This window comes from Equus quagga, chromosome 22 (assembly GCF_021613505.1).
Source record: "Equus quagga isolate Etosha38 chromosome 22, UCLA_HA_Equagga_1.0, whole genome shotgun sequence".
Lineage (NCBI taxonomy): Eukaryota > Metazoa > Chordata > Mammalia > Perissodactyla > Equidae > Equus > Equus quagga.
This window is the reverse complement of record NC_060288.1, coordinates 12,284,075-12,345,022: the sequence shown is the minus strand read 5'-3', so window position 1 is coordinate 12,345,022 and position 60,948 is coordinate 12,284,075. Positions and strand designations below refer to the sequence as shown.

Below are 60,948 nucleotides of genomic sequence, written 5' to 3'. Positions count from 1 at the left end.
GTTTTAAATGACCTATGTTGGATCAATTTTCTCTTGAGGACTGTGGGGATAATTGCTCCATAGTGATTAAAAATGCAATAATCCCAACTTAAAAATGGAGGACATAATATCTAGTCTATGAATATGTATATATTCATTCACTCAACAGATATCCACTGCTTACTCATTTTGTTCCATTGACTGTGGTAGGCAATGGAAATGCAGTGATAAACTAAGCACCTTTCTGCCCTCGTGAGCTAACAGTGTAGTGGAGCAACATTTAAATAATTGTTTAACTATTATGTCTGATGGTCGTAAGTGCTCTCAAGGAAAAGTACAGGGAACTATGAAAGAGCAGAACCAGGTAGAGCCTGACCTCTCCAGTGTAGAGACCTCTGTTTTCTCTTTTCGAGATGATCAATCTCAGTTATTCTCAGCTGGGGTTTGGGAGAAGCAGTCATGCAGAGTAGGGGAGGCGTGCTGCTTCTTAAATGGACTTTCTTTTTTTTTAAATTTATTTATTTTTTTTGAGGAAGCTTAGCCCTGAGCTAATATCTGCCGCCAATCCTCCTCTTTTTTTTTGCTGAGGAAGACTGGCCCTGAGCTAACATCCATGCCCATCTTCCTCTACTTTATATGTGGGACGCCTACCACAGCATGGCTTGCCAAGCAGTGCCATGTCCACACCTGGAATCTGAGCTGGCGAACCCAGAACCCTGGGCCGCCGGAGCAGAACGTGTGCACTTAACTGCTGTGCCACCAGGCCAGTGCTCTGTTTTAGCTCTACCTTCACCCACTCTCACTTCCAGAGCTATCTGGTACTTCCAATTCCTTGGCATTTTGGGGATTTTGCATTGTAATCAGCTTAGTGCCTGGCATTTACCTCCTGCTGGTTTTGCAATTTGCTTTCTTAGGTCTGAGAAGTCTTTTACCACTTTTCCATAGGCTTTCTATCTTCAAATATTTTTATGCTGATCCTATTCTCTTATTCCCTGTATTCTTGTGGGTTTGGGCCTTTTAATGACATCTCTTTGATGTCATTTTAGTGGGATTTCCAATGGAAGCAAGCTTGATTCATGTTTTTGTCCCTGCAATCTTACCCAAAAGTCAGTAACTTTTTCTCACTTAAAAAACAAAGTTCTTTGTAGAAAACATGGAAAATTTAGTCAAATGGAGAATACATAAGTAATAAAACAAAAACACTAAGTGAGAAAATGCCTGGCATATAATGAGCTCTCAATATAAGCCTTTATTATTGTTATTGTGAAAATTATCCATAATTCCCTTACTAAAGAAAAGCCCTGTTATTGTTTTACATCTATGTAAACATATTTGTTTTCTCACATAATAGTCTACTGTATTTTCTTGGAAGACAATCCATTTTTCATACTGGAACATATGAAAATGACCATCTGTACAGTGTCATCCCCAAAACGTACAATGGAATCATCATTAACTTGAGTGATGTGTTGCAATTTTTAATTAAATCCAAACATTTATAGATGATCCTATATCTACACATAAGTGGATACTTTTTGCACTAAGATATCACCTTACACCTGTTAGAATGGCAAAAATATCCAAAACCAAGAGTGACAAATGTTGGAGAGGCTGTAGAGAAAAAGGAACCCTCATACACTGTTGGTGGGAATGCAAACTGGTACAGCCACTATGGAAAACAGTACGGAGATTCCTCAAAAAGTTAAAAATAGAAATACCTTATGACCCAGCCATCCCCCTACTGGGTATCTATCCTCAGAACCTGAAATCAGCAATTCCAAAAGTCCCATGCACCCCTATGTTCATCGCAGCATTATTCACAATAGCCAAGTCATGGAACCAACCTAAGTGCCCAGCAAATGATGATTGGATAAAGAAGATATGGTATATATATATACAATGGAATACTACTCAGCCATAAAAAAGGACAAAGTCGTCCCATTCACAACAACATGGATAGACCTTGAGGGTATTATGTTGAGTGAAATAAGCCAGACAGAGAAAGACGAACTCTGTATGACTCCACTCGTAGGTGGTAGTTAACATACGGACAAAGAGAACTGATCGGTGGTTACCAGGGGAAAAGGGGTTGGGGGGAGGGCACTAGGGGTGAAGTGGTGTACCTACAACATGACTAATAATGATGTACAACTGTAATTTCACAAAGTTGTTAACTATCATAATCTTAATTTAAAAAATCCCATGTTTGTGGCTATTTTATTTATCTTTTTGTGACACGGGTGGTATGGTGGAAAGTGGGTAGGCTTTAGATAAACTTTGGTTCTAATCTCAACTTTACCATTTGCCAGATATACATCTGAGGAACTCGGGGTGACCTCTCTGAGCTTCTCCTGCTCATCTGTGACATTAGGGCAATGACAGTTAACACTTCTTAGGTACTTACATGTATCGCAGTGTCCCAAGCACTTTAACAGGAATTTTCTTAGTGGATCCTCAAAACAACCTTAAGGAGAAGGTACTATTCTTAGTCTCTGCTCAATTTTTCAATGTCTTCTTCCTCTTGAATCAAAACTCCTGATTACTATGCTCCAAACACAGTGGTCTTCTGCTTATTTCCTCCTTTGTAATTGCTGTTCCCTCTGCCTGGGAAATCTTTTCTCAGCTCTTTACAAGATTGCTGCTTCCTTGTCATTCTGGATCCAGACCAAATAGTTTCTCAGAGAGACTTTTGCTGCTTATTATCTAAAGCAGCGGTTTTCAAACTTTAGCTTGCATCAGAAACACCTAGAGGGCCTGTTAAAACAGTGTGCCCCACCCCTAGAAGCTCTCATTTACTGGTCTGGTGCCTGTGAATCTGAATTTCTAACTGGTTCCTAGGTGATGCAGTTGACCTGGGGACCACACCTTGAGAACCACTAATTTAAGATATCTCCAACTGTTCTCTTCAATCCCCATCCTTTATTATATTACCCTGTTTTGTTATCTTCATAATTCATATCACCACCTAAAAATATTATGTTGGTTTTCTTCTCTTTCATAGTCTCTCCCACTATGTATTAGTCAGGGTTCTCCAGAGAAATAGAACCAATAGAATATATGTGTGTGTGCACATGCGCATTTATATAAATATATTTTCACATATAAGATTTTATTTGTTTATAGAAAGAAACTTATTTTAAGGAATTGGCTCACGTGATTATGAAGCCTGGCGAGTGCAAAATCTGCAGTGTGGGCCAGTAGGCTGGAGACTCAGGAGAACTGATGTCATAGTTCCAGCCCACAGTCCAGCAGGCAGGGACCCAAAGAGCCGATGGTGCAGTTCCAGTCTGAAGGGAGTCTGTTGGAAAATTCCCCCTTGCTCCCACCACATTATAAGGGTAAACTGCTTGCCCAGAGTCCGCTGATTGAAATGTTAATCTCATCCAAAACACCCTCCCAGTTGACACGTAAAATCAACCATCACACACTGGAGTGCAAACTCCATGGCGAGCAGAAATCTTGTCTGTCGCATTTCTGGCTCTGTTCCCAGCATCTGTAATGATGCCTGGGGCATAGTAGTTGCTTCATGTTTGTTGTTGATTGACTGAATCAAGTCTGTAAGATTTAAATCATGGTTCCTTACATAACAATCACATTGCTTGCCTAAATTCATTCTCCCTCCCCTCCTCAATGGTATCTAAACATGACTTATAAAACTTACCTGTGGAGCTTTGAATAATAGCTCCTAAATCAGAATCTCTGGGGAAGAAGTCCATACACAAAGGAAAAGTTCAATAACGAATGTCCTAAAAATTTATTTACCATTTATACTCTGCTTCTTCTAAAGAGAATTTAAGATATTGAGGGGCTGGCCCCATGGCCGAGCGGTTAAGTTTGTGCACTCTGCTTCGGTGGCTCAGGATTTTGCCAGTTTGGATCCTGGGTGTGGACATGGCACTGCTTGTCAGGCCGTGCTGAGGTGGCATCCCACATAGCACAGCCAGAGGCACTCACAACTAGAATGTATAACTATGTACTGGGGGGCTTTGGGGAGAAAAAGAAGAAAAAAAAGAAAAAAAAAAAGATTGGAAACAGATATTAGTCCAGGTGCCAATCTTTAAAAATAAAAGATATTGAATATGTTAATCAAATAACAATATAAGAATAGTATTATGGAATTCTAAATAAATAGAAAAGGCAATGAGTGCTATGAAGTCAGAGGAAGGTGAGATCACTGTGGTTGCTGAACACTGAAGCCACTGTGGAGGTTTTCACCAGCATGTAGTTTTAAACAGTCTACATTCTTGGTCATATATTTGAATTTATATGCATATGGACTGCTGGATAAAGATAGGAAGCTAAAGTGGGGAGCCCCCATGGCCATGTGGTTAAGTTCGCATGCTCCGCTTTGGCGGCCCAGGGTTCTCCAGTTCGGATCCTGCGTGCGGACTTAGCACCACTCATCAGGCATGCTGTGGCTGCATCCCACACAGAAGAACTAGAATGACCTACAACTAGCATATACAACTATGTACTGGGACTTTGGGGAGGAAGAAAAACGAGGAAGATTGGCAACAGGTGTTAGCTCAGGGCCAATCTTCCTCACCAAAAAGCATACTTTAAAAAAGGAAGGAAGCTAAAGAATATTGATGTTTAAATGCAAGTTAATAAGGGACATAAAAATATTAACCTACAAATTCATCACAAAATACTTTCTACCAGATCACTAAATTATATTCAGCTGATCAAAATTCTAATAGAGTACATCAAGATGTCTCTAAAACAAAGTTGAGAAGTGAAAATTAAGGGTTTTTTTTTTTTTTTTGCAATTTGAGCTTGCAGTTGTTGGGAATAAAGCCTAAGGGAAAAATTACTTTCAAAAGTAGCCATCTTTCCCATTATTTAGAAAAAAATAAACTACAAAAATAAATTAATTTCATAAACCTAAATATAAAAGCTAAAACATAAAGCTTTTAGGAGAAAACAGGAGAATCCTTCAACTGCAGGGTAGGCAAAGGTTTCTTGGACAGGACATAGAAAGCAATAACCATGAGAGAAAAATTTGATAAATTGGTCTTCAAAATTAAAAACTTATCAAAAAGTCATCAAGAAAATAAACAGGTAAGCTACAGACTGAGAGAGATATTCACAAAACTTATATCTGACAAGTAGCGAGGCTACATAAAAAACTCCTACGACTCATTAACACAAAAGAGAAACAACACAGTTAAAAAGATTTGAATAGACACTTAAAAAGGAAGATAAATGAATGGTCAATAAGCACACAAAAAAAGTCCTCAATATCATCAGTCACCAAGGAAACACAAATTAAATATGAGAAATCACTACATATCCACTAGAATAGCTAAAATAAAATATAGTGAGAATACCAAATGTGGGCAAGGATGTGGAAAAACTGAATCACTGCTGGTGGGAATATAACATGGTACAGCCTCTCCAAAAAATAAATATGGCATTTTCTTACAAAACTAAACGTGTGTTTAGCAGATTGTTACCAGCCACAAACACAGGTTTTTTTACCCGCCACACAAGAGAGAGACCAAAATAAAAATGGGAATGCCAGGCTTATAGCAAGGAGAGAGTTTTATCAAAAGGCAGCCAAATGAGGAGATAGGAGTTCGTTAGACCCACCTCCTCAAAGGAAAAAAGGTAGGGGTTTTCACTTGGGGTTTTAGGTAGGGGTAGGGGAGCCTGTGGCCTTGCAGGTCAGCACTTCCCCTCTAGCCTGCCTTTGGCCTTGGGAGGCTGCTTGCAGGAAGGGAGATGGCAAGATAAGGGAATCCACAGGCAAGTGTCCTTGGTTGTCTGCCTCCATGATGGATAGTGGATTCTGGTGCTAGGAAGGCGAGGAATTGGGGTCTGGGAAGCTTCAGCTTCTCCATATTCTCTGGATATTAGTTTCCCTGTAATAAAACTTCAAAGGACTGTAACTAGCCAAAATGTTAGCATGAGGCCACCTGGGCTCTAACAATTTGTAACTTCTATTTGCCTTCTGAAGTTCAGGGATATAAAAGTTTAAAAAACAGATATTTACATATGAATGTAACTTAGAGAAGCAGGGGAGGGGATGAGTGCTTTTGGTTTTAACCCCATATATGCTGGGTTTAACGTAGGGAAACTGATATCAGGGCTGGTATCAAGACACTCAGCAATTGCACTTGGGCATTTTATCCCAGAGAAATGAAAATATAACTTCACAAAAGAACTTGTAATCAAATGTCCATAGCAGCTTTATTCATAATAGCAAAACCTAGAAACAATCCAGATGTCCTTCACAGGTGAATGGTTAGTTAAACTATGACGCATTCATACCAAGGAATATTATCCAGCAATAAAAAGGAATGAATAGGGGTTGGCCCTGTGGCCGAGTGGTTAAGTTTGTACACTCCACTTTAGCAGCCTGGGGTTCACCAGTTTGGATCCTGGGCGCAGACCTATGCACTACTCATTAAGCCATGCTGTGGCGGCATGCCACAGAGAAGAACTAGAATGACTAACAACTAGGATATACAACTACATACTGGAGCTTTGGGGAGAGGGAAAAAAAAAACACAGAAGATTGGCAACAGATGTTAGCTCAAGGCCAATCTTCCTCACCAAAAAAACCCAAAAAGGAATGACTATCAATGTACACAACAACTTATATTGATCTCAAGGAGACTACACTGAGTAAAAAAAAGCCAATCTCAAAAGTTTACATGCTTTAAGATTGCACTTACGTAATATTCTTGAAATAACAAAATCAAAGAGATGGTGAACAGATTAGTGGTTGCCTGGGGTATGGTGGTGGTGAAGGATAGAAAGTGAGGTGACTGTGGCTATAAAAGGGTAGAAGGAGAGATTCTTGTGATAGAACTGTTCTGTATCTTGACTAGTAGTGGTCCCATGAATCAACACAGGTGATAATACTGCAGAGAACTAAATGCACACATACAAATGGATGTATGTAAAACTGGTAAAATCTGAATAAGGTTAGTGGATTACGTCTATATGAATTTTCTGTTTATGATATTGTACTTTGGTTATGCATGAATTTACCATTGGGGGAAACTGGGTAAAGGAAGTATGTGATCTCTCTGTAGTATTTCTTACAATTCAATGTGAACCTATAATTATTTCAAAATAAAAAGTTTAAAAAATTATGCTGTGTGAACAAAGCCTAATCAAACAGGTACATTTTGTACAATTCCATTTATAGGAACCCCAGAAGAGGCAAAGCTAATCTATGGTGGGAAAAAAAAATCAGAACAATGGTTACTTTCTGGGCAAAGTTTTCTATTTTGATAGTGAAATGGGTTGCACTGGTGTATGCTGTTAAAAAACAGGACAACAGACCCCAAATGGAGTCACTTATGCTAAGCCCCATGTCATCAAACCAAGACTTAACACAGTTTCAGCTCTCCCAGAAACGGCATCTCCTGATCAGCACTAGTTACGTAATCTGATAGACCACTGCCATCCCCTAAAGGAAAGTAACCTTGCAATAACCAACCCGCTTTTCTGCATAATATAACTTCCTTGTTCCTGCTCTCTGCTCACTATAAAAGTCTTCCATGGAGCTCCTTTCTATCTGCTAGATTGGATGCTGCCTGATTTGAATAGATTTTTGCTCAAATAAACTCGACATTTTTAATATGCCTCAGTTTATCTTTTAACAATGCTTATTTTGGAACTCAAGGAATGGTACTGTTAAGACGTGTGCATTTCATTATAGTTAATGATATGCATGCTGAAGTATGCATGTCATATGAAGTATGCATATGCACATGATACAGTTAATGATAGGCACCCTGAAGTATTTGGAGGAAGTGTACTAATGTCTGCGGCTTTGTAATGCATCAAAAAAAGACTGATGAATGGATAGATTGATAGATATGTGATAAAATAAGTATAATAAAAATATGGTGGGTGTATGGATACCCACTGTAAACTTTTTTCAATTTTTTCTGTCTCAAAATTTTCATAATAAAATATCCCAAAAATTAACTAGTTGATTCTTCAAATGCAAAAATTCCAAACGTTAGGTCACAAAAGCAGTTTGGATACACTTAATACTTACAATTCAGGCTACATTTTAATAAACATTTGCACCCCCCCCCAACAAATATGATTATAAGTAATTTTTAAATGTGTTGACAATCCTACTTTTTTATACATAAAGAAAACAGGTTGCATCACTTGTTAAATAAGAAAAATGTGAAATGTGTGTTTTAAGAATGTTAATAGAGAATGGTTTAATATAAACTATCTAGATAGAAAAATTAAAATCTCTTTCTCTTACACCTAACTCAAGGGTATTCCTAAGATTTTATTGTGAGCACCGAGACACCTGTGGCCCATAGCTTAATTATCATCACTAAGAACTAAGACCTTACATCAAGTGACATGACTTTACTATTTGTTCCAGCAAAATTCTTGCTCACAAAGATAGGCTGTAAATCAGTACATAACTTCATTGTTAGCTTGAGACTTCCTGAAAATCCATTTATGTGAGCAAAAGGTTGCTCATCTGGGTAAAAACCTTCCCCGTCAGGCACTCAGAAGTTGAATTGATCACTTAACTGGGCAAATCCCCTTCCTTATCAAAAAAGGGGGCAGATCTGCCTTCCAGTCTCTCATCTTGCTGGGTCCACAAGTCCTAAACTACTAAACCATGCATCATGTCCAATCCCAATGAGATCCCTGCATAGAAGAGGCCACCTTAAACTACTCCAATCTAGACTCCAAAAACCCTATAAAAATCACCCTTGACCACCCCTCTGAGACACTGCTAAGATTATGTCAAAACAGTGTTCTCCCTAAATGCAGTAAGTGAGAAACTTGGTTTTACTCTGTGAAAATTAATAAACAGAAACCTCATTTGTGTGAGGTTTGCTCTCACACACTTACCACACATCATCAATACAGACCCCAAGAGGAAGATAGGTACCTTGCATCTCCTGCAGGAAGTGATACTACTTTACTGCCCTAGAAGGAGGAAGGAAGGTTTTCTCCTTGCCCAGCAACAGCTCAGCCAATGAGAGATTGTCACAGCTCAACCAATGAAAAGCCACTAGACTTCAAACTCCCAGTTTCCTCCAATGGAGTCTTTGTTTATAACAGCCCCGCCCAACTCCCCCTTCTCCTCTGTAACAGAAGGTTCCTCTCCTTTGTTCGCCAAACTGGGCTGTGGTTCGCCATAGGCTACACGTCTGGAATTGCAATTCTTTGCTGTTCTATAACAATCCACTTTTGCTGGTAAATAGGTGACTTTTATTTTTAAGTCCAACAACTCAGAACAGGTTATTCTGGTAGTCTTTTGGCGGGAGTGATCAGTAGACAACTGCAGTGAAGAGATTTCACAACCAGTTAAGTTTGGGCAATGCGTAAGACTCCAAGCAAATCTGGAATACTTGGGAGTCTCCAGTTTATTGTCCTGACAGAGATTCACTGGTGTCATCAACAGATTAAATTAGGACTGTAGAAAGGAGGAAGCAAAACACCTCAAGGAGGAAATCATACCAACATGGAGATGGTAAGAGCTGTAGAACTTCCTTTCTTTCCTGTCTTCATGCAGACAACGAGGACCTCTGAATGAGTCAATATAGTCCATTATTTAATTGGTATGTCATGTTATAACTGTTATTACTGCACCAGCATTGACTTTGCGATTGTGCCCTCATATTTTGCACCTTCACTTCCAGGATAAGGTTCTTAGCTTATATACAAAGAAAAGTCCTCTCTGGTCTTAGCTCCCATCTGCTTCTCCGCACCTCCGTTCAAACTTGAAACTGCAATATTCTAACTGCTGGTAGCTCCTTCGCACTCAGTTTCCTAAACTTAAGATCCCACACCTCCTATTGTCCTCTCTCCCCGGAGTTCCTAACCTTTACAACACAATTTAGGAATGATTTCCTTTGGGAAAGCCTTTGCACAAGTCCTCATCGTAGGATTCCGTAGCATCCTGGGCATATCCCCATCGTAGCCCTCAGGTACCCGTATTATAATTATCTGTTTACAGGGCTATCTTTCTCAGTAAACTGAGTTTCTTGAGGACAAATTCAGTAACTTACATGTACGTGAATCTCCTGAGTTCTACAATACCAGGCAAATCGTAGGGCTCAATAAATGTTAGTTGAACTAAATTGAAGGCTGAGGTGGGAGGATTGATGGATAGGCCAGAAAATGACATTTCAAAGCATGAAATCTTGTAAGTTGCGAGGACCTCCGTAGCTTGAGTTTCAGGCTGGCAGGAGCGCCACAGAGGGGAGTCATGGGATGGCAATGAGGTCACAGAACTGTGAGGCCAACTTAAGTCACTAAAAATAACTCCCGTTGGCAAAACTGACAAGGAGCGGAGCAAGGGGTAGCGGGTGTCCAGCATCTGGAATGCGATGCCAGGGCCCACTTTGGAATCATCTTCCCGCAGGAACGAGAGACCGCGGAAGGGCCCAAGAACCCTTAGGGAGATAAGGCAGGTGCTTCACGAGAGTGGTGCCTAGGCAAAAGCCCACAGTCAGCCCCTACGGACACAAGGCCAAGGGGCCAGGCTGCCTCCTCCCAGCGTCAACCGCCCCTACGCTTTCTCTTCCACTTCATTTCTCTCCTGAGAGCTTTCCCGCAGCCTCCAGAGTCCGCCGGCCGAAGGGACAGGCGCTGCCGGCCTCGCCTCGGAAGCCGCCTCGCCAGGGCCCAGGCTTCCTTCCCTTCACAGGACTGGGCTAGGCGGGCCGCCAAGGAGGCCGTCTCCCTGGACATCACGTGACGTGAGGAGGTGACTTCTGTTTCTTCTGAGAGAGGCTACAGACTATCAGTTCAGAAACAGGGGCTTTTCTCAGTTTGACCAACGACCCAGCTTTAGGTCCCAGCTCTCGCGCAAAATCCCTCCCTTAGAAAGGGTTTCGCGGGACCTTCCCAGGGAAGGCGCAACCGGAAGAGGCGGGCCTTCCGCCCGGAGGCGGGCGCCCACCATCATGGCTTCTCGTGGGGTCGTTGGCATTTTCCTCCTCGCTGCTCTCCCGCTCTTGTGTCTGGAACTGCGGCGTGGGATCCCGGGTCTAGGTAAGTGTTGGCTTTCTTCTCTTGGCGCTCACACCCCGGCAACTGTCCAATGACGCTTGCGTAGAATTGCCGTCTCCCGGCCGCGTAGCCTCTGAGCGGCTTTGACTACGATTCCCAGGCTGCATCGCCTCCGCCTCCCTCTTCCGGCGCCGGGTCCTCCCAAGAGAGTCTTCCGCCGACCCCGGGAGGCCGTCTGGTCTTGGCCGAAGGTGTGTCCCTCCTCACTGGTGCAGTTTTGCGTATAAGGGGGCAGAGGTAGAAAGCACAGGAACAAACAGTCACTATCGGGTTGTGTTGAAAGCTCAAAAGGAAACAAACGGGGTGATGTGATGAGGGCCTGCTGAGGAATTAAGCAGAGATTTAAAGGATGATAAGGAGCCACTCCTTTGAAAAGCTGGGCGAAAAACATGCCAGACAAAAGGAATTGTGACATGTGGGAGGAAAAGGATGAAGATCATTGTGGCTGGATGAAGGAGTTTGAGGCAGAATGGCTCAATATAATAACGTTCATTGAGCACCTGTTATAAGCCGAACTCTAAGTGCTGTGTATTCTTTGTCTCATTTAATCTGAATGAGGACCAAAGGGCGTGGATGCTATAATAATCCCCATTTTACCAGGAGGAAACGGAGATAGAGGGAAGTTACGTGATTTCCCTAAGGTTTAAAGAGGTCACTGGCTTCTGCGTGGAGAATATTTTGGAAGGAAGCTGGAGGAGAAGCAGCTTTGAAGTTAAGCTTTGAAGTAGGCAAGTAGAGATGATGGCCGGGAGTAGGGTGATAGCAGAGGAGATGAAATGTGCACAGCTTTGGGGTGTTTACAAAGTAGAATCGACGGGATTTGTTGATGGATTAATGTTTGGGCTGAAGGAAAGGAGGAATTCAAGGATGACTCCTACCTGTGGGATTGAAGAACCCTAAGTAGTTGGTAGTGCCAGTGATAAAGGGAAAACTGAAAGGAAAGTGGTGGACCTGTGGAGAATCACTTCATTTTTGGACATACTAGTGATCAGTTTACATGTCTGTCTCCCCTTTTTTTTGGTGAGGAAGATTGGCCCTGAGCTAGCACCTGTTGCCAATCTTCTTTTTGCTTGAGGAAGATTGCTGCTGAGCAACATCTGTGCCAATCCTCCATTTTTTGTATGAGGGATGCTGCAATAGCATGGCTTGATGAGCAGTGTGTAGGTCTGCCCGGGATCCAGCCACAAACTGCTGGGCTGCGGAAGCCAGGCACAAGAACTTAACCACTAGGCCACTGGGCTGGCCCCTGTGTCTCCTTTGTTAAACTCAGTTTTAAAGTTGGAGACCATGATGAAACAGTTGTGCATATTTCCTCTCTTTCTCTCTCCACCCTCTCTCCCCACCCCCAAGAAGTCAGGTACCCAGGAATGTTGCTTGAAATAAGAAATTAAAATAAACTGCTTTTTAAAAAAACCTACAAAGACCCTTGAGAAGCCTCCTACTCACTCGAGCTGTATTAGAATCAACAAGATCTTCATCCAAATGATATACAGAAATATTATGTTCACACTTACTTATTCCAGAATTTACCTGCTTTCTTGCCTTTACAGCATCCACTCCTACTCTGCTTATCTAGAATCTTCTACTTTGCACTAATATTTGAGTCACTAGTCAATGAGAAGGTGGTGACTGATGGTTGCAGAAAGAGATCTGTTCGTGTGATAAGCTCTGACCACAGGGAAATACACTTCTTGAGGGGAGAGACCACATCTGATTTGTTTTTGTATTCCCATCACTTATCACAATGTTTAATAAAAGTAGGCCACAAGTTCTAGAAAATGCAACTGGGCTCCTGGCAGCATCTCCGTCTAGGTGCTGAAATTTTCACTTAACTCCTTTTTCCTAGAATCCTCTCTTAGTTGTGAACTGATGGTTGTTTACTTTGGTTTCTTGACATTAGTTCTGCAAATATCCAGTAACAGTATTTAAGTCTATTTTACAAATTGTACATCCTAGTGTAGCAGCTGCTGGGCTGGTTTTGTGTGGAACAGAACTTATAAATACTAATACTCTCAACTGGAGCTGCTAATTGAATTCCCAGGGGGAAAAGTGGAATTCCTAGACCTGTTCATTCATCTGGGCTGTATTTTTGGACATGTATTGAAAAATGATCCCTGTCTTTTTCTACTGTGTAAAAGCTTTCATTGGCAATACATTTTTACTCATACTTAGGCTATTTTAATGCCTAATACTTTAGCCTAATATTATATAATATAATACTTTAGGCTAATGTTTTAATGCTGGTTCCTCACATTTGTTATCCTATGAAATGCCCTGCACCTAGGCTGTTGAGAGTAGGTACAAAGAAACTCCAATGTCTTACAGTCACGCGTCACTTATCGATAGGGATACGTGCTGAGAAATGCATCGTTAGGTGATTTCATCCGTGTGCAAACATCATATGAGTGTACTTACACAAACCTAGATGGTATAGCCTACTACACACCCAGCCTTTATGGTACTCATTTTTTTTTAAAATTTCACTCTTCTTATATATTTATTTATTTTTTGGTGAGGAAGATTGGCCCTGAGCTAACATCTGTGCCAATCTTCCTCTCTTTTTTTATATGTGGGACGCTACCACAGCATGGCTGGAGGGGCAGTGTGTAGGTCTGCCCCAGGATCCAAACCTGAAAACCCCAGGCTGCTGAAGCTCAGCTCGCAAACTTAACCACTACACCACCAGCCAGCCCCTATATGGTACTAATCTTATGAGACCACCGTCATATATGCAGGCCGTGGTTTTGCAATACATGACTGTACCTGAAAGGTGTACACACAAATCTGGTCCTTTTATATGTGACATTTGCAAATTGCTTGCTTATTAGAACACAAAGCAATATTATGGGAACATCAATCTGACAGCTCACTGGTTTGTTTAAATACCAATACTCTAGGTATTAAATTACTTTTGTAATGGCCGGAGTCATCCTAGGTTTAATTATGTGTTCTGTTGAACAACGCCTGACTCAGTAGTTAATACTGACAAAAGTTGGAAGGACTGTAATGCAAAAGAAAGTATTTCTTCTCTTTTTGTTAGTGCCCTTGAGTTGGTTCCGACTCCTCCTGACCCTGTATGCGGTAGAGGGAAACCTTGCCCCGTCTGTTTGCGCCACCTTCTCACCTTCCAGTGCTATATCAGCCAATGCCCCAAGCTACTATTCGCAGGGTTTCCTTGGCCAATTTTTTTGGAATTGTGTGGCCAAGTCCTTCTTCCTAGTCTGTCTTAGTCTGGAGGCTTCACTGAAACCTGTCTACCATGGGTGACCCTGCTGGCATTTGAAATCCCGGTGGCATAGCTTTCAGCATCACAGCAATGTGCAGTGGCTGCAGTATGACAGCTGGCAGATGGGTGGTGTGGTTCCCTGACTGGGAAACGAACCCAGGCCGTGGCGGTGAGAGCACCGAATTGTAACCACTTCTTCTCTAAACAACTTTAAATCACTTAAAAAAAAAAAGGATAACATACATATCTGTTTTTAGTTAAAAGTGATATATTTAAGTCTGTATATATGTAATTCCTTCTTTAATTTTTGGTTAATTGACTAACTAGCAGCCCAGTCACGTTGACAAGATGGTTCCTCGCACCTGTGCCTGGTAACTTCTGAGAAGTACAAAACAAAACTAAAATTTCCTGGTAGAAACTATTTTTAATCGAACTTTCTATCTTTGCTCCCTCACCGTTTAGCAGATTGTGCTGCACAGAGCAGGTACTTGTTACATTTTTGCTGATTTAAGTTTCATCCTGCTTCTTAATATAAAACCAAATACTGAATTTTCACTTTTTTTCTAGGCAAATGTGTATGTGGTAATTTTATTTACAAATGAAATTGAATGAATATTGAGAAATAGAGAAATATACAGTTGCATAATTTAACTCTGAGAAGCAAGAATTTAGTGTTTCAGTGGGGTTGATAGTTTTTAAATGGAACTGCAAGCTGACAAGATGGTACCGTCACAATTTAATTCCTAATTCTCTGGATAATTTTATTTCCTTATCTGGGAAGAAGGGAGACCATAATTTATGCATTATTGATAGTTATAATATTTATAATTTAGCCAGTCACTCAAATTTTACCTGAGACAGAAGATGTTCTAGAATTGTTTGCTGAAAACTTGTTCTGGTAATGCAACAATGATGACTTTTGGCACCCAAAGGAGACTATATGAACAATCCTAATACAGTTGTAGGACTCAACTTTTACTGTGCTTTTTTAGTACGAATAATCTTCTACTGTGTTTATTATTAGTATCAAGAAAAGTGTTTTGACTTTTAATTGTAATTTTTTTTTTTTTTTACCTTTATAAGGAATTAAAGATCTAATTTTGCTGTGTGGCCGGATTTTCTTACTTCTTGCTCTTCTTACTTTAATTATTTCTGTGACTACCTCATGGCTTAACTCATTTAAATCTTCTCCCGTTTATCTGAAAGGTAAGTTTATTGTTTATACTACTCTTATACTTTTCTACTGAAATTTCTTTCCTTCATTTATTATTTATTTGCACAATAAGAACCATTTTATCATTAGTTTATGCTGTGTAATTTCAAGGTAGAGTAATCGTTACAACTTTAGTCATGATTTTGAATGGACTATAAATCCCAACATTTTTATGAGGACTGGTACATTTTCCTTACATATACATTTAAAACTATATCATTTCTAAGTTGAGACATTGCAAATTCTCTAGTTTTAAATTATGTGTTTGTGCAGCATAACTGCTGTTTGATACCAACAGCTGACAAACTAGTCTACGAATGGTAGATGTGTCTACCATTAATCTCTAAAGGCCTTTCACCCTAACTTTTCATTGCATTCTGGCAGTTTTTGTTTACATACTAATCTCTTATGTACAGTCAAGTGCACTTAATTTTAGGAAACCATGCTTATTCTTGTTTTGGTTTTGTTTTGTTTTTTGATAAGCAAAAGTTTGTGAGTCTTAGAAGCCTCTTAAGACAATATTGTGGTTTACCTCAGAACAGATGAATTCTGAAACGAATGCCTACAATCTTATATCCTCCTAGAAAGAAGCTAGCCAGTAGTGAATTTGGTGCATTATGTTTTGTTTTGCTGTTCATTTAAATGTAAATAAATAAAAGGAAAATGAGCAGTGTTTAATTATAGCCCTTTCAAATTAACTGTGAATAAAACCAGGATCCTAAAAGGTTACGCTATTCAACCCAAAAATAAAAGACAGCATGGCCGTTTCAGAGTCTCCCAATCATGGATTTTCGAAATTTTTTCTTTCTTCTTTTGGTGAATTATTTGATCTCTTATACTTCAAAATTACTCAGTTGGAAAATTAAAATTACTCGTTGTAGCTTCTCTTAGAAATTTTGTATTAAATACATTTTGATATCAGGAAGATATTTGGTATAGATGTTAAACTATCGTGTCACATTTTCAGTGTTTTATAAATAAGGGAACTGTGCAGTTGACATAGTTTCTGTGCTTTAAGTTGTACCTTTATGTCCCTGGAGTGCAAGTCATTTTGGTGCATTCATGGGTTGATAATTTTGAGACAATCATCACTGAAGACTAAAACCGTCTAATAAGTAATTAAGACTGTGTATAGTGCCTAATTATTGTCAGATTGTCTTCAAACGAGTGAAAAATCAGCTTGCTCACACACTTTCTATTTGCCCTACTGTCGTCAGATGTTGGGATACAAGACTGTAGATTTATCCAAAACTTTAGTTTTCCCTATTTTGTAAGATTTGCAGGATGAGGTATATCAAAAGTTCAGAAGTAGTCGGTTCTCAGTAGCCTTGAGGATGAAAGCGGCTTAATCCCCTGCTGGTGATTTATTTAAAAACTATATGCTTTGACTCAGAGTTTGGAAGGAGTCTTAGGATCACTAAGTTTGACTGATCACGTAGCAGGTTAGTGGCCAAACTGAGCCTTCTGATTTCCTGTGCACTTTTCTGTCCTAATCTTTCCTTAATAAACATGAGGAAATATTTACTGCCTTAGAGATAAAGTTGTTGACAGAAAGAAATACCCCTGTTGAATGAGCCAAGTGACTTAAAGGATATATTTTCCTAAAAGATGGATAATTCCTCAAAAGAATATGCTTAAATGAAATTAACTTAAATGAAATTTATCATACCCAGAATAAAAAAGTTCCATACAACGGCAGAAATCCTTCCTCTTGACCTTCAGTGGATTGTGACCTAAGATTGGTCCAGTCAGTATAGGAGCTGCCACGCACACCCACCCTCGGGATCTAGGCGTGTTGCTCCTACCGTCATGTCCAAAGGTCACCAATGGCACTCCTTGTGCCTCCGTGCAGCGTTCCCCCCTCATGTGCAGTAATGGGCTCCACACTGTCTGTGCCTTGAAGCTGCTGAAACCGTGTCAGGGGCCTGCAAAGAAAACCCACCATAATCATTCTTGGAACCTCCTTACCAAAACTATAACATACAATATATTAATACATGTCAGAGAATTTTGTTTCAGAAAGACCTTTTCTTATAGATTTTACGTGTGGATTTCTTTGTTTCAACTATCTGCATGGATGTCATTTTCATTATTTGAAAAATATAATCTGTGTTTTGAAGCTTGGTCTCTCCCAAAATATTAAGATCTACAAACTGTTTTCAGAGAAAATAGCATTAACCTTACTGATACTTTGGAATTAAAAAGCACTTTTATGTTTTGATGTCTTAGAAGAAGAAGAGAAGAATGAGAAAAGGCAAAAACTTGTGAGAAAAAAACAACAAGAGGCCCAGGGGGAAAAGGTAAAGCCTAATTTTTAGAGAGTTTATTATATATATAGAGAGAATACAGAAATATCTGGGGCATTTAAAATTAGGTCTTTACTTTCTGTGTTCCTGCTCAGATTTTTTTTTATAATTGAGGTCAAATTCACACGACATAAAATTAACCGTTTTAAAGTGTAAAATTCAGTGACATTTAAAACATTCACGAAGTTGTGCAACCACTACCACTGTCTAGTTCCAGAACATTTTGTTCACCCCCAAACAAAACCCCATACCTGTTAAACAGTCACTTCCCCCGCCCACTCCTTCCATTCTCTGGCAACCACAAATCGCCTTTCTCTTTAATGGATTTATTTCTTCTGGATGTTTCATATAAATGGAATCATACAACATGTGTCTGGCATCTTTCACTTAGCATAATTTTTCCAGGGTTCATCCATATAGCATATACCAGTACTTCGTTCCTTTTTATGGCCGAGTGATATTCCATTGTGTGGATATATCAAAATTTGCTTCTTTATTCATTCACTGGTAGACATTTAGTTTTTTTTCTACCTTTTGGCTATTGTGAATGGTGTTGCTGTGAATATTTGTGTACAAGTATTTGTTTGAGTACCTATTTTCAGTTCTTTTGAGTATATACAGAGGAGTGGAATTGCTGGGTCGTATGGTAATTCTCTCTTTACCTCTTGAGGAACTGCCAAACTGTTTTCCACCCCAGTTATATCATTTTATATTCCCACTAGCAACTTCTGAGGGTCCCAATTTCTCCACATCCTGACCAACATTTGTTATTCCCACTGCCTCCCTTCCTTTTAAATACCCATTGTAATGCATATGAAGTGGTATCATATTGTGGTTTTCATGTACATTTCCCTAATGACTAATGATGTTGAGCATCTTTTCATGTGCTTGTTGGACATTTGTATGTCTTCTCTGGAGAAATGTCTATTCAAATTGTTTGCCTATTTTTAAATTGGGTTGTTTGTCTTTTTGTTGTTGAATTGGAGGAGTTCTTTATATATTCTGGATACTAGACTCTTATCAGATATATGTTTGCAAGTATTTTCTCCCCTTCTGTGGGTTGTCTTTTTACTCTCTTGATAGTGTCCTTTCATGCACAAAAATTTTTAATTTTGATGAAGTCCAATTATCTATTATTTCTTTTGTTGCTTATGCTTTTGGTGTCCTATGTAAGAATCCATTGCCAAATCCAAAGTCATGAAGATTTGCCCCTCTATTTTCTTCCGAGAGTTGTATAGTTTTAGATTTCATATTTAGGTTATTAACCCACTTTTTGACTTAATTTTTGTATGTAGTGTGAAGTGGGTATCCAGCTTCATTCTTTTGCATGTGGATATCCACTTGTCCCGGCAGCATTTGTTAAAGAGACTATTCTTTCTCCATTGAATGGTCGTGGTGGCACTGTTGTTGAAAATCAATTGGCTATAGATGCTGTTATAAATGGAATTGTTTTCTTTTTTTATTTTTCGTTACTAGTGTATAGACACACGAATGATTTTCGTGTGTTGATCTTGTACCCTGCAACTGTGCTTATTGTTATTAGCTCTGGTGGTTTTTGCGTGTAGCTTCTTTGGGATTTTCGATAAGTAAGATCCTATTATTTGAGAACAGAGATAGTTTTGCTTCCTTCTTTCCAAAATTGATGCCATGTATTTTTTTTTTTTTTCCTTATTGCGCTGACTAAAACTTCTAAACATTGTTGAATAGCAATGATGAAAGTAGGCATCCTTGTCTTGTTCCCGATCTTAGAAAGCTTTTAGGCTTTCACCATTGAGTGTAATGTTAGCTATGGTTTTTTTGTGGTTTTTTTTGAGGAAGATCAGCACTGAGCTAACATCTGCTGCCAATCTTCCTCTTTTTGCTGAGGAAGGCTGGCCGTGAGCTAACATCCAAGCCCATCTTCCTCCACTTTCTATGTGGGCCACCTACCACAGGATGGCCTTCTGAGCGGTGCCATGTCCGCACCCAGGATCCGAACTGGTGAACCCCGAGCCACCGAAACAGAACGTGCACACTTAACTGCTGCACCACTGGGCCGGCCCCTGCTGTTGGCTTTTTCTAGATGCTCCTTATGTTGAGCAAGTTCCCTTCTATTCCTAGTTTCTGAGTATTTTTATCATGAAAGAATGTTGAATTTTGTCAAATGCTTTTTCTTCATCAACTGAGATGATCATGGTTTTTTTCCTCCTTTGTATTTATTAATATGTATTACATTGATTGCTTTTTCTTATGTTGACCCATCTTGCATGCTTGGGGTAAATCACACTTGGCATTGGTATGTAATCCTTTCAGTATGCTTTTGGACTCAGTTTGCTAATATTTTGTTGATAGTTTTTGGATCTATATTCATAAGGATATTGGTCTGTCCTTTTCTTGTTTTGTAGTGTCTTTGTCTTACTTGGTGTCAGGATAATGTTCACCTTGTGGAATGAGTTAGGAGCTGTTCTCACCTCTTCTGTTTTTTGGAAGAGTTTGAGAAGGATCAGTGTTAACTCTTCTTTAGAGGGTTTGAGAGAATTCATCTGTGAATCCATCTGATCCTGGACTTTTCTTCTTTTTTTTTAAAGATTTTATTTTTTTTTCCTTTTTCTCCCCAAAGCCCCCTGGTACATAGTTGTATATTCTTAGTTGTGGGTCCTTCTAGTTGTGTCACGTCGGACGCCGCCTCAGTGTGGCTCGTTGATTGGTGCCATGTCCGTGCCCGGGATTTGAACTGACGAAACACTGGGCTGCCTGCAGCGGAGCATGCGAACTTAACCACTCGGCCACGGGGCCGGCCCCTGGACTTTTCTTTGGTGGGAGGTTTTTAATTACTGAATTAATCTCTTGTTAGGTCTCTTGAGGTTTCCTATTTCTTCTTGACTCAGTTTAGGTAATTTGTGTGTTTCTAGAAATCTGTCCATTTTATCTTGCTCATCTAATTTGATGGCATACAATTTTACATAGTAGTCTCTTATAATCCTTTTTATTTCTGTAAGGTTGGTAGTAATATCCCCACATTCATTTCTGATTTTATTTTTCTTTTTCTTAGTCAAATTAAAGGTGTGTTAATTTTGTTGATCTTTTCAAAGAACAAGTTTTTTATTTTAGTTGGTTCTATTGTTTTTCTATCCTGTTCCCTATGTTTTTATCTCTTCTGTAATCTTTACTTGCTTCCTTATGCTAGCTTTGGTTTTAGTTTGTTCTTTTTCTAGTTTTTTAAGGTGTAAAGTCAACTTACTGATTTGAGTAGTTCTTCTTTAATTAGATGTTCACAGATATAACTTTCCCTCTGAGCATTGCTTTTGCTGCATCCTATCCGAGATTGGTTTTGATAGCTAGGAACTGCTTTCCCATGGCTGGTTATCTAACACTTCTTTTCTTGACTTTGAACTGTCAGGTTGTATGTGAGCAGTAATACTCTGATCTGAATTTAGTAACAATGAAAGTGTCCTTGCAAGAGCTTTTATAGGAAGCCCTCTTGTAAATATTTGAACTTCTAAAGTTTAATGTTATCTCCTGTAGAAGTAACTTAATTTTTTCCCCCCCGAGGAAGATTAGCCCTGAGCTAACATCTGCCAATATTCCTCTTTTTTCTGAGGAAGACTGACCCCAAGCTAACATCTGTGCCCATCTTCCTCAACTTTATATGTGGGATGCCCACCACAGCATGGCCCACCACGCAGTACCATGTCTGCACCCGGGATCCAAACTGGTGAACCCCAGGCCGCCGAAGTGCAACGTGCACACCTAACCACTGTGCCACCAAGCCAGCCCCCAACTGTTAATTTTATTTATTTATTTTTTAAAGATTGGCACCTGAGTTAACATCTGTTGCCAATCTTTTTTTTTTTCTTCTTCTTCTCCCCAAAGCCCCCCAGTACATAGTTGTATATTCTAGTTATGGGTCCTTCTGGTTGTGAATGCTGCCTCAACGTGGCCTGATGAGCGGTGCCATGTCCACGCCCAGGATCCGAACCGGTGAAACCCTGGGCTGCCAAAGCAGAGTTCGCGAACTTAACTCAGCCACAGGACTGGCCCCTGATTTTAAAGCCTTGCGTGCTAATTAGTAAACTATAATTCCGTCTATATGCCAATTGCATACTAATTGGCATCTATAATTCCTAAGGGTATATAAAGTTGGGATTTTTTTTGTTTGGCAAAAGTCTCAAAACTTTAACCCTGTGTCTTCTCTCTTTGGACAAAGGCAAATTAATAAATTAATATCTCCCCGTATAGTCTGTGTACATAGCAAGTACCCAGCCTGTGCAGACATGTTGCCTGATGATACATAAAATTTTTGAATCTTTGCATTCTAAAAAGGTGATTTTTCTGCTCTGACTCTTAATTGATAACTTGGTTTGTTATAGAATTACAGGTTGAAAATCATTAGATTTTGAAATACTGCACTATTATCCTCAAATTCCAGTGTGGTTTTCAAGTTTCTTTTTTCTCCTCGTTAATTTAGCCTTCACTTTTCATGTTGGAGTCTTTCCTTAAACATCTGGTAACCCTTGGCCCTCTCCTTTCAGATTTAAGAATGGTGCACTAAAACGCTAATTGATGGTGTATGTATTTGTAAAATTTCATCAGCTTTGTGTTCTTTACTGTTTATAAGTTATACTTATATATATAAAGCGAATTGGAATTTCTGTATTATGAGGGTGGAGCTTGATGGTTGTCTGCTGGTGTTGGGTGTACGCCAACTTAACTGCAGGGTGACTGAGGAGTAATTTAACTTTGTCGGTATCTATGTTCCTCTTTTGCAATTCACCTTCTCTAGAAAGGGCGCCTCCTTCTCCCGCCTGGGGGAGTTAGAGCCTGGCCGCCAGCAGCCTGAGTCTGGTGGGGAAGGTGGCTGGGGAGTCTTACCTTTCAGTGTGTACATTTTTACTCTCTGTTTTAGTTTGCACTCCTGCCCTCCACTAGGCCTGGGATCGTGACTGCAGCCTCTCTGGTTCAGATTCCCAGAGAATAAACCTTCCATGCCTGGATGTGTGGTAGGTTAGTGGATGTGGGGTCTACTGGCTCTTCTGTCTTTCTTCCCATCTTTTCCCTAAGAACCTCAGGTGCAAAGAATTGGAATAGTCATAATCCTTGGTTCACTACAAATGTCATTGGTTGATACATGGCTTCCCCTGAGGCCCCCCTTTTGAAGCTCTGCACCTCACCCGTGTCCCTGCCATGGTATCTGGTGTCTCTCCTGAGCTGCTCCAGGTCTGCGGGGTGCACAGTGTGCTTCTTACTGTTGTCCTCCTTAGCAAGCCCTTAGGTTACGGTTCTCTCACCCTGTTCTATCAGTTAGCACTCCTCCCTCTGTCCTTACACTGAGTGGTCTGCAGGTTATAGTATTTCTTTGTTTCATTGGTGGTGGAATTTGGGTTTCTATTTCTTGTTCACATGGTTGTTTTGGGTTGATTTTCAAGAGGAGAGGGAGGCAAAAATAATTTCACTTGGTCATCTTAAAACCAGAATCTCCATTTTCTTTTGACTCCAAAAAATATTTTCTGCTTTACCATCATTGAGCCATTCAGTTAACACTCTTCCAAGTGAGTTCACGCCTCAGGCATGATGCCTTGAACAAATTGCTCTGACTGCAGCTCCTAGAGCTCAAGGACCATTTGGATCTATAGGCAGGCTGCCATACAAGCACAAGTTAGAATATTCGTTTCTATTTGCATTATATACAAATGCATATATTTAGAGAGTGATGCAAAAGTGGAGGATGCTGCTTTTTGGGCAAAATTCAGGTATTGTGAAAACACAGTTTCTTACCTGGTTTTTACTTACAACTTTATAGACAGTGTAAAATCTTAGGAATTAAGTTAATGTATAGTAACAGCGTCTAATTTTCTTTTTTTTGAACAGGCCAGCAGATACATAGAAAATGTTCTAAAACCTCACCAGAAAACGAAATTGAAAAAACTGGAAGAGCGCTTTTATCAGATGATGGGTGAAACCTGGAAGTTAAGCAATGGTCATAAACTTGGGGTTAGGAAATGTTCTCATGTTATATTTTGAATTCTGCTCTTATGTTTCCTTTCACATATATTTCTTTTGAAAAATTGCAAATGACGTTAAACTGTTATTACAGTCTGTTTTTTAGGAATCTTAATAATAGTGATGGTACATCAGTTTTGTTCAGCAGATTTATGTATCAAATGGTTGAGTGGTTTTTGGTGTCTGCAGAGCATGTAACTTAGATCCTTGAAAAGCTCGAACAGAAGGTAGTCTTTGAGAAAACTGTTGACTACGTCACTGTTTTATATGCGTGAATTCAGATCCTTCCTCAAGTAAGATCTCCAAGGTCTAATAAGCTCACATTATATTCATTATGTTTGGCTCTGTTTTTTAAAGATTTTTATTGAGGTAACATTGGTTTATTACATTATATAAATTTCAGGTGTACGTCATTATATTTTGATTTCTGTGTGGACTACATCATGTTTACCACCCAAAGACTAATTACCATCTGTTACCGTACACGGTCAGCCCTTTCACGCCCCCGCCTCCCCCCTTCCACTCTGGTAACCACCAGTCTAATCTCTGTGTCTATGTGTTTCTTTGTTGTTTGTTTGGCTCTGTTTTGGTAAAACCAGTTAACCTGTGACTCTTTTCCTCTGGTACTGAGTATGAATTTTGTCATTTGCTCATGGAAGTTTACAATTTGAAGTTTTCTTACAGAGGAAAAAGGATATTCATAAAGGAATTAAATTTTAGAGTAACTGGCCACAGCTTTTGTGTGTAAGATCATTTCTGTCCCAAATACTTTTTTGTTTATTCTGCTTTCTGTTTATACTGCACCTTTCACCATGTTTTAAAGAAAATAATCCAGTAAACAGGATTCTTACAGTGAAGCAGAATCAGTTTTTGTTCTTCATTTCACGATGGCAAATATGTCATAAAACAATCAAGAGTAATAAAATTAGTGTGGAAGATGGGCAACGTAAAATGCAGCTGCTCTGTGTCGTGATTTCCCTTCTCAGTTGAGTTTGTCTCCTCTTCAGTTTTGCCGTGTTAGACATTGGCAGCCTGATTTTAGCTGCCACAGCTCTTTCTGAAATGGTCACAATCTGAATTAGTCACCCTGCCCCTTGCTTTTAGGCTGTGTCTTCACGGCACTGCTAGTATATATTTTAACATAGTTAGTGGGGACCACAAAAAGTTAGGGACATGGTAGACTGTTGGTGGTGTTGTGACTTAAGGCTCTTAGGACTATCAAAGAACGTGAGCATCGGCACGTTGGAGCTGGAGGGAAGTGTACCCCTCGGCTGATCCAGACCCCTGGTTTGCAGGGGGCGGCCTAAGTTTAGCCAGTTAATTGTTCTGCATCAAGATCTCTTGACTCCTGGTCCCCACGCTCCTTCCACCAGATTCTCTTAGGATAAAGGAATGGGGAAAATGGCGGCCATTTTAATCTAATAAAGAGAACTTTTAGAAGGTCAGTGGATATGGAAGAAAGGCATTATTGAACAAATACATGTATATTTGAGAATTTGGCATTTACGTCAATGATCTGGTTCAGGAAGATGTTTTAATAGACAATATTAATAAAAAGTAATCTTTATGATTTCTGGAATACAATTTTTTGCCTCCTAAAGTAATTAATTCAAATGGAAGATCAAAGTTTGAATTTGAGGAACTAAAGTATGTTTATATATAACAAGATACTAGGGCCTCATTCGGCTAAGGAAGTTCTGCATGGTCTCATACATAGACATAATGTTTTTATACACAGGTTCTATTTTCACAGCTTTTTAAGGTGTGATCCCTTGGAGGAAAGTGTATCATCCAGGTTTTCTTCTTTCTTACATCCTACTGAAAAACCTGAGGGTCATTTAAAATGGAAAGGTCCCTCTTAGCCTTGTATCTGTTGGAGGGAACCCCAGACCTAGATAAGGGTAGTTCCTATAAAACATTAAGCTCCATGTTTTGTTGTCTGAGGAGATAAAGCTTTAATTTTCTGGATCTAATGATGACTTAATTGTATTTTTTTACTGAAATGCTATCAGGGTAAAAGAAATAACCATTTTGAACGTAATAGAGTCCATAGCATCTCTTTAGAAATTCTCTGTTGTTTTTGACCAGAGTGGTGAAGATTTGGTGCTTGAAAATGAGAGTCAGACATCTTTTGAAACTTCAAACAGAGAAGCAGCAAAGAGACGGAACTTGCTTAAGTGTTTAACCAAAGTTTCACCACCTGCTGAAAAGCCCACGCAGAGGGAGGTGCGTCACTTAATGCCTGCTCAATGAAGGTGTCAGCGTGTGGAGGGCGGGGGAGTGTTGTTCTGTGGCTGAGGTGGGATACTGAGTGAAGATTAGGACTGGCTTTTAATCCAGATGATGTCTTCCCCTACTACCTTACAAAGCGATCAGCTTCATTAAGCATCGCTTTTCCTGAGCTAGCGCTGATGGCCTAGTGATTAAAGTTTGGCGCACTCTGCTTTGGTGGCCCGGGTTGGGTTCTCAGGTGTGGAACCACACCACTCATCCATCGTTAGCCATGCTCTGGCAGTGGCTCACATAGAAGAACTAGAAGGACTTACAATTAGGATATACAACTATGTGCTGGGGTTTTAGGGACGGGAAAAAAAAAAAAAAGAAATACAGGCATTGCACAGCAAAAATAAACCTGTGTCTAGACTTTAGGTTGTCAACAGAATTAATTTAAAAAGAATCACTTTTCCTGTTTAATATTAATATTAATATTCTGAACCAAACTTAGAAGGGAGCTATGAAGATAAATGGACACTATTAGATAATGCTCAGTTCTTTCTGAGGAAGTAACTTGATTGTATAGAAATGAAAAATATACTGTTTAATAAGGGAAATATTTCTTTTTTTCCCCCCCAAAGCCCCAGTACATAATTGTATACCCGAGTTGTAAGTCATTCTAATTGTTTTTTGTGGGATGCTGCCACAGCATGGCCTGGTGAGTGGTGTATAGTTCTGTGCCCAGGATCCAAACCAGCGAACCCCGGGCTACTAAAGCTGAGCACACGAACTTAACCACTGGGCCAAGGGGCTGGCCTCGGGAAATATTTCTATGAGTAGCTAAGGCATGATTAAGCCATATTTAGTGAATGGCTAATATTATTAACATGAGTGTATCATTTTTCTCAGTGGTCCTTCTCGGGAATGGGTTAGCAACCATTCACTTTAGAACAGTGCCCAGATTTATTATTCCTTGTTTTCTTTCGAATCTTTCATCCCTAAGTTGACTCTGATTTGGAGATGGTAAAGGTTGGAAATAAGAAGTCTGTTTTTACCTACTCTTGGGTAAAGCTGGTAGGCCATCTGCCCCCTCACAGTACTGTCTAATGTATTGCTTCTCACTCTGAGGTTTCCTGGTCCCTTAATGGAGCTGAGTGTGGGAATCAGACCATTGAACTATTTCTAATATTTCAAAAAGATCTAATGAACTCTATGGACTAATTAAAAATTCAAGACTCTGCTTTTTCAAGAGCATGTCCAGATAATTCTCTTTGTTTTTTCAAGAGCATGTCGAGATAATTCAAGACATGAATTATCTCTTGCTGATGGTAAATTTTGGTTGACTGTCATCATGCTTTTGACACCAAAGGAAAACAAATAGTTTACTTACTAGATGCAGTTAATGGTTGTTAGACAAAGTGTTGCAAAACATGGAGTCCAAGGGATTAAAAAATAAAAAAGCATTCCTAGAGGTGAAATTGCTGGTAACAAGTGTTTTAATGAGAGAAAATGCTCTGAACACCTGATTTCTTAATAGAGTAACAGAAATAGGGAAATGTGAGTAAATCTTGAAAATGAAGTGGTTGTTAGCCAGTCCCCCAGAAGTGCCAGTGAAGAAAAATACACACTCAGTTTAAAATGTTTATATGTATGAATCTCAGGCTAAAATGTGTATATTTATGAATCTAAATAACTTTGGGGTCTTTTTGAACTTAATTCATGTTAATATTTGTCCTCTGTTTCCTTAAATAGGACATTTTTACATAGTATCTTGGATCATCATAAAAACAAAATTCTTTAAATGTGCGTAGATTGGTAGTTGTCGTCTCAAATCCTATTTTTATGGTCTATTGTTATCACAAAGTTGCTTACCCAAAAATGTTTATCAATTGAGCTCTCATTCTCATTGTATACTTTTTATAAACACATACTTTTTGTATATTAAAAGAAAAGACTTCACTAAGCTTAGATCTGTCTAAACTCTATATTGAAAGGAACTCTTCTTGTTGAGATTATCGTTTTCTTCTTTGGATGCTTATGTTCCTGTTCCTAATAGTTACTTTTCTTTAGGTTCTTGACTTACCTGAAGAACCTCCTGAAACAGCTGAAGAAGTAAGCTTATTTTTTTTCTTTAAAAATTGTAGTTTCTCTAACATCAAGTATGTCTTATCTGAATTTGGGTTTGGAAGGAGAAGATAGTGTAAGTGTCGATGTGATGCACTGTCACTAAGGGGTTGGTTTGCACATGGTGTCGGGTCAGACTCCTCGGCTCCGGTGGTATTCCGGAAGCCTGCTGTCCTCTGAGTTTGTTTTTAGAGCCCTCGCTTCATCAGGCCGACATAGGATAGCTGGTCCTTCCCAGAACTTCAGGTCAGCATTTGAGTTACTTATTAAAACAGAATCAAAATAGGCAAATGACTTCAAGTTGTAGTTTTCCCCTTAAAAAAGAGAAAAGGAAAGAATGCAGCTACTTTGTAGATCCTTGAATTGAAGGACTGTCTGTTGTAGCCAACTTTTTGAGGATAATGAAAATAGACAAATAGACGTTAAGCACAGAGTGTGATTATCTTCATAAAAGTTAAAAATAAGAAAAAGAAGGCATTCTGTTTTGGGGAGTGTGCTCTTCCAACCCGTCCTCCACCCTATAACCCTAATAAAGTGTTTTCAAAGGAAAAAAGGCATGCCTGGCGTAGGGAATGAGAGGCAGATGGTTACTCATGCTTTTAGGATATTTGTCTTTGTTGTTATATAGTCACATTGTTTCTGCCTTTCTGCAAAATACTATTTCCTGTTTTGTCACCTTAATGGTTTTGCTCTGGTGTCATAATCATTCCATACCATATTACATAATCATGACATATTCATAAAGCCTTCCCATGTCATAACAAATATGTTTTAACCCCTAACTACATAACTTTGGTGAGTACATATGTGAAAGGATAATTTCACTTTTAGGAACGCTGGAAATTATAATTTTTAGGAAATTCTCTATTTTCTTATTTAAGTGAGGTCCCATTAAATGTCTGGTGTCACCCACAGAGTAGAAGGACATCTTTATAATTCTGTATTGCTGGGGCAACTAACATTCATTTTAAAGGCTATCACAGCCAGATGAAGCTGTCACTATATGTATGTTTATTTCTGTATGTGTTGTAGCTGTCACTCTAAAGTAGTGAGCCATAAGAGAAAATTCCTGTTACAGTGGAAGCCCGCTTGGATTTAGAAGCAGACTAATAGATGAGTGAACTAATGACTAACATGGATTTCTGACAAGGAAGGAGGGATCTGAAACATAATTACTGCAATTCTTACTTAAGCAGTACACCTGGGTTTTTTAGTGTCTCCTATGTATTTAGTTTTGCAACCTTCTATAGAGTTCTAAAATAATGTGGTAAGATTTTTAAAATGAGAGGAGGAAATAATTCATGGTAGTCTGGAATTCACAATGGAATATTCACCATATATTACTATTCTACTTTTAGAATTTGAAAATAATTTTGTAAATCATCATATAATGTTGCCATATTACCATAGCAACAATTTTCATTATTGTATGCCATCTTATTTCATTTTAAGGAGTACAAATTTCAGTTAGTGCTGCTACTTTTTTTTTTTGAGGAAGATTAGCCCTGAGCTAACTACTGCCAATCCTCCTCTCTTTGCTGAGGAAGACTGGCCCTGAGCTAACATCCATGCCCATCTTCCTCTACTTTATACGTGGGACACCTACCGCAGCATGGCTTTTTGCCAAGCAGTGCCATGTCCACACCCGGGATCCAAACCAGTGAACCCCAAGCAGCCGAGAAGCAGAACGTGTGCACTTAACCTCTGGGCCATCGGGCCGGCCCCAGTGCTGCTACTTTTAATTTAGATTCCATTTAAGAATCTGCGTTTGGGACAATGTTTTACTTTCTAATTTGGATTGTGTCCCAGGCCATTTACCCATCCATATGTCAGCCCACTACATTGTCAGTAATAGTAGGAGAAATTGTGCAGCCAACTTTCACAGTAATTGTAATAACAGAACAATTGCTGGATTTCAAACAATGATAGTTTGTCTCTCCCAAGTTTTTATCTAATTCTAATGAAAAACATTAATTGGCTATATTTTAACCCTAGTTTCTCATAAAGCATTTGGCTTTAATTCTATCAGATCATTAAAGTTTGAACAAAATCTCACTGTAAAAGTTAAATTTTATTCTTCCTAAAAATAAGCAAAATTTGGGGCTGGCCCCATGGCCTAGTGGTTAAGTTTGGCATGCTCCACTTGGTGGCCTGGGTTCGGATCCTGGGCGCAGACCTACACCATGCATCAGCAGCCATGCTGTGGTGGCAACCCACGTACAAAATAAAGGAAGATTGGCAACAGAGGTTAGCTCAGAGTCAATCTTCCTCAGCAAAAAAAAGCAAAATTGGCTTTTAATATGTGATTCAGTTGTTTTGTGATTTCTTTGTTTTATTACAAAACTTTTCTTTAGTAGAAGTAATAACAGAGCTGAACATTACACTGATTCAGATACCTTACCTCCTTGGTTGGAGATATTTTCTAATATGGCTTTCCTGAAGGGGGTAGATGCTGCTGTGAAACCACCGTTTTTATGTACCATAACTCCCAGGACAGTATGATGATGTTAACCATGAGAAAGGGTTTCCTACAAGTAAATAATGAGCATCAGAATAAATTACTAATTCATCATCTTTTCTTTTTAGAATGTCCTTTAATATACTAGCAGTTTGCAAGCTCTTTTTAGCTATTTAATCATTTGATCAAAGGAAAGATGATGAGGAAGCCCAGTATATAGAGCAGATAAAGCAGGAGCTGCTCCCAGGGGAGGAGGCCTCCTCGAGCGCCCAGCCCCCAGGACCAGCTCTAGACTGCTCTCTCCTTGCCTGGATGCTGCGGGCCTGGTGCGCAGCCTACAGCAGGAGTGGACGGGCTAACCTTTGGTTCCTTCCGACCTGGTGCTTTTCTTCCTGTGGTCTCTGAGGTGGCACAGGGTCTTGGTTTGGTAGGTCACTTCTGAAGCCCAGCTGCAATTTTGGTATTATCTGGGCAGACAGAGCCATTGAAGTTCTGGTGTCCTTTCTGCAAGGCTCTGCCCCTGGTCTCCTCAATCAGGAGGAAGATGTGTTTCAGTTTCAGAATTATTTCTGTGTTTAGAGTGAATTTATCTGGACCTTTATGTTGGTTTACAACTCTCAGAGCTAAATTCCTACAAAACCCGACGTGCTGTTATGACTGCCGACATTTCCTAGGAGTAGTGATTTTGGAACTGCAAAAAGCAGTGCGTTGGAATTCTTACCTGAACATTTTTGTTCCTCAGGTAGTTACTGTTGCTCTCCGATGTCCAAGTGGGAAGGTCCTGAGGAGACGGTTTTTTAAGTCTTGCAGTTCACAGGTGAGGAAATTCTTATCTTGAGAAGTGTTTTTGTTGAATTTGGCAATAGTTTCTTCCCCTGCAGTGGAGGAGGTGTTATCGCTCTGTTGGCTGGTGCGCCCCTCAGGCCAGGGTAAGGGCATTTATATGTGCTCTAAGATGCTGCGGAAATTGGAATCGTTAGCCATGCTGGCTGGGCCTTTTTGAATTGTGATTTCTGCATTCAAATTTTTTCAGTTCTTCCTTGTCCTATTTCTTTTTTATTTGTTGTTTTTTGTTTTAATTACATTTTTGCAGCTTGGTGGGTAAGATGCTTTCAAAGCAGCCAGTATTAACTTTATTCTCATTATCCCTGATGGATTGTTAACCTTTGCCCCACTGTTTATGTGTAATTTTCAAATCATTCTTTAAGGCTTGTTTCCTTTCGTCCTAATAGATTCTTCCTTCTCTTAAAAACTATACTGTGTTCATTAGCAATAATTTGGAAAACAGAAAAAAATTTTGATCTGTAGTCGGACACCAAAGCCAATTACTAATATTTTGATGTATTTCTATTTTTAATGCATAACATATAATTATGCATGCATTAAAAATATAGCTAAATAATATTCTATCCTGATTGTTGCATTTAACTTTCTATGACAAGAATGCTATAAACCATAATGGAAAATACTGATGGATTTGACTGCATAAAAACTTAAAATTCTATAAAGAAAGAGTTTATAAAGTTAAATAAAAATTTGGAAAAAATGTTTTACTGTCTATGTGTGGTAGAGTCATTTCTTTATAAGGAGCTATAGAAATGAAGGAAAAGATAAACAGCTCAGCCCAATCACTGATAAGAAACATGGAAGATTTCCTAAAGAAGAAAGACCAAGTGACAGATAAAAATATGAAAAACATATTTGGCCTCACTTAGAATCAAAGAAGTGCAAATTAAAATGGGACATCATTGGGGCTGGCCCCGTGGCCGAGTGGTTAAGTTCGCGTGCTCCGCTGCAGGTGGCCCAGTGTTTTGTTGGTTTGAATCCTGGGCGCGGACATGGCACTGCTCATCAAACTACGCTGAGGCAGCCTCCCACATTTCACAACTAGAAGGACCCACAACGAAGAATATACAGCTATGTACTGGGGGGGCTTTGGGGAGAAAAAGGAAAAAAATAAAATCTTTAAAAAAAAAATTAAAAATAAAATGGGACATCATTTTCTACCTATCAGATTGTCAAAGATTAAAAAGAAGAGTACCCAGTTCTGGTCAGTATGTGGGGAAAACAGGGATTCTCATTAATTGCTCATGTGCGTGTAAATTGGACCAGTGTTCTTGTGGGATAATTTACCAGTATATATCTTTAAAATATTTAAAACATAATCTTTTGGTCCAGTAATTTCATTTATGAGAATTTATTCTTGGAAATAAGACAAATGATCAAAAGTGTAAGTGTTTGTGTAGAGATTGGTTAAATTAAGGCATATCCAGATATCGGAAAATTATGGAGCTTTATGACATAGATGTACATTTATTACGTGGAATATCAGTAGGTTCGTGGATGGTGGTTAGCAGTAGAAGTGAGGGATTACCTATAATTGGTGCTCCAGCTTCCCCCAAGGGCATTCTTTCATTCAGGTTTCTCCCTCAAGCAACAAATCATCCTCTGGCAGGCATTGTAAGTGGAAATTTGGATAGTTACTATGGGAATCTTCATGACATGAAATGTTAAAAATTTATAGGGATGGCCCATTGAAAGTCAGGCTATCATAAGGCGGCGTCTCTGGGGCCTGGGCATGTCTATTATGACAAAGTTCCTGAGTGATTCTGATGTAGACTCTTGGCTTAGATTTTGATCTAAATAATCTTTTTTCCAAATGCCAACCTTTCGTTCTCAATCTTTTTATAAATTTTTCTATTCCCTATGGTTGGGGGTTTCCTAATTGTTAAATGCGTCTCCTATCTGGAGGTGTCAGTAGTCCCTAAGCCTTCTCTGAAACAGAAGGTGTTAAAGGTTATTCACATCTCAGAATTCATGGCATGCTGTTTCCCTTTACACTCTAGAAGGTTCCTTCGAAAGGTGTGAGAGTTCTGTTTCATTACTCCTAGGGGCATGATTGAACAATGAAAGAATTGTGAAATAACATGGTGATCTGGAGGACACAACTCTGTACAGTATTTGGTAACTAAACTTTTTATCTTTTAGGTCTTATTTGACTGGATGATGAAAATTGGCTACCACACATCCCTATACAGCCTCTCTACTTCCTTTCCCAGAAGGCCTCTGGAAGTGGAGGGAGGTTGCTCACTGCAGGATGTAGGAATAACTGTGGACACTGTGCTCAATGTGGAAGAGAAAGAGCAGAGCCACTGGTAAAGAAATGAGAACTACCTGTTCTACATAAAATCAGTTATGCCATGCCCTTACAGGACAATAAGTAATTCACACGGAAATCGTGCCCTTCCTTGGTTGAGCTCAAGGCAGTAAGCACTTTAATGTTGATGGACATAAAGGATTAGAGAAGGATTGCTCTCTGCATATGGTAATTTTTGGAGTGTGCCATCTTATAATGTACCAAATGAGAACTAGGTAAAAATGTATACAATAACGCACTCAATAGTTTGTATTTTTCCTAGCTGACATCATTATTGGTATGTTGAGACAAAGTCTCGTGACTTTTTCTGCCTCTTCAGTCTGTCTTGCCACACTGAACATTTCACACTTAAGTCACACTCTTTAAAATCTTTTAAGTAGAAATGTTTATTCTGCTGTATTGCTGGAAATTAAACTTTAAAGATGTTTCAAAGCTCTTTAAGGCTTTAAAGTTCTTTTCGATAGGTATGTATTAATGTTTAACTACTGTTTGAGATTTATATAATTTTGCCTTGCATTAAATTGTAACATTCCGGATGGATCAGTATTTTTTAAAATAAAACAATGAAAACATTAAAAACGTAAGTGAATTTTTGTTTGTATCTCTGGTCATTTCGTTTTCTTCCTTACAACCTGTAATGATGTATTCATGGACTCTGATATCGAGTTTACACTCCAAGTGTGGTACAAAGGGCTCTTTGTTCTAGTCACTCCCTTTTTCTTTTCCCATGCTCTGTCGTACAAGTCAGTTAACTTGACTCCTCTGTGTATTGCCCTTTATTTAATGCTCCTTTATACTATTCTTCTGTAGAATCTGTTACACTGTATTATAGCTATATTTTTGTTTTTCCAAATACATAATTCCTCAAAGGTAAAGGTTATGTCTTTTTTTTCCCTTAAATGTACCTAGTAGGGGGCTGGCCCTGTGGCTGAGTGGTTAAGTTTGTGCACTCTGCTTCGGTGGCCCAGGGTTTTGCCGGTTCGGATCCTGGGTGCAGACATGGCACTGCTCATCAGGCTATGCTGAGGCAGTGTCCCACACAGCACAACTAGAGGCACTCACAACTAGAATATCCAACTTCATACTGGGTGGCTTTGGGGAGAAGAAGAATAAGAAGCAGAAAAAAAAATACCTAGTATATAGTAGGTGCTTAATACATGTTTGAAAATAATAAGTTTTCTCAACTTTTACCTTTTTTTTTGTCTCTGGAATATCCCACATTGAAAAATACGCAACATTTTTTTCCTGATTATAAATTAATTGTGAAAGTGTTTCAGAACTTTACAAAGTTACCAAAACTAATTAAAATCACCCATAATCCCAATACCCAGAAATAAACATAACTAACATCATGGTTTTCTGTATGTCCTGCCAGACTTTTCTATGCTCATGTACAAAAGACCCCACATTTTTGGACCTTTTTAAGAAACATTATTGTGAAAGCTACCAAGTAATTATGCCACTTGGAGGATGTGGTGGCAGCCTCTGGGGTAGCCCCAGTGATCCCTGCCTCCCACAGTGTGTCAGCATGGGTTTGTGTGACCAGTGTTGTGAGCAACCTCCTGGACAGGTCCACGTGCAAGGAACTGAAGCCTCCTGCCAACAGCAATGTGAGAAAGCTTGGAGCTGGACCTCCAGCCCCAGTCAAGTCTTCAGAGACTGCAGCTCCGGCCAACAGCTTGATGGCTACTTTGTGAGAGCCCTGAGCCTGAACCACCTGGCTAAATGCCCCCAGCTTCCTGACCCTCATGATTAGTGAGATAATAAATACTTTTAAGTGGCCAAGTTTTGAGTTAATTTGTTAGGGAGCAATAGAGAACATACAGATTTTGGAATCTGTAAGTGAGGTGTTGCCATAACAAAAACCTAAAATGTGGGCGTGGCTTTGCACCCCGACGGTGGGCTTTGAGGAGTGTGTTGCTGAAAGTAAAGTGCCTTGAAATTGTTGATATAAGGCTCATAGTCTTTGATAAAGCTGGAGGTGGGACTTGCAGGAAAGTGAGGTAAATATTACTGGAAACTGGAGGAAGGGAAATCCTTGTTATATAGGGACAGAAAGTCTAGCAACACCATCACCGGCAGTTATGTGGGAAGTGGAAAACAGCAAATGAATTAAGCGATCGAGCTAAATATATTTCCACCCAGAGTATTGAAAAGGCTTCCTGGTTTCTTCTTGCTGCTCATAGTAGAAGATGAGAGGAAAGAGACAAGCTAAAGAAAGGACTTAAAAAGGAACCAGGGCTCACTGGTTTGGAAGATTCTCAGCCTTTCCAGGTGGCAGATAATGCTAAAAGTAAGAAATGGCTTCAGAGCAGAGATCAAATCAAGGGTACTCTCAGGAAAGTGTGATATAAAGATTAAGCCAACAGTCTAATAGTAAGATCCTTTGTTAAGACCTGAGAAATATCAAAGGTGATGGCTCAAAATGAGATTCACAGAAGACTCCAAGTTTTAGAAACAATTCTATTAGCAGTAACCCGGACAGCTTGGACTGAAGGAGAGAAGTGATAAAAGAGGCCTTTGGACCCCCAAAAGTCTGCAGGCAGGAAGCAAGCTGAAGAAACAGCTCTGCTGTAAACCTGTGCCACCTTTCATGAAAAGAATGACAGAAGGTGAGCCCAGGGCCTCCGAGGGCTGAGTCAAGAGCCGTTGGAAAGTCATTTCCTGGCAGGAGTAGGACCCAGTTCTAGTCAGGGAATTTCTATCACTTGCCCAGCTGGGTTTCAGAACTGCTCAGGGACCAGGAACTTCCGTGTCTCTCATTTTCAGTCCTTCTGAACAGGCTCATCCTGTCTATCCCACCACTGTTTGGGGGGCGGGGGGGAACAGTAACGCTTCTCTAGTTGACAGGCCTGCAGATCAGGAGAAACTGTGCTGGAGAGCTGTACTTAAAAACTGCATATACCCTAGTTGTCTCACCCACACCTGGACCTGATTTAGATGATGAGATTCTGGACTTTGCACTGATGCTGTAATGGGACGTGACTTTTGTGTTCCTTGGGAGGCAATGAATCATTGGGGGTTGAGGCAGGCTATGGGAGCCAGCCTCCAAGGTGGCCCCCAATGATCCCTCTGTCCTGGTATTCACACTTTTGTGCTGTTCCCTCCCACAACATACCTAGGTTGATCAGTATGATGACCAATAGAATTAACCAGATGTACTGATATGTCCCTTCTTAGATTAGATTATAAAGGACTGCGCTTCTGTCTTGGTTCTGTCTCTGTCTCATCAATTACTCTGATGGAAACCGTGTTGTTAGCAGCCCAGTGGAGAGGACCACGTGTCCAGGTACTAAAGCCCCCTGCCAATAGCTGCTAAGTGAGCTCGGAGTGAATCCTCCAGCCCCAATCATCCCGGAGACTGCTGGCCTGGTGGAGCCCTTGACTCAACCTAATAAGAGACCTGGAGCCAGAACCACCCAGCTAAGCCACTCCTGGATTTCTGACCCACAGAAATGGTAGGAGATAATAAATGTTGCTTTAAGCTGTAACATTTTGGGGAAATCTGTTGTGTGGCAATAGATAACTGATACAAGAAATATTCAGGGCATTTTCACCAACAATATAAAGACATCCTTAGGAATGACTTGCTTTTCTGGGTAGAGTCTTTAGTTTCTCTAGTTGTTGATATCTCTTTATCAGGGTCCTTTTCAAAGATTCAGTAAGCTTCCTTTATTCTTTGAAATAGACCCAAATGCAAATAGAAATGCAAAAGAAAAACAAGGAGCATTTCCATATTTACCTGTTCTGATCACAGACTTTCACAGGCTCTAGTTTCAGTTGTCCATCCACATGTATTTCCAGGGATATTGACTACAGAAGATGACTATTACCATGAAGGAAAGACTTTGTTATCTTTTACAAAGCCAAAATTTCAGCCATTAACCAATAGTTTCTAAAATTGGTGGAATAAAGATTTCTCTCATCCCCCCCAATTTCTAACACAAAAATCATTACGGCCATTTCTTGGGTGGCAATGTTTTTTTCTTTAACACAAAGAGAAAACACTATCAGTTACATGTACAACTAAAGGGCTAAAAATAGAGATAGTTAATTGTTTCCTTGGTTACAAACGCTAATTCTTTCTCTGAATTTAGGGAAAGGAGCCACAGACGCCTTAAATCTTTAGATTCTTGGTTAATAATACTATTCCTTTATACGGTAGTCCTCTTGCAATGAGTTGGAAAAATTAGAAACATATGATTAAGGAATTATTTTTTCTAGGTGTGATGATGGTATTGTGGTTAGGTGAGAGAGATAATCCTTATCTCTAAAGATACATACTACAATATGATAGGAGTTATGGTCAAAATTTGCTTCAAAATCTGAACAGGGGAACAACAGGTGAGAATATAGATGAATAAATATTAAAGTTAAGTAAAAGGTACATTGAGGTACCTGATACTCTTTCTACTTCTGTATAATTTTCCATGACAAAATGTTTAAAGATATCAACAGGTTTAAGATAAAAAAGGGATAGATTTGTAAATTTTTCAAGTGATATATGAGAAAGCTGTGACTTCAGACAGCTTTAGATAAACAAAAAAAAATAGGGGCCGGCCCGATGGTGCAGCTTGGTTAAGTTCACACATTCTGCTTTGGCGGCCTGGGGTTCACCAGTCCGGATCCCGGGTGCAGACACGCTGTGGTAGGCATCCTACGTATAAGGTAAAGGAAGATGGGCATGGATCTTAGCTCAGGGCCAGTCTTCCTCAGCAAAATGAGGAGGATTGGCAGTTGTTAGCTCAGGGCTAATCTTCCTCAAAAAGAAAAAAAAAATAGCCCCAGGAAAAACTCACTTAAATCTTGTTTCAAGTTAGCCGGTTTATTATTATTTTTAATAATATATTTCAGTGAAGGAATGAAATTGAAGAATTTAAAAGACCTACATCTTTAGTACACTAAAGAATATTCTGAGTATTTAAAAATAGCGTGTGGTCAAAATGGTCAGGAGCACACTGTGTTACCTGTATATCTCTGGCACACAAGCCACATATCCTTATTTAGAGAATTCCCCCCATTGTGCTACTCTTCATCTCTGTTTACGCTTCACTTCGTAAACTCTCTCCCTCACTGTAGTGCACTGATATGGGAGATCTCATTTGAGTAATAATACAATAGCCACCTGTTATCAAAACAACCTATAAATATCATTTCAGGTTGTTCTACTATTATGACAGTGACACGAAGAGGTATTTTGCTGTGGGGAGAAAAGATATTAAAAAACACAAAGCCATCTTTTCTCTCAAGGCAATTTTAAAAGAAATGTGACATTCCCCTTTACGAGGAGGGGAACTAGCCTTAATCAGTTAATTGTTCTGCTAACTGACATTGAGATCCTAAAAATAACCAAGTTCTGAACCATACAGCAGTTTGGGATTTCCACTGAGTATGTAGAAGAATGTTTCTCCCACCCTAACAACAAGAAACAGCTGGACGATGTCAAATGGTCACCTTTTTGAGCCCTCAGACCACCGAGGCTGCAAGCAATCCCAGAACCTGAATTCCAGGAGAGACAGGACATGTGGCCTCTTCCCTTTGGCAGAGCGTGGGAGAAAAGGTGGCTGATAGATAAGGAGATGAGGAAAATTCAACGAAGACAACACTTTTAAAGCCCAAGCGTGGGCTACGGCGTCATTCTGGGACACCACTGGGTATTTAATCTGTGGGTCTTAGTGCAAAATGAAAATACAAGAATGCTTGCTCAAAAATGAAGAATTCCACATGGTGACAGCAGAGCATTAAACCAAGCACATGGCCCTTCGAAGTTTGGTGCTATGCGTCAGTGCACGGGTCACCCCCTGTGAAGCCAGTCCTGGCTGGGGGCCTCAGACACGAAGGGAGCTCCCACTCACCGGAAAGCTCTTCTCCATCGGCCTTCACCAGGTTCACGAGAAGGCGTGAGCGCCGCGCAAAAGACCAGAGGAGGCCGACCGCGGTGCCAACCGGGAGGTGATGGTGGCTGAGGAGGAACAAGCTCAAAACCCCACTAGCTTCCCAGGATCCGTCTCCCCTACAAAGCCGAAGTCTGAACCTGCTGGGGGTGGTAGGAACACCAAGTACTATGACCACAGGACAGCGGCAAAGATTTACTGCTTCTGGAGAAGCAGTAGAAGCAAAATCCACGTGCCTCCCCCAGGACACAGGCAAAGATTTATTGCTTCTGGGGGAAGGGTACAAGAAAAAATTCTCTACTCCTGGGGGAGGGGCAGATACACATACTAAACAGATGTTTGCTACAGCCGCGGGAGGCGCAGAGAACAGTCAGCCCAGCCCAACCACAGTTAGAAGGCAGAGTTTGGCTGCGACGGGCAGGAGGAGCGGGGATGCTGAGAAAAGCTCGCCTCCGAAGAACTGGGACAAGAGGGGCCCTCACCTGCCCCTGCCGGAAGCTTAGCACCGAGTCGCAAGCAACAGCAGTCTGCAGCTGGGGCAGGGGTGAGAGCGCGGAGAGAGAGACCCTGTCTCTGATACAGGGATGTAGGGACAATGGAAAGCGGAGCGGGGATCAGGAACTCAGAAAACCTAGCACCTCAACCCCTACCCTAAGCACATAACAGCAGCCAGCTCGCCGTCAGGGGAATTTGAGGCCTATCGGCTCTGAGTCTATGAGCAATGATAAAATTCTATATCTCGTGAAAATATCTTTCAAAAATGAACATGCAATAAACAGCTTTTAAGGCATCCAAAAGTGGAAGGAATTCATTACCAGCAGACTTGCGCTGTAAAAAAAATATTCAAGTACGTCTTCAAGGCAGAGGAAAAAATATGCCAGACAAAAAGATGAATTTACACAAAGGAATGAAGAGCACTGGAAATAGTATATATTCACAAGAGTAAGTACATAAAAGTTCTTATTATTTAAATCCCTTTAAATGAAAATCTGTCTAATCAAAAGCAATAGTTATATGGGACTTTTAATATATGTAAATGAAAGATGTATGACAAAAATAGCACAAAGTTTGAGAGGGGATAAATGGAAGAACACTATTAGGAGGCTCCTATGGCAAACACGAAGTGGCGTAACATCACTGGAAGGTAGGCTGTACATTAACGACGTCTGTACCGCAAATCCCAGCGCAACCACTAAAGTAACGAAGCAAAGAGGGACAGCTAATAAGTCACTAAAGAGAAATGGAATAAAAACTATTAAATTAAACCAAAAGAATTAAGGAAAAGAGAAAAAGAATGTAGGGGACAAATAGAAAACAAATGGCAAGATGACAGATTTAAACCTGACCTACGCCAATAATCACATTAAATGTAAATAGTCTGTACACCCTCTGTTAAAGACAGAGTGTTTGATTGTTCTAAAAAAAATACATGCTGCCTAAAAGAAACAGTAGTAAGGGATAAATACCTCCAAAAAACCCTACAGCTAACATGATACTGTTTGTCTTAGCTAATCAATACGAAACATGCAAGAAAAGTCATAAAGACTAGGAAGGAAGAAAAAAGCTTTGGATTCACAGACAACATGATTTTGTAATAAAAAAAAGAAATGTGTGTTTAGTATGGCTACTGAATACAAGCAAAATATATATATATGTATTTTTTAGATTGGCACCTGAGCTAACAACTGTTGTCAATTTTTTTTCTTTCTGCTTTTTCTCCCCAAATCCCCCCAGTACATAGTTGTATATTTTAGTTGTGGGTCCTTCTAGTTGTGGCGTCAAGCAAACTATTTTTAAAAATCACTTTTATTTCTATTTATCATCAATAAACAATTAGAAAATAAAATTCAAAGAAAGGTGTCATTTACAACAGTATTTAAAAATCAAATATGGCTGGATGGCAAGACTTCTACATCAAATATTGTAATACATTGTCGAGAGAAATTAAGGGAGATTTAAAGGATGTATATGCCATCTCCATGGACTGTTAGACTTAATGTGAAAAATGTTTATTCTCCCCAAAATAATAGAGACTCAATACAATCCTAGTCAAAATCCCAGGAGGTTTTTTTTTTCCTTCATGTGTGAATATTTAAATATATAACAAAACCTGCCATTTTAAAGTGTACAATTCAGTGGCCTTAAGTGTGTTCACAATATTGTACAACCATCATCACTACCTATTTCCAGAGCTTTTTCATCATCCAAAACTCTGTACCCATTGAATAACAACTCCCCATTGCCTCCTTCCTCTCCTCCCTCTGGCCTCTGGTAATCTCTATGCTACCTTCTGTCTCTGTGAATTTGCCTGTTCTCTACTAGGTACCTCATATAAGTGGAATTATACAACTTTCCTGTCTGGTTTGTTACATGTTTTCAAGGTTCATCCATGTTGTAACATGTATCAGAATTTCCTTTCTTTTTATGGCTGAATAATACTCTACCACATTTTGTTTATCCATTTGTCTATTGATGGACATTGGGTTGTTTCCACCTTTTGGTTGTTGTGAATAATGCTGCTACGAACATTGGTTTCTAGTGTATGCTTTATAAGACTTAAATGAGTAATTCAATTTCTTTAACAGTAACGGCAGTATTTTAGACTATTCTTGAGTCAGTTTGATAAGGTCACAATACTCTGGTAATTGCTCATTACTTTTCAAATTTATTGGCAGATGTTATTCATAGTACCCTCAATTTTTTAATCACTTCTGTATCTTTTAGTTTGCAAATTCATGCTTTTATTTGTGTCTTCAGAATGTTTTTCTTTATATTTATTAGTCTTGTCAAGCACCAACTTTGGTTCTGTTGATCTTTTCTTTTGATATTTGCTTTTAATCTTTTAACTTTCATGGACTAGTAAACACTTAGCTCATTACTTTTCAGCTTCTCCTGTTACAATGCAAGCAGTTAGTTGTAAATTTCCCCTACAGACTGGTTGCATTGTACAAGTTTTATTTTGTTCTATAAACAGCTTCATTGAGGTATATTTTACATACATTTTTGCATTTAAAGGGTACAGTTCAAACATTTTTAGTGAATTTACCAAATGGAGAAACCATGACCATAAATTGATTTTGGAACGTTTTCATCATTCCAATAAGACCCCTCATGCCCATTTACAGTTAATTCCCATTCCCACTGGCCAGCCTCAGGCAACCACTAATCTACTTGTCTCTATAAACTTGTCTTTTCTGCACATTTTATATAAATAGAATCATATAATTGTAATTTCTCATGTCTGGCTTCTTTCACTAGTATGTTTTCAAGTTCATTTGTGTTGTAATGTTTCAGTTCATTCCTTTTTACTAATGGTAGTTTACCATTGTATGAATCTATTTTGTCTATCCATTCAACAGTTGATGGACATTCGCATGCATGTCTTTGTGTGAACATGTATTTTAATTTCTCTTGGGTAGATAGGTAGAAGTGGAATGGCTGGGTCATAAGGTAATTTTACATTTAAGAAGTTGCCAACTGTTTCCCAAAGCGGCTGCATCATTTTCCATGTTTTGATAGCAATGTATGAGAGTTCCAATTTCCCCACATTCTCACTAATATTTATTTGTTAATAAATAAGAAAGGCTTATGTACGATCGCCTTTCTAATGGGTGTGAAATAGTGTCTCAATTGTGCTTTTAGTTTACATTCCCCTAATGACTATGAGATGTTGATTTTTTTCATGTATGTATTAGAGCCATGTGTGTATCTTCTTTGGTGAAATGTCTATTCACATTGTCTACCCGTGTTCTGATTGGGCTGTCTTGAGTGGTAAGAATTCTTTAAAAATCTGGATAGGAGTCCTTTATTAAGTATGTGTTTTGCAAATATTTTCTCTAAGTGTGTTGTCTTTTCATTTCTGTCCTTTGAAGCACAAAAGTTTTAAATTTTTATCAATTTTAAAACCATGTTTTTGGTATTTTATCTAAGAAATCCTTTCCTAACCCACGGTCTCAAAGGGGTTCTATGTTTTCTTGTAAAACTTTGTTTCAGCTCTTAGTCTATGATCCATTTTTAGAGAATTTTTGTGTACAGTGAGGTAAGCATCTTAAGTTCATCCTTTGGCACGTGGATATACAATTGTCCTAACACCACTTGAACAGAGCATCCTCTCAATGAATCGCCTAGCCACTTTTTCCAAAGACGCTTGACTACAAGTGTAAGGATTTATTTCTGGATTCTCAGCTCTGCTCATTGATCTATATGTCTATGCTTACGCCTATACTGTCTTGCAAACTGTACTTTTTTACGGTAAGTTCTGACATAGGGAAGTGAAAGTACTCTTTGTTCTTACTTTTCAAAATTGTTTTGGCTATTCTAGATGTTTCGTCCACACATTTTAATATGTATTTTCATAAGCACTCAGTTTTTCTAAATTTGATTTCACAGGATTTAAAATTTCCATTATTTCATCTTTGACCTTTTTTATTTTTGCGACAGCCACCTCCTATTTTTTAAATTTCAAAATGAATAGGTATGTCTAAAAATTGTACTTTTGCTATTGATTTCTTAAATTAATGCCTTCTAGTCAGAGAATTTGGTGCCATATATGAACTTCTTGAAAGTTTTTGAGACTTGCCTTAACGGCCCAATAATTTTTATAAATTTTAAGAGGCCCATATAAACTTGATGAGAATGTGAATTCTGTTAGGGTGCAGAGATCTAGATATGTTCATTCTATCAATCTTATTAAAATGTGTTATTCAAATCTCCATCTTTTTTTTGACTTAACAATAGGGAAGTGAGTTGGAATCTGCCATGGTAATGAAAACCTGTCAATCTGTCTCTGCATTTCTAAGGATTTTTGGTTTTAACATATTGAGGATATTTTAGTATGTACACACAGGCTTAGAATTGTGAGTTACTAAGTTTATTTGTATTAATCCTCTGTTCCTAAATTTTGTCTCAAAGTCTATTTTAATATTAACATGGCTATTCTAGATTTCCTTTGTTTAGTGTCTTGGGCTATTCCATCTTTTTATTTTCAACCTATCCAAGTCATTTTGCTTTAGGTGTATGTCTTGTCATCAGTACATGGCTGGACTTTTTTAAAAATCAAATTTGACCCTTTATCTTTTAACTAGAGAATTCAAGCCATTTAATTGACTACAATTTTGAGATATTTATACTTATTTCTACTGTCTCGTTTTCTTTTTTTTAAAGACTGGCACCTAAGCTAACATCTGTTGCCAATCTTCTTTTATTTTCCTCTTCTTCTCCCCAAAGCCCCCCCAGTACATAGTTGTACGTTCTAGTTGTGAGGGCCTCTGGTTGTGCTATGTGGGACGCCGCCTCAGCATGGCCTGACGAGCGGTGCCATGTCTGCGCCCAGGATCCCAACTGATGAAACCCTGGGCTGCCAAAGCAGAGCACACGAACTTGACCACTTGGCCATGGGGCCGGCCGCTCGTTTTCTTTTATAAAGATTTTAAATATTGAGTTTCTTCTCTTGTGTCTTCCACCGCCACCCTCACTCCATGTTTTCCTGTCTACTGTTCGGAATTTATATCATACATCTGAATAGTACTATTACTACTATGTCTACTAAACTCTCTTGTGGAGATTTATTCTCACTTCTAGATCAAAAGGTAAAGGTAAAATAACACATGTTTTAGTTTTTAAAAGATTCTTCCCAGCTATACAATATTCTACAATTTTAGCATAAAAACCATACTTAAAAATGTGAATACATTAATACAAATTTACCTAAGGAAATCATGTTTAGAAATAAAAATGGCTATTTTTATGGTCTAAAAGTTATCAGCTACTATTTGAATCTCCTTCTTCTGAAAATAAGCCCCATACAAAGAACATTACATTTAAATTACCTCAATGTAACTGTTTATTAAAGGTCAAGAGATTTTATATCAAGTTTCAAAATAGTAAAACTTTCATTTAAAGCATACCACAGTAAATCAATGTTTTTGTTTAAAATGGAAAGTTTATTTGCTCAGTACATCAAATAGGATGCAAGCACTGTCATGACAAATATACAGAAATATGCAGATCAACATAAAACAGTAATTTAGTTTAAATGAATGGAAATCTTTTTAAATGTTATGACAACATACTCCCAAGAATCTTTTCTTCAGTTAAGTTAATTATACATTTCAATAAAATAAAGGGTAATGGATTAAATGGAAGTTAGCATGTGAATTTTTCTTAAAAATAAAACTCCAACTCTATTAATCCATGCCAGTTAACACTATAACTAAAATTTCCAAGTAAGTGTGAAAGGAGATGAAGGAGTTAGTTACCTTTTTTGCTTGAACAGTCCAGGAAAATGGCTACTACAAACACAGCAGGCAAACTGTTAAGACTGACCCATCTAGAACATAGTGTCGTACTCGGTTTCAACCTCAAATTGTACTAAATGCTCATCATTAGTATGGCACATTTTGGTCCATGATATGGTTTAATGCCAAGACAGATCCCAATTTGTTACAGAAACACACAGATTACTGTTGCTTTTTTTTGTTTGGTGTTGAAATATATATATTTTAAAAAGCCAGGTATACTTCCACATAGAAAGGCAGGTTTTCCCAGGAGGAATTACAGGAAGTAGTCTGGGGTGCGCCGGGTAACATGAGGCTCTCCACGACGAGGTGCTGGGTCAAACTGAAGGCTGTGAATGACAAAAAAGAAAGCGCATGGTTAAAGGATTTGAATTTGCAAGCAAATAAATCAACAAAGAACAAGACACTGTAGTAGAAAGAGCAGTCCTGGTTTCCACCTTTCCCGTGCCGTTTAGGACAGGACTGACCCTGGGCACGGCACTGCAGGTCTTCTCTTCCAAAAACTAGCTCAGAGTTATCGGGGAAAGTTAAGCAGACAAAATGTCTGGTGGGTGTCTGGCATAAAACGTTTGTAATCTTATTATGAGTTAAACGGAAATGGTGAGAGTGGACACGCTTATTTTGTTCTCGAGTTTAGGGGGAGAGCATCCAGTTTTTCACTATTAAGAATGAAGTTAGGGGCCGGCCCAGTGGTATAGCAGTTAAGTTCACATGCTCCACTTTGGCAGCCTGCGCTTTGCCAGTTGGGATCCCAAGTGCAGACCTACACACTGCTCATGAAGCCATGCTGTGGCAGCATCCCACATACAAAATAGAGGAAGACTGGCACAGATGTTAGCTCAGCGACAATCTTCCTCAAGCAAAAAGAGGAAGATTGGCAACAGATGTTAGCTCAGAAGACATTAGCTGTGGGTTTTTTGTAGATGACCTTTATCAGGATGAGGAAGTTCCCTTCTTTGACTAGTTTGTTGAGTATTTTTATTATGAAAGGGTGTTAGATTTCAACGAATGTTTTTTCTGGCTTTACTGAGATGATCATGTGATTTTTGTCCTTTATTCTCTTAATATGGCTTATTACCTTGACTGATTTTTACATTTTGAACCAACCTTGCATTCCTGGAATAAATCCCACTTGGTCATGGAGTATAATCCTTTTCACATATTCATAGATATGGTTTGTTAGTACTTTGTTGCAGATTTTTGCATCTATATGCATGAAGAGTATTGGTGTAACACAGGCCTCAAAGAAAGAGTTGGGAAGTGATCCTTCTTGTTTTTTTGCAGGTGTTTGTGAAGGTTTGGTGTTAATTTCTTTTTAAATATTTGGTCAATTCACCAGTGAAGCCAAGCAGGCCTTGGCTTTTCTTTGTAGGAAGTTTTAAAATTAGTAATTCAACTTCTTCACTTGTATTTCTAGAGTCAGTTTTGGTAGTTTTTGTCTTTCTAGGAATTTGTCCATTTCATCCAAGATACCTAATTTGTTGCTATGCAGAGATTCACTGTATATACCCCTATAATTCTTTTATTTCAGTAAGGTGTATACTGATTTTGGTAATGTGTCTTCATTCTTTTTTTTTTTTTTTGCCCAGTCTAGTTAAGTCTTCTCAATTTTTTTTTATCTTTTAAAAGAACCAACCCTTGAATTCGTTAATTTTCTCTACTCTTTTTTCACTACTCCATTTTATTTCCACTCTTAACTTTATTCCCTTCCATTGCTTACACTGGGTTTAGTTTGCTCTTTTTCAAGGTCCTTACAGTGTAAAGTTAGGTTATTGGGGGCCAGCCCAGTGGTGTACTGGTTAAGTCCTCACACCCTGCTTCGGCGGCCCTGGATTCACGGATTTGGATCCCGGGTGCAGACCTACACTCTGCTTATCAAGCATGCTGTGGTGGTGTCCCACATACAAAACAGAGGAAGACTGGCACAGATGTTAGCTCAGGGCCAATGTTCCTCACCAAAAAAATAGTAATAATAAAATAAAGTTAGGTTATTGATTTGAGATCTTTCTTGATTTTTAGTATAAGCATTTACAGCTATAGACTTCCCTGAAAACACTGCTTTCACTGTATCTGTTTGGTACACTGTGTTTTTGTTTTGACTCATCTCAAGTATCTTCTGATTTCCCTTGTGATTTCTTTTTTGACCCATAGGTTATTTAGGAGTGTGTTAATTTCCACATATTTATAAATCTTCCTCCTGTTATTGATTTCTAATTTCATTCCATTGTGTTTAGAGAAAATAGTTTGTATGATTCCAATCTTCTTAAATTCATGGAGGATTGGTTTATGGCTTAGCATATGGTCAGTCTTGGACAATGTTTCCTGTGCATTTGAAAAGACTCTGTATTCTGCTGTTGCTGAGTGAAGTGTTCTGTGGATCTTAGGTACAGTGTTTCTCAAGTCTTCTATTTCCTGGCTGATCTTCTGCCTAGTTCTATTACTGAAAGTGGCATAATAAAGTCTCCAACTATTATTGTTGAGTTGTGTACGTCTCCCCTCAATTCTGTTAGTTTTTGCTCCATATATTCTAGGGCTCCGTTGTTAAGTGCATACGCTTATAAGCGATGTATCCTCCTAACGGTGTGGCTCTTTCTATATTATGAAATGTCCTTCTTTATGTCTAGTAACAATTTTTGTTTTGAAATCTATTTTGTCTGCTATTAGTATAAGCAGTCCAGCACTCTTGTGGCTGCTGTTTGCATGGTATCTTTTTTCACCATTTTACTTCTAATCTATTTGTGTGTTTGAATCTAAATTTTGTTTCCTGTAGACATCATAAAACTGGATCTTTAAAAAAAAAAGATAATCTCTGCCTTTTGATTGCATTGCTTAAATCATTTACATTTAATATTATTGATATGACTAGATTTATACCTGTCATTTTCTTTTTTTTTAACATCTCTCTTCTTTGTTTCTTGGTTCCTGCTTTAACTGATTTCTTATTTATTAAAAGGATATTTTCTAGTGTACCACTTAAATTCTTTTAACAGCTTCAATTATTTTTCTTAAATTATTTTATTAGTGGTTGCTCTAGAGCTGACAATACACAACTTAACTTACAGAATGCTACTTCAGATTTCTACTAACATAATTCTGGTGAATTACAGAAATTTACTCCTATACAGTACAGCTCCTTCCCCTTCTCCTTTTTTTGCTGCTGACATTATACATAGTGTATCTAGATATGTTACAACCCCCAGAACACCTATTTAATTATTACCTTACATAATTTTGTGACCTTAAAGAAGTTGAGAAAGGAAAATGAGCAAATATTTACAGATTTTGATATATTAATCTTATTTTTATTTTCTTCATATTATTCCTTAGGATTTGAACTACCATCTGGTGTCTCTTCTTTACTTTAGTACAGCTTTGTTCCCGGCCACCTCCTCTGTGCTGTTACAGTCGTATATATCACATCTCTATACATTACATTTAAGTTCCACTACACTACAAATATATCCATATTGTGTTAAGCAACTGATTTTTAAATCAGTTAAGAAGAAAGATGCAATTGTACTGTCTTTCACAATTACTATCTTGTGTGTAATACATTTGATTTACTTTCTGGTGTCATGTGCTTTTTGGACTGAAGTACTCTTTCTAGTATTTCTTGTATGGCAGGTCTGCTAGTGTTGAATTTTCTCAATTTTGTTATCTGGAAAAATCTTTCTTTTGCATTCATTTTGAAGTTTTGCTGCACATATGAGATTCTTGGTTGAGCTTTTTACCTTCAGCACTTTAAACATGTTATCCCATTGCCCTTCTGATGAGATGATTATCATTGAGGTTCCCTTTTGTAAGTCATTTTTCTCTTACTGCTTTCAAGAGTTTTTCTTTTAGACTTTCAGCATCTGACTACGGTGTGTCTGGGTATGGATTTCTTTGTATTTATCCATGTTATTTGTTGAGCTTCTTAGACGTGTTTATCAATGCTTACCATCAAATTTGAGAAGTTTCCAGCCATGATTTCTTCAAATATTCTTTCTGTCTCTATCTCTCCCTTCTCTCCTCCTGGAACTCCCATTACACCTACACTGGTGTGCTTAACAGTATCCCACATTTCCTGAGGCTCTGGTTCATTTTTCTTCACTGTTTTTATCTGTTAAAATTCTCCTTGCTTTGATCTTTTGTTTGTTGCTAGGAGCATCATGGGAGCTATGAGAGCCCTCTTAAGTGGCCTCCACCACGATATGCATTGTTTTCAACAAAGCACTTAGGCTTGGAACTCTCTACTCCGTGCTCTAAGTAAGGTCAGTCCTCTCAGGAAGAGCTGAGGAACTTTCTGTTCTGCCTGTCACTCGGAGCAGAACTTCTATGCCACTGCTCCAGAGTTGTGGGCAGGTATTATGGCCCACTTTTCTTCAAATTGAGCTGTAACTGACATATAAAATTATATTATTTTCAAGTGTACAATGTAATGGTTTGATAAATGTATATACTGCAAAATGATCACTGCAATATGTCTAGTTATCATACATCACCACACAGTCACAATTTTTTTCTTGTCATGAGAACTTTTAAGATCTATTCTCTTAGCAACTTTCAAATATACAATACAGTATTATTAACTATAGTCTGTACATTACATCCCTAGGACCTATTTTATAAATGGAAGCCTGTACCTTTTGACCACTGTCACCCATTTATGTCACCCACTTCTTAGTGACATACGCTGTTCTATGAACAGGTGCTGGGGCAAGAACAACTGGGGACCCAGCATTCTCTGCCAACCATGCACGTATAGAGTAGAGCTTCCACTCCAGAAGATAGGTGGGGATAGGGAGTCTCAGCCTCTTGACTGTACCCACCAGGAATAGAGCTTCTGTCACCCAGGACTGGGGTAGGTGAGGCATGCTGACACTTGCCCCCTTAGGGTTGAAACCATAGCACAAGACTGGGAGCTGGGGAAGGGGAAAAGCCCCCCTCTTCTTGACCACACCCACCCAGAGAAATGCATGGAGTAGTTTCTATACAAGGGATCTGGGGGAGGGGGAGGGAGCATGCTGTGTTCCAATTCCACAGACTCTGGCTGCTGTAACTGAGATTTAGATTTTCTAGAATAATTGTTTCCCTATTTGCTGTATGTACTTAGGACAACTTCCCAAAACTTGAAATACCTGTTTAAAACAATTTTCTCTGGTTAAATGGTTGTTTTTGTTGGAGAAAGTGTCTGCCATGTTCCTCACCCCATTGTTCCAGACGCAGAAACTCTCTACCTTAATTTAATAACCTACATTTAAAATTTTCCCTCCAGATGTGATTATATACATTAAAATTTAAAGTTACTTACAAGGAATATTTTAAAGTGTCATCTAATTCCATGATAGCAGCCTGGTTCCCACAGCGATAACAGTAATTGGGTGCACTGAAAATGGTGACCACGTTCCGATCGTGACACCAATTGTATCCCTGCAGCAATAAAAAAAATCAATATTTCACCATAAAATCACGATTTTGACATAGATAATACACCATTTTCCCTCCCTCTACTTCTAGTCTTTAGTGTCATGTTTTAGATACATCCCAAATAGCAGCTGAATTTTGATTATTTATCCAATTTGAGAGTCTCAGTCTTTTAGGAAAGGAAAAGTTTTCATCCATTTCCATTTCCTATGCTTACTGATATAACTAGACTTATCTTTACCGTAAGAATTTATGTTCTTTATTTATCATGCTTTCACCTCTCCTCTTGCCTCTATCGGGTTTGTGAAGTTTTCTCCAACATCTTGAAGCCACTAGCTATTGGTTTGGAAGGATTATATTCTATTTATATTTCTCTAGTATTTACAAAATACTAACACCACATTAGAGAAATCTGGCAGGCACCACGTTAACTAAGTGATCCAAGTTAACACCACCAGAAGTGGGACAAATAGATTTCTTGAGTCCTGATAAGATGCACTGAGAATCATTTTGTGGTATGCCTGCCAAAAATGCATATCCTGAATCTGTAATCATAAGGAAAGATCAGTCAAACCAAAAATGAAGGATATTTCTACAATGTAAAATTGCTTATACTCTTCAAAAATGTAAAGATTATGCAAAACAAAGAAAACCAGAGGAATTATTTCCAGATCAAATGAGACTGAATGTAGCATGATCCTGGATTAGATTATACATGCACACACACACACACACACAAGTTTTGCTATAAAGGACTTTAGGGAGACGATCAAAATTTGAATAAAGTGTTTAGATTAGATAATAGTGCTATGTCACTGCAAATTTCCTGACTGTGATAACAATACTGCGGTTATGTAAGAGAAAGTCTTTATTTTTACAAAATACATATGGAAATTTGGGGGTAAAGGAGTATTATACCTGCAACTGACATTCAAACAGTTTAAAAGAAACTAAGTAATATGTGTAAGGGAAGGGGGACAGGGAAGGAGAGAGAATGATAAAGCAAATATTACAATTTGAGGAATCTGACTGTAGGATACAAGGGAGCTTTTTGGCACTACTTTTGTAACTCTTCGCTAAGTCTAAATTAATTTAAAAAGTGACATAATTTTGCTCTGGCCAACTAGCACTTTCCTACTTGCTAAAACCAGACAAGTTTTTTTTCCTTCCTCAAATGTTTCTGACATTCTAAGTCATGAAGCTTTATTACAGACAGATATATTTATTTGAAATAAAGATCATCATCCTGTAGGAAAAGGACATACCTCCATTACAAGTTGGTGAGCACGAGAAACCAGTGTGAGACCATTGGCGTGGTTAAATGTTTCAGAAATGTCTTGTCCAAATGTGTAGCCAGCACCACGTGGTGAAATACCCCATCCACCACGATCATCTGGATCTGACCATAACAGATCACACATTGGGCCCTGGCCAAGAAAATCAAGTACATGTTACAAATTATTACCAGTCACATTTAACTCATTTACCTTTACCACAATGTGGTTACAGTTCTTTCTTTTTTTAATTAAAACTGAGTTTACCTCATGTGGAACTTCTTGTAAACGATCCAGGGCTCTTATATGATCCAGTGTGTCTATGGATGGAGAGAGACCACCGTGGAGGCAGAATATCTGTTTATGAATTTAAAAAGAAAATGAATTTGTTTTATTAATTGCTAAAAGTTAATGGAGAGTAAATACTGGTTGCCAACTCTCAATCCTAACAGCTCTTCTCTCCAAAATAAAGTTTAAAAATATTCATGGTGGGAAATATATAAAATTCAATGGAAAAGAACAAAAACCATATCATCAGAGAGACTGTTAACATTTATTTCTTTTGTCTTCTTTCTTTGTAGTCCTAGGTATATGTTTTTTTCCCCTTGTCTGGTGAATGGGATCTCCATCCTTGTGACTCACCATTACATTTTTTGCTGGTTACTGGTGAAGTATATATAACATTTGTTTCTCTTACACTAAAGACCCTACTGATTCATATTATTGGTTCCAACAGTTTTTCAGTTTCCTAGATTTCTTTTTTGAGTACATAATCATGTTGTTTGCAAAAATATTTGTTTTTGTCTTCTCAAAGTTTATACTTTTTAATTCTTTTTATTGCTCAGTGCAAAGGCTAGGACTTCCAAAACAAAATTGAATGATACAAGTTGATTTTTTTTGTAAAACATTTATTTCCAAGCCCATCCTCTACAGATGCTGAATCAGGAAGAATTAATAATACAAGTTTTAGAGGGCATTTTTCTCCTGACTTTGATGAGGTTTCTGATGTTTTGCTGAAAAGTACACTCAGTATAAAGTTTCTTTTCCAATTAATGTTATTTTATCTTACTCCTTAATAACTGAGTTTTAAATAATGAAGATATAGAATTTTTTTCAAACAGTTTTGATCTGATTTCATTTTTCTGTGTTAGCCATGTCTAGTTTGGTGTTGGGGTTATACTAGCCATAGAGTGAGTTTTGAAGCTCTCCATCTTTTCCCTAAGCTTTGGAACACAGAAATTCTATGTGCCTTAAAGGCTTGGTAGAATTGGTCTATGAATCTATCTAGACCAATTTCTACTTTTCCAATTTCTGCTAAATCTAGTAGTCTATTTACATTGGTTAATTTCTTCAAAACCAATTTAACAATTAATATTTTGCTATAATAAATTTCGCCCATCTTTTCAAGTTTATTGGAATAAAGCTGTATCTGTTGTGATGTGTAAGCACCTCGATATTTATAGTAATGCCTTATTTCTCATTCCTAGTGTTTCATGTGATCTCCCCCTTTTTTTCTAGATCAGTTTTGAATATTACATTTCTTTTTAGTAGACTTTTCAAAAACTGCTTTTGGCCATATTGATCAGTATCCATGTCTGCTTTGATCCTTAATGAATCCTTTATTTTACTGTGTCATTCTTTGAGCTAAATGTTTATATCACATTATTTCCTTTCTATTTTTCTACAAAACAAATGTAAGACTACGTATTTCTTCCCTTGTTTACATCTAAAAGTTTCGGTCTACCCCATACTTCCACTGTCATTTAGAAATGATTTGGATTCTTATCTTTTATTTTCTGAGTGTTAATAGAAGATTGTGAAAGTTCCCAAGCAAGTAGATTTTTCTTTTATCCTTTTCTATTTCATTCCCAGTCTGAGTTTTTCTTCCACTACTCAGAATTGGAGACTGTCACTTAACATTTGATATATAAATAAATGATGGATGGATAGACGAAAGGGTGTAAAGGAGGAAAGAAAGAATAAATGAATGAATATGTAGAAAATTATCTGGTTTTTGTTTGTTGGGTACTCATATACCAAAAGCTATAAATACTGTCTATATCTGTTAGGTAAGCTTGTCCCATTGTTCAAATACTCTATATACTTATTTTTTATCTACTTCATTTCTAAGGTGTATAAAGTCTTCCCATAACAACATTTTATAAACAATAACGTGTTACCAATGTTGTGTGTGTGTGTACTGGCTATTTTGTTCCTTGAAAGTACTACAATAGGAAAGATCAATGGTCCACTGAAGGTAAAAGGTTGCGGGGGAGGGGGAGAAATATAAACATATTCAATAAATAAAAGCCATACTAATGCTCTCATTTAAAAAACTAGATTCACAATAACACTGATAGGCTGTCCTTCTAAAATAATTATGTCAATTGTTATGTTAATGAAAACTATATTGCTTTTTAAAATTAAAAACCTTAATTAAAATTTAACCTTCTTTAAATTCATTGTTTTCTTTCATTTTAGCAAGTCTAAGCAAAATATTGCCCTTTTAAATTAATTATTGTGATGTTCAGAATCATACCTGGGAAACATGGACCGTCAGGATCACACAGAAAAGGTCAGAACCAAATTATATTGCCACTAGTGGTCCAAGGGAAGATTGCTGGGCTTCTGTAGTTTAAGAACTGTAGAGTTCCACAGTATGTCTTATATTTAAAGTTAAATCAGTTCATGCTCACAGTGATTACACCCAGAAATTGGAATAACAGGAAATTGGCACAAATTTTTCTTATACTTCTGAATGTTTTATGTCTGTAATACTTGTTACAGGTAGAAACAAAGCATTCACTTCTTAGTGAAGAAGGCGTAATACACAATATTACTGGCTTGCAATTACCATGAACATAGGAAGAAAAAGTTATTAATGGTAACCAGCGGACACTGGTTAAATGTGTGAAGACAGCTTCAAAAAATGGCTTTGCTTTACTAGTGTGCATGTCAGGACCATAAGCATTTATTTACAATATTTATCTATAATAAAAAAGCATATTGGCATATCCTTTGGCCAAAAGCTTTACAAATATATCTGAGAACAACATGGAAATTTGCTGGTCCCAATGTACATAAAATTTATCCAATTCCCTGTTCTGAAATCTTAAGTACAAAGGAAAGAGGCAGAAAAGGCCAAGGGGATACAGATATACATGTTGTGTAAACCTAGATCCTAAGTGACTAGTAGAAAATCTTTTCCTATTTTTAGCCCCACCCCCATGTAAGCACGTACATACACACCTGTCCATCTACTAAAGCTGTGAGTGGAAGATAATCAAATAGATCCGTGAAATATTTCCAAACATTGGCATTCCCATACTTTCGTAGACATTCATCATAAAAGCCATACACTTGGGTTATTTGTCGGCTTTCGTGGTTTCCTCTCAATATTGTAATGCGTTCCGGATAACGCACCTGGAAGAAAAGCAAAAGAAACCCATGTTGTACAAATCATATTTTTATTAGCGTCATGTTAAGCACATTAACCGCTGACCCATTTCTTTAAATGGCTCTTTTTCCTGCTAGTAAAGTAAATGTTAATTCTTTTTCAGAATAAAAAACGTTCTCATTCATAACCAGGTCCTATTGATTAAACTTTGACATATTTTCTATATAGGCAGTCATCCTTCTTTACTATTTATATCACCCTCATTGGAATCCTTATTAACTGATACCTCTATTACTATAATAAACTTGTACCTGATTTGTCTCAAATATCTTCTTCATCCTCAAACTATCACTAGTCTTCTAAATCTTTTCAGAACACTATGACTTCTTACTGCTGAATGGACGCTGAAGATCAGAGATCTGGACCTGAGACAAACTCTTCTATAGACTAACCTCTCCCTCCCCTTTCAACTTTTATTTCCCACAGGAAGATTGTGTTTGCCAACAAAAACACAAAAACAGACCCTTGCCAAACCTAGGCAAGATTTCAAATGTATTAACAGTCTCTTTTCCATAACAAAATATAGAGACATGGCTTATAACATGCTGTTTATAGTTAAGAATATGTCTGAGAAGTATGAAAAAGCATCAGATTCTGTAAACCAAATTATCCAAAAGCTGCAAATGCGTACTTTAATTCATACATATTTACTAAGCATCTGTTATATGTCCAACATTAAATTTAGTGCTTAAAGCTAAGTGACAGGTCCGCACAAATATAATACATGACTTCTCCTCTCTAGGGACTAATCTCACTAAAGAGGTATGTGAAGTACATAATACAAGGCAAGAAACCACTACGGAGCATGAATAAGGGGTGAGAGAAGATGTTTCATGTTAATTTAGAGTAGGAAGAGTGAGGCTAAGATGGTGGAAGGCTTCATGGAAGAAGCAGGACTTGTGTTGTGGTAGAAGGGGTAACAAATCACAGATGGAGTAATCCTTTGGGGAAAGTGGTTAAAGAAATTTATGGAGACAGACTGAGCACTGAAATTCTTTAAGTCAAAGAGTTTATGCTGTCAACTACTGGCAGGCAAATTCAGGCTAGACTATGACGGCCAGCCAAGGAGTTTGAGCTCCACTCTACAGGCAACATGGAATGACTGAAGAGTTTGGGAGCAGGGAAGTACCAAGATGAAAGTCTTAAATAAAAGAGATTTAATCTGGCAGCATATGCAAGGTGCAAGGTCATTTTGGAGGGGTCAGACCTTAGAGGCAAAAATATTAGTTACCATACTATTGCAACAAAGTGTAAAGTGGTAGAGATACGAATTGTGTGGTGATAGTAAAAATAGAGACACAGAAATAAGACTTCTTAAGGCAACAATTTAAAAAAGACTTGTTAATTGACTGAATATGAGAGATGAGTGACTAAGTAAAAAATGATTCTAAGACTTGAGCTATGGATTACCCAAAAGAATGATTTACCAGGAGAAGGCAGGAGAGGTTTAAGGTATCATCCTCATCTCCCTCTCTGTTAAAAGATGTAAAATCAACTATTATTTTAAGGGGTTAGAAACTGAATGGATCACAAAACAGAACAGATGAGGTGCAATACTGCCATTCTTGCCTTTTGTTGGTTTAAAGCTTGAAAAAAAGAAAAGTGAATGTCATTAATCATACCTTTAATGCCACAAGAAGAGTCACAGTCTCCACTGAATAATAACCTCTGTCTACATAGTCGCCCATGAATAGATAGTTTGTATCTGGTGATTTTCCACCAATTCTAAAGAGTTCCATGAGATCATGGAATTGACCATGCACATCTCCACAGACGGTAACAGGACAACGAACCTCTTGCACATTTGATTCTTTTGTTAAAATTTCCTTAGCCTGTTAGAAAAATGAAACCAACAATTAAAAAAAGATTCTATCACAAATTAAAGGCATTATTCTTTGTGTATTAAAAGAAAATCTGGTGAAAAAACACCTGAAATGTGCTTTATAAAATCATAAAACTAAAACCACAATGAGATACCACTTCACACCTAAGACTGTAAATAAAAAAGACAGATAATAGCAAGTGTGTGTGAGGACGTGGAGAAACTGGAACTCTCCTACACTGTTGGTGGGAATGCAGTGGTTGGTGCAGCTGCTGTGGAAAACAATCTGGCAGTTCTTCAAAAAGTTAAACAATTACCACGTGATTCAGCAATTCCACTTAGAAATATACTTAAGAGAATTATGTTTACAGGTTCCTGGCAGCATTATTCACAATAGCCAAAAAGCTGAAACCACCCAAATGTCCATTAACTGATGAATGGGTAAGTAAAATCTGAGTATATCCTCTCAATGGAATATTATTCAGAAATAAAAATAAACGAAGTATTGATACACACTACAACTTTGAAAACACTGATATAATGCGAATGTATTCTATCTTTTGCTTATATAAGTGAAAGAAGGCAGTCACAGATTGTAAGGTCATAGATTGTAACTCCATTTATATGACAGATTATAAGGTCATAGATTGTATAACTCCATTTACATGACATATCCAGAAAAGGCAAATCTACAGAGATAGAAAGTAGACCAGTGGCTGCCTAGAATTGAGGAGACTGGAGAGTAATGGCTAAGGGGTACAGGGTTTCTTTTGGGGGGAATGAAAATGTTCTAATATTGTGGTGATGAGTGCACATATCTGGGAATGTAATGAAAGCCACTGAACTGTACACTCCAAATGAGCGAACTGTTTGGTATAGGAATTATATCTCAATAAAGTTGTTTCTTAAAAAGAATAATCTTATTTACAAGTTAAAATAGATCAATAAAGAAAAAAGTCACAAATTATTCAAATTCTTTTATAAATAAACACATTCTTACACCAATTGATAAGCCAATCTCCAACTTCTTTATTCCAATTAGTTTATATTCAATGAATCAAGTGAGAATATACCCTGAAGCATAGAGTTCATATAGAAACGAGGGCAGATTAAATGTACTGACTAAAGTCAAGTTCATCGCACCTCATGTATTTAGCAACTTTGCCTAATAGGAAAAAGATCCCAGAAGCAGAAAGACAATTAAAAAGGTCTCTGAGGCCTGTAATAAAACAGATAGAATACAAGCATATGCACCTTCCCGTCAACCTGCCAGAGGACTCTATTAGGCCCTATTCTGGGCCTATTTACTTGTTATGTACAAAATTCTAACAAGCTGCTTATCACATTTCCAGGTCTACAAGATTAGAAACAGAAAACCATGAAGAACAAGAGGTAAGAACTGAGACTGACGTGTACATACAAGCTAAGAGTAAGAAACAACCCCGCGGTGAGGGTGAGGAGGTGAAAAGACGCAGGGCAACAAGTCAGCTGCCCAGGAAGAAGCTGACAGTAGGAGCTGGCAGCGGAGAGCTAAGAGCAGTGGGAGTGGAATTTTAGGGACAGACATTTCTCTGCCTCTGCAGGGATTTAATCATCTAAGGAGCATTTAAAAACACGGATTTTGAGCTTCTCTCTGCATAATGTAAGTTCTTGTTGCTGAGCATCTTTGTCAACAGACTTTGACATTCTTGACAATTAGCAGGTGTGAAATAGTATCTTCTAATTTGCACCTCTGATACTTAACATTTCTTTACAAAAGCAGCTTTTCATGCTTATTGGTCACTAAATTTTTTTTTCTTTGAAATGCCTACTCACAAAATTAACCTAATTTTTCTAATCGGTTGTTTGTATTTCTCCTATTGATTTGTACTTTTTTTTTTAGTATTATAAATATTTACCTTAGATTGGTTTTACGTATTTTTTTTGTTGTTGTTGGTTGGTTTTTTTGGAGCAAGATGAGCCCTGAGCTAACATCTGCTGTCAATCCTCCTGTTTTTGCTGAGGAAGACTGGCCCTGAGCTAACATCCGTGCCCATCTTCCTCTACTTTCTATGTGGGACGCCTGCCACAGCATGGCTTGCCAAGCAGTGCCATGTCTGCACCCGGGATCCCAACCGGTGAACCAAAGCAGAATGTGAGCACTTAACCGCTGAGCCACCAGGCCGGCCACAAGTTTTATGTATTTTAAATATCTTCTGTCTGAGGCTAGTGTTTTCCTTTTATGTATAGTGTCACTGAAGTTTCTTTTGTTGTTTCTAAACTTTAAGATAGCCAAATTTATCACTCTTTCCCCTTTATGGTCTGTGCTGTTTGGGTTCTTGTTTCAGAAACTGTTCCCTACACGGAGGTCGAAAAAGCACTCTTGTATTTTTATCCCGGAAGTTTTTGCTTTCACATTTCACAAGTCTTTAACCCAGCAGTGGAATTTGTTACATGGTGTAATGTAGGAATTCATTTTAATTTTATTCGTAATGGTTAGCCAACTGGCTCAGCATTATTATTACATAGTGCCATCCTTTCCTAATTTGTAATGTCACCTCTGCCAAGTTTTTGTAAAGACCTATGTCTGTTCCCTAATTTCTTACCTGAACTGGACACAACCTTGTACACCCTCTCAGATGCCTTCATATTCTTTTTCTGAGCTGCCGTCTCGCAAACTGCACTGCTGTCATCATTGATGACACCTTGCCCAGCCCTGAGCTGGCTTGAGTCTAAGCTGAAGTCGTGGACCTGCTTGGCTCTTGCTGAGCCCTAACATGCTGAGCTGCTCCTCTTCCAACAGACACGGATGGAATGCCACATGGTGGGACGTGGGATCTGGCTTCTTGAGCAGGTGCTGAGGGCTGGATGGCACAATTTGGAAATACGTGGGAGTCATCTCCCCGTGGAGTAAACCTTGACTAGTGGGAAGAGAGAGAAAGAAGGGAGCCAGGGAAATAAACTGCCACTGTTTTTCCTTCCATGCACTTCTCTGAGGTATGACTTCTCCTCGCGATTTTTCTGGATAGTGCAGAAGTCCCACCTCCCAAGGTAATGCATCATATCACACTGCTTCACAGATTTCCTCACTTTATTTTTTTCTTCCACTTTATGTCTGTGGGCTTGCATTCCCCAAATAAAGTGT

At 38.5% G+C, this 60,948-nt stretch overlaps 2 protein-coding genes across 2 annotated transcripts in view; one reads left to right on the top strand and one right to left on the bottom strand.

The window, feature by feature from the left end:
* Positions 1 to 6,482: 6,482 nt before the first annotated feature.
* UBXN8 (UBX domain protein 8) lies at positions 6,483 to 34,270 on the top strand. Its single transcript, XM_046648658.1, has 8 exons — positions 6,483 to 10,980; positions 15,308 to 15,430; positions 17,667 to 17,737; positions 23,591 to 23,713; positions 25,811 to 25,948; positions 28,007 to 28,048; positions 31,261 to 31,335; positions 33,507 to 34,270. Exons 1-8 carry the CDS (start codon positions 10,893 to 10,895, stop codon positions 33,675 to 33,677), a joined length of 831 nt encoding a protein of 276 aa, XP_046504614.1. The 5' UTR covers positions 6,483 to 10,892; the 3' UTR covers positions 33,678 to 34,270.
* Positions 34,271 to 45,490: 11,220 nt separating this feature from the next.
* The window catches only part of PPP2CB (protein phosphatase 2 catalytic subunit beta), a 32,659-nt gene continuing 17,201 nt past the window's right edge, over positions 45,491 to 60,948 (bottom strand). The window contains exons 2-7 of the mRNA XM_046648676.1: positions 57,625 to 57,834; positions 55,795 to 55,968; positions 52,813 to 52,902; positions 52,537 to 52,698; positions 51,159 to 51,277; positions 45,491 to 46,194 (exon numbers count right to left, since the gene is read on the bottom strand). Of these exons, the coding sequence (XP_046504632.1) occupies positions 46,122 to 46,194; positions 51,159 to 51,277; positions 52,537 to 52,698; positions 52,813 to 52,902; positions 55,795 to 55,968; positions 57,625 to 57,834 (828 nt within the window). The 3' untranslated portion in view covers positions 45,491 to 46,121. The remainder of the gene's footprint in view (positions 46,195 to 51,158; positions 51,278 to 52,536; positions 52,699 to 52,812; positions 52,903 to 55,794; positions 55,969 to 57,624; positions 57,835 to 60,948) is intronic.

Coding starts and splice junctions, on each gene's coding strand:
- UBXN8 (XM_046648658.1), top strand. CDS start 10,893: ATGGCTTCTCGTGGGGTCGTTGGCATTTTCCTCCTCGCTGCTCTCCCG. Junction 17,738..23,590: donor AAGAGGCCCAGGGGGAAAAG/GTAAAGCCTAAT, acceptor TTTTTTGAACAG/GCCAGCAGATACATAGAAAA. Junction 25,949..28,006: donor AAAAGCCCACGCAGAGGGAG/GTGCGTCACTTA, acceptor ACTTTTCTTTAG/GTTCTTGACTTACCTGAAGA.